This window comes from Vombatus ursinus, unplaced genomic scaffold, assembly GCF_900497805.2.
Source record: "Vombatus ursinus unplaced genomic scaffold, bare-nosed wombat genome assembly UNPS02000577.1, whole genome shotgun sequence".
In the NCBI taxonomy this organism is placed as follows: domain Eukaryota; kingdom Metazoa; phylum Chordata; class Mammalia; order Diprotodontia; family Vombatidae; genus Vombatus; species Vombatus ursinus.
This window is the reverse complement of record NW_020940355.1, coordinates 19537069-19609157: the sequence shown is the minus strand read 5'-3', so window position 1 is coordinate 19609157 and position 72089 is coordinate 19537069. Positions and strand designations below refer to the sequence as shown.

The window sequence follows — 72089 nt, the reverse complement described above, 5'->3', positions numbered from 1 at the left end:
ACTACCGGAGTATGGTCTCCCAGCCACAGGGAAGAGAGCCAACTCTGGAGTAAGGAGAGATTTAGTATCTGGGAGTCAAGCTGCAGAGAGGACCAGGCCTAGAGAGCCCAGCTAAGTGACCTGCCCTGTCAAGACGCCGTACCTAAGAGGCAGCATAAAGACACTAGAAGAAGTGGCCCAGCAGTGTCAGAGGTGTAAGTTGCCTTGACCACACAACCCTTTCAAGACCAGTGTACTCGGTGTCTGTGCCCACTCTTTCCCCTGTGCTGGGTATTGTGGGAGGGTGGATCCCAAGTTTATCTGGGGAATGTCGTGTAGTTACCACTTTTACTAGATCGTCTTAGTCATGATGTTGATTTGAACTGATTGTGTCTATTGTTTATTAAAAGTAGGCACCCTGGTGGAGACTTGAGATCTACAACTATAGGAGGGTGAACCGCCACAGGACCCTTCGACCTGGGGGTAAAACCCCAGGATCCTACCCTGGGGACAGACTACAAATTCTAAGTGTAGGGGGGCTACTGCTAGAGGGGGCCCTAGGTGTGTAGAGTGTTTTGCCAATTTTAAAGGGCTACATAAATGCTATTCATTATTATTACTGAATTAGATTTTGGGAGGGAACTTAGCAGTGAAGCAGTCCAGCACTTACGCAGAAGAAATCCCTACTATAAGATACCTGACAAGTAGACATCCATCCTCTGGGGGAAAATCTCCAAGGAAGGCTAAGCCTCCCCCCCCCCCCAAAGGTGTAGACATTTAGCCCAAGTTTAACTCTGTCACTTCTGTTCAGTGCTCCTGGTTCTTCCCTGTGGGGCTAAACAAAACAAGTCAGTTTCGTCTTCCACAAGCCCATTAGCTATCCTGTTTCCCTGACTCTTCTTTTCTCCATGCTAAACATGCCCCCCCCTTTTTTTTCAATGAGTTGGGGCTGTGACCCTCTAGCTACAAAGAAGAGAGCCAACTATGGATTAATGTCATATGATATGCATTCAAGACCCTTCATTATCCTGGTTACTCTCTATTGGACTTTCTCCAGTTTATCAGTGCCCTTAAATTGAGGTCCCCAGAACTGAACACAGATACTTCTTCTTCTTCTTCTTCTTCTTTTTTTTTGGGGGGCAATTGGGGTTAAGTGACTTGCCCAGGGTCACACAGTTAGTAAGTGTCAAGCATTTGGTCTGAGGCTGGATTTGAACTCAGGTCCTCCTGACTTCAGGGCCGGCGCTCTATCCACTGTGCCACCTAGCTGCCTCTGACACAGATACTTAAAAGCAGATCTGATGAGGGCAGGTGCAGTGGGATAATCACCTCCCTAATCTAGCATACTTCTTGTTATTGTTCAGTCATGTCTCACTCTCCATGACCCCATTTGAGGTTTTCTTGGGCAAAGATGCTGGAGTGGTTTGCCTTTTCCTTCTCCAGCTCATTTTACAGATGAGGAAGCTAAGGCACAGGAGTTAAGTGACTTGACCAGGGTCACACAGCTAGTAAGGCTGGATTTGAACTCAGGTCTTCCTAACTCCAGGCCCACTTATCTGCCTCATTCTTTATTTTACACGCTTCTTTTTAACATCTAAGATAATTGCTGCATTCCTAGTACATCCACGTTGGTTTCTTCTGACAAATCCCATTTTTCCTCCTTTTCCTTTGTGTCTCTAGAATTTCATCCTTGCAGTACTTCCCATACTTCTTGGGCTGACTTACCCTTAAGCATTTTTTTCATTCCTGGGTTTCTACATATCTTGCCTTTGAACCCTTGGAAATGTTTTTCCAAAGTCTAGGGTGCATGTCAGATCATGCCTGAAGAGAGTATTCATTTCCCTATATTCCCATTATTTCCACCCAAGTAACCAGTTCCTCTGAGTTCATAAGAATCAGATTAAGAAGAGAATTTCCCCATGTAGGGTTTTTCAACTTTTCAAGGCTGAAATTATCATAAAAGCAACTCAAAAAGTTATTAGCTTCTTTGCTTTTGGCAGAAAGCTTCAACATATTTCCAGATGACTGAAGCCCCCCATCATTCTGTATTATTCCTTTGTGTCATATTTGTGATCTGTCTCCCAAACTTTCTTCTGTTTCCTCTTTCTGGCTAGGTAGTCTATGGTATACTCCAGAAACAAAATTATTTCAGTGTCTCCCTCCACTGACCTTCACCCACATACTCAGTTGTGTTCTCACCTCACATGAGTACACCTTCTTAATATACAATGCTCCCCCTCCCCTTTTATCTACCCTTTTTCTTTTGAATTAGATATACCCATCCAGAGTTATGGTCCAGTCATATGTTTTATCCCACTAAGTTTCAGTAATACCTATGAGTTCAATTTTGTCTCCTTCCATTAGGACCTCTAGTTTTTCTTGTTCGTTCACTAAATTTTGTGTGTTTGGGTATAGACATCTGTGACTGTGGGTTTTTACTACCAGTTGCTTTCTGCTGGGAACAACTGCTATTCCTCTTCTTCTTTGTCGTTATACTCTGTGGTATCTAATTTTGAGGATATAAAGAGGCAGTCTTCTCACTCCCCTATCCTTTTTAGTTTAAAATTCTTTTGATTGTATTTGTAAGACACCAGACAAATACATTCTTACCAGCCTCTAGTAAGTGTAGCCATTCTGGCCAGGAATAGGTCATGCCCATATGTTAAGCCATAGTTCAAATCTTATTCTCAGGCAGCACCTTCTAAACCAGCTGTTCACTTCCCAAATCATATTTTTTCTTCTGCATCATTTGCCTTAAGAAAAACATGACTTCTGCCCCTTTGGTTTTCAGTTTCTCATCCCAGATTTAATTATGGTTGCCAGTATTTCTTAGGGCTCTTTTAGCAGTATCATTTGTGCCCATATGAGTCACCAGAAGTGGGCAGTCATCATCCATTGATAAGTCTTGGGAAGTACCTTGTTATGTCTTGGATATACGCTCTTAGAAGACAAGACTTCTTTATTATTGTTATCTGTTTGACAAATAACTGCCTCGGTGCTCCTGAGCAGGGAATCATCAGCTTCTACTACTCCTCTTCTATTTCTCATCCTTACGGGAGGATCTCTCACCTGGGAGCTTCTCTGGTTTCACTATTTGATTCTTTGGAGGAAGAGCACTTTCTTCTTCCTCAGAACATCTAGCTCTCTCCTCATCAGGAAGAGCCTCTGGGTGTGGAAAAATTGAGACACTAACATACTGTTTGTGTAGCATCCAAACATCGTGGGGAGCAATTTGGAACTATGCCCAAAGGGTTGTAAAACTGTGCATATTTTTGACCCAGCAATACCACTACTAGGTATATATCCCAAAGAGATTTTAAAAAAAAGGAAAAGGAAATATGTACAAAAATATTTATAGTAGCTCATTTTGTGGTGGCAAGGAAATGTAAATTGAAGGGATGCCCATCAATTGGGGAATAGCTGAACAAATTGTGGTATGTTATTATAATGGAATACTATTGTGCTATAAGAATTGATGAGCAGGAGGGTTTCAGAAAAACCTTAACTGATGCAAAGTGAAGTGAGCAGAACCAGGAGAGCACTGTACATAGTAACACTATTGTACAACGATCAACTGTGAATGACTTAGCTATTCTCAGCAATACAGTGATCCAAGATAATTCTGAAGGACTTATGATCAAAAATGCTATCCACCTGCAGAGAAAGAACTGATAGAGTATAATTGAAGATCAAAGAATACTTTTTAAATTTTCTTTATTTTTCTTGGTATTTTGTTACTGGGTTTTTTTTTTTGTCTGTGTTTTCTTTCACATGTAACATGACTAATGTGGGAATATGTTTTGCATGACCATACATGTACAGTCTATATCAAATTGCTTGCCTTCTCAGGGATCAGGGAGAGAATTTGGAACTCAAAATTTAAGAAAAATGTTAAAAATTTGTTTTTATATGTAATTAGAAAAAATATTTTAAAATTTAAAAAAGAAAAAAGAGCCTCAAATTTATTTGCAACCCTTAATTATGCTGCTGTCCTTTCCCCCTACTCTTCTCTTCTGCATAACATCTCTTCCAACTTCCTGACAATGAAGATGTCTAGAGGTTTGGGATGCTCAAACGGACCCCACGATTGCGGCGCCAGGCCCTGCCTGAAAGAATTCAACTCAGATCTTCTTCCAGCCAGAGAAAAAGTTTATTAGAGATAAATCACATAGGCCAGGTGACGCCCATAAGGACAAGCAGGCATGAGAGTCTCAGCCTCTGGGCATGAGAGATTCTCAGCATTTGAATGGGGGCCAGGGTGGATCTTATATACAGAAAAGTAACTTTGGGTGGCCAGAGGAGTTGGGGGTGGTTGGGAAAAGGGTCTAGATGAGAATTCTGATTGGAAGGTCTGAGAGATTGAATAGACAATGGGAATAGATAATGAAGGGAACTGGAAGGTAGAAGTTTGAAAGGATCAGAAGGTGGGGTTAGAGAGCCAGGTTCTTTTTAGGGCAAGGGGCAAAGGTACATCTGAATAAGATCAAAAGGCGAGGCTAAGGCTTTAGAAGAGAGATAAGGGGAGTCTATAAGGAATCTAAAAGTTTAAGGGTCTTTTGGGGTCTGTAAACAAATGGGAGCCAAATTCCTTTTGGTGAAAAGGGGCAAAGGTCTCGGCTTCTGAAACTGAATGATGCATACCCCATGAACGAGGGTCAAGTCTGCCCTCCTTCATCTAAAATGCCTTTCTGCTCCCCTTCATCGAAACTTCACTCTTGCTTCCATTAACAACTTGGGGTGTGGCAAGGCATTCTTAGAGTCCCCTCTACCTTCTCCTATACTTGGAACATAGATAACAATCACTCACCTGTGGCAAAATAAAAACTTTGTACATTTGGTGTAAGTCACTGCACTGGTTTCTCATATTCTATATATTAGTTGAGATGTTGAGCCTTGGTTTTTTTTTTTAAGTAGATATGTATGTGTGGATGTTCACACCTAAATTAGCACTTTACAGCCCAGTAATAAGCCTGGAGATCAATCCCAGCTTTGGCCACACAGGGACAGTCATATTAAGCTCTGAATTTCATCCTACATGCTACCACCTGAATGATCTTCCGAAAATACAACTTTCATTGTTTCTCTCCCTTGCTCAAACACCTTCAATGTCTTTCTTTAAATAAAATTCAAATTCTTTAATCACAGTTTGCCTTTTAAACTCCACTACATGAATGGTTTACTCCAGCTAGATTTGGGAACTTCCCATGTGCATTCCTGTCTCTCAGTCTTTGCACGTACCTTTCTCCTCTCCTGGGAATGCTCTTAGACTTCTTCCTTGCCTGTCTATCTCATCCTTCAACACAATTCAGGTTTCAATTCCATGAAGGCTCTCAACCTTTTTAGACCACAGTGTTCTTTCCTTCTCAGGGCCTCAGTTTCTTCATCTGTAAAATGAGGGGAGATTGGATCGGATGATCTCCAAACTCTTTTGGCTCCAACATTCTAATTCCATGATCCTCTGTATTCTTATAGCATGAATTATCTATATCCATCATTCAGTACTTAGTTACGTATACTCTAAGAATCTGTACTCATTCCGTTCACACAGACCTGCCTCGTCACACTTTTAAGAGTTTTTTTGAGTTGTCATGGCTAACAAAATTTATCGTCTGTGCCTAACTTTCTGGTGATGAGTCTTTTCACCTTAGGTTGGCTCTTGGTGGTGTATATGCATACAAGTGATCCCATGCACACACAGAGGACACTAAGTCCATATGTGAAGCTTTTCCAGCTTGGTGCTCCATTGGCACATCCTGTAACAGCCCAGGGTTAGTTCAATCCCATAATAAGTTTTTGGGGTAGAACTTCTGTTTTATATTTTTTATGTTTATGTCTTGCCTCAGTAATTAGATTATAAACTCCTAGAGGGCTGGGAACATTTCTTGGTGTGCTGCATAACATGTAGCAAATAGTAAACCCTTGATGGATGTTTGTAGGCTGATTAATAAAGCCTCTAGGTCATCTTGGACTTAAGGATTCCCCAAGCAGGGGGACAAGTTTTGTTCATTTAATGTGATTATTCATTTAACATTGGCAGATGATTTGGCAAGTCGTGCTATTTCTCTGGGCCTCAATTTCCTTCTTTGTAAAGTGGGGAGAGTGGATTCATGGACTCCTAAGATCATTTCCATTTAAAAATTCTCTGATCCTAAGGGGACAGAGGTGATATAGTGATCTGCTCTTCCTTTAGGGGTCCCACTGGTGTCTATTTGCACTTTCACAAAGACCAAATTAGCATTGCAAATATTCAAGTAAAGATTTCAAATTACCTTCAGCACAATGAGCATCCCACTTTCATTGTAAATAATGCTTTGACTTTCCTGAGGGTTTTTCATCTAAGCACTTGTTTGGCTGTTCTTGGTGATGTCAGGGTGTCTTTTTTCTTTTTTTTTTGGTTTGCATGATTATGTTTTTGAACATGAAAGAACTGAAGATAAATGTTAGCTAATGTTATCCACAATGACTTGCAAAGCTGGGAACTCATTTGAATTTCAGATTTCATGTATTATTTAACTTAAATATTTTATAAGTGCCTACTGTATGCAAGGTGCTGTGAGCAAGTGCTGGACTCAAAGACAAATATTAAACAGTCCCTGCCCTCAAGGAGCTTGCATTCTACTGGGTAGGTGCAATATGTGTAAAGATAAGTAAATACACATATATGCAGGTATATTCTGAAGCTCAGATGAAATGAGTTTAAAGTACTTTTGAAATCTTAGACTATATAAATGGCAATCATCATCATCATTAGCCTCCAGTCACCAGGACTCTAGTCTGGTGAATACTTAATTCTCTAAACCTTCTACTACACTCTTGCTAAGGTCAGTCAATAGAGCAAATGGCTTTTTCTCCCACTTAGTAGTATTTTATTCTTTCCAATTACATGTAAAAGATAGTTTTCAACATCTACTTTCATAAGATTCCAAATTCACCTCCCTCCCTCCCCCGCCATAGCAACTAATCTGATAGAGCTATACATGTACAATCAGATTAAACATATTTCCACACTAGTCATGTTGTGAAAGAAGAATCAGAACAAAAGGGAAAAACCACAAGAAAAAAAAAGAGAAAATAGTATGCTTTGATCTGACTCCATAGTTTCTTTCTCTAGATGTCGAGAGCATTTTTGATCATGAGTCTTTTGGAATTGTCTTGGATCATTGTATTGCTGAGAAGATTTAAGTCTATCAAAGTTGGTCCTCGCACGATGTTGCTGATGCTGTGTACAGTGTTCTCCTGTTCTGCTCACTTCACTCAGCATCAGTCCAGACAAGCCTTTCCAGGTTTTACTGAAGTCTGCCTGCTCATCATTTTTTTTTAGCACAATAGTATTCCATTACATTCATTTACCACAACTTGTTCAGCCATTCACCAATTGATGGACATCCCCTCAGTTTCCAATTCTTTGCCATCACAAAAAGAGCTGCTATAAATATTTTTGTACATGTGGGTCTTTTTCAATTTTTTATAATCTTTTTGAGATACAGATCAATAGGGCAAATGTTAAAGAACCAAGCTCTCCAGGAAAAAAAAAATGTGTTTAATCTGTATTATTTACCCTTTATTAAGTCTAAACAAACTGTAAAGATCTAAATTGATTTGTAAATTGGCAATCTCTGAGGTATAAATGCTCACACTGAAAATTTAACATCAGCTCTTGAAAGGAGCTTAGAGCTTGTACCAGTGCACCCTTGTATATATACAAGGTACTTTTCAAGACAGTGTTAGGGACTTTGTGTGGGGAGCAGGATCAGTGAGGGAAACCTGATTTTGGCTTTGAAGAAAGTCAGGGCTTTTATAAGGCTAAGGAAGGAGGGTACTCCAGATAGAGACAACCACTTATTGCAAAATTGGGAGGTGGAAGTTAGAACAACTAACTAGCAGGTTATTGGGACTAGAAAGGAGTGAAGGGAAGTAAAATAACACGACTGAGAAAGTAGTTAGGAGGAAGCGAATACAATAATGTAACATTCAAATTTATCGATTCAGAATCACTTGTTGGATTTAGATGCCCAATTTTTTCTTCAGAGAAGGTTGCTGAGGCCCAGAGAGGAAAAGGAACTTCTGTAGGGTTAAACTCACAGCTTTTGTAGCCTAAATCCAGAGGACTTTTATGCCATTGGTTAATTTGCATCCAAAAGGTGTCTGTATATTATTACGCGAATGTGAGATTAAAATCACAAGGGTAACTGCTCTTTTGGTTTTCAGAGAGCAAAGCAAAGAAAGCCACGTGTGATTTTGTAGAGAATTTTCGGCAAAGAGGAAGGCAGCTGGTGGTAGGGAGGCTGGGCTGGGTGTGTTCATTCAAACTTGCAGCTGAGTCCCTCTTTTGTTGATTTCTGGTATTGCCCCACAGAGAGTAACCTTAGAAGGGCTCGAGGTTTGCCTGCATTTACTGGGACAGACACACCTGACTTTTTCTGTCTCTATATTTGGTGCTGCCCCCTCTTCACCTTCCCTTTGCCCTTTGCAATGGGAACTGTGTGTCGGAACAGACATTAATAATCAAGCCAGTCCTGACATTCAGTGAGTGCTCCGTGAAAGTTTTCTGAAGATAGACACACTTGCTTCTTTCCGATTTGTAGCTGAGAGGAGTCAAACACTTGGTGTGATCTGTTGTAAGGAGGAGCTTTGTTCATAGGAAAGCACAGACACTCTGGGAAGAGATGAGAGAATGCTGGCCCGAGAAATCTTAATGTGTCATGTCCTCACTGACACCAGAAAGTCAAGGATAGTCCTGAAATATTGAGGCAATAAGAAGAAAGCCCTGCTAAGGTATCACAAATAGCTCTTCAGAGGTTCCAATTTGCTGAGAGTGTTTTTTAACATGAAATTCAATGGGATATAATGAATTTTTAGCCTTTCTTATAAGGAAGGCACATGATGTAGTGCAAAGAGTGGTTGACTTGGAGTATACCTACAACAGTATTTTCCTCATCTATAAAATGGAGATAATACCACCTATGATACCTACCTCACAGGATTATTGTGAGGATCAAAGGCATCGTAGTTCATGGAACGATAGAAAAGCATGTTGAGTTTAGAGCCATAAGCTCTGAATTAAAATCCTGACTGTCACCGAGTACCTGTGTGACATTGGACAACTCACTTAACCATCCTGTGCCTCAGTTTCCTCTCTTGTAAAATGAGGGAATTCGACCTGATGGCCTCTAAAGTCCCTTCTAGCTATAAATATATGATCCTATGTATAAGAGAAAAAAAACACAGTAACCTGAAAGCACTATGTAAATGTGATCTGTTATCCCTTTCTTTAAGAAGAGACAGGCTGAAGTTGGAAGATGATGCTTCTTCTCTTCTGTGATTTAGTTCAAGCAGTTGAACAGGCATCCTATACTTGCTAGTCTGTGCAGCAGTCCCAGGGCACTCATTTGACTTTCTGGGTAAACAACACAGGTGCCATCAGTTGAGAAAAGAATATTGTTAATAGGAGAAGGGGAGAAGATAGTCAAGGGTAGATTGGGATCTCAAAACTGACGACAGGCTTGGCCATATCACGTCACAAGTTAATCAAATCAACAAATTCTTTTTTGCAGTAAGTAGCTATTATTCCAAAGTCTGAAGTGGCAGTGTGGAATAACGGCTAGACGTTAAGTCTTGAGGACCAGAAGACCTGGAACCATACATAGGCTGCCTCTGACACATACTGATGGAGTGGCTCTGTACAAATCATTTAACCTCCCAATTCCTAGCGACTCTCCAAGGCCATCAGAAGGGATGCCAATCTTGCACTGGTAGCAGTTTCCTTACCTGGGAGTCTTTTATACCAATGGAAGCACAGGACATCCCTATCCTGTTTTGTAAAACCTCGTATTTGAAAAGACCCAAGAGTCACTGCTGAAACTCTGCCCTTTCATAATTGTTCACTAAGCCTTTTTTATGGAATCAAAATTAATTTTGACAGAATGTCTCAGTGCTTTTCACTCTGATTCTAGCTTCATCCTTACGAGAGATAGTAATAGGTTTTCTGCTCACTTCTTTTTTTTTCTTAGTACACAGGACTGTTCCTAACTTAGATGCAACAGTCCTCTTCCCAAACATCCTCAAACCCCCTAACTGCTACTCAAGTAGATCTCTCTCCACTGTCCTCAGTGGCAGTCACTGTCATCTTCCATTGTTTGGGGGGGCCACTTAATAGCAGATTTATCTTGAGTGTGTTGCTTAGTGTCTGTGAGCCTGTCTATGAGTATGATAATGTTTATACTCTTGCCTCTACCAAAGGTTGGTGTGAGGAAAGCACCTTGAGGTTTACAGAGCACCTCCTAAACCCTTCTTGTTTTTGACCACCACCAACTTGTGATAGAAAGAGCATTGGATTTTCATTTAGGAGATCTGGGCTGAACTCCTGATTGTGTTTTAACCTGTGTGACCTTGGTTAAGTCACTGAAACTCTCGGAACCTATTTCCTTACCTGTAAAACTGAGATAATCAGTAATACTTGCACTACCCCATCTCACAGGGTTGTTGTGAGGAACAAGAGACATTATATGCTGGAGGACTCATGAAGCATGCTGCCCGTCTATTCACAGAGCTGATAGACTCAGGTTGAAGACTGAGACATATATTTTTTTGGCATATAGCTAATTCAGAAATTTGTTTTATTTGAAAATGCCTGTTACAGGGGTTTTATTTTTCTTTCTTTGTTGAGGTAGGGGAGAGAAAATGGGCTTTTGTTCATTGGAAAAGATGACATTAAGTAAAGGAATAATGTATGTAAAACATATATTTTAGTATCTGAAGGATGCGTGTTTTCAACAGTGTTGGTACTGATGCAGATGACAATGATTGAGTAACTTGCTGAGACCAAGCCTTCTGGTGATGATCCTTTTAGCCTGGAGTTCTCACGACAAGAGCCTTTTTCCTAGAATTGCTAAAGAGTCAGTCTATCACTAGCTTATATTCAGAGTTCCTGCCTGTTTCATAAAAGGACTGTTCCTCCAGAAGTTCAGTGACCTGGGTTCTCTTTCTGGTTGTAACATTTGATTTGTGTAATAATCTCATGCAAGTCTTTTCAACTTTGGGCCTCCTTTCTCCACCTGTAAAATCAGACTTCACCATCCTGCTGGTAGGTACTTGAAGGAGGTGAAAGAAGGTGACTGCCAAACACTTTGACCTCCTTGGAAGCTTCTTGAGAACAAAGCAGTCCTGGGTAATGCACTCTGTGATTTTCAAGTGGACCCTTATTTTCATTCTGCACAGGATGCTGTGAGATGTGGTATGGCAAAGTGGGTAGAGGCCTGGACTGGTCTTGGAGTCTGGAAGGGCTGGGTTCAAATCCTGCCTCTTATACATACTGGCTGAATGACCACAGGCAAGTCACTTAGGGGAAAGGAACAAACATGCTACGTTACAAGCACTGTGGTAAGTGCTTTACAAATATTCTCCATTGATCCTCACAACCCTGCAAGTGCTATTATAGTCCCCATCTTACAGATGAGGAAACTGAGGCAGACAGAAGTTAAGTGACTTGCCCAGGATCACACTGCTAATAAGTGTCTGAGGCCAGATTTGCACTCAGATCTTCCCAACTGACTCTAGCACCCTATCTGCTGTGCCACCTAGCTGCTTCTAAGTGTTCTAGGCAACTAAGATTATTAAATTTCAGAGGCATTACTGATCTGATTGGTGGACAGTGCTCCCCTACAGATGAAATTATGGATCAAAAAAAAAATGCTAACAAAAGACCAGTTTGTAAATATAGTACATGGCATACAAACCAGCCACCATCACAGAAATTAAATTACTTTTTATCATAGCCACAGAATGGTCAAAAAGTTATAATATCAACTTTATTTTGAAGTGATTTCTGAGGATGAAGATCTATAACATATGGGACAGTAATAAAGTGGTGTGGGCAATGGGACACAGCATAACAAAAACATCAGCTTTTTTCTTTTTTAGACATTGTTGAAATTAGAAAAAAAGATTTAGAAGATAAAGTGGCAATGGGCAACATTTAATGTGTACAATATAGTTGTGAAAAAGAAGTTTTTGACCAGAAATACAGCTCATTTTCTCCCATTTAAAAGAGATGAGGTTTATGAAGGTATAAAATTAAGGTTATTTGATCCTATAGTCTCTTAACCTTTCAGATACTGGTAGTGACTTTGTGCCTAAGATGCTGGCATGATTGCACTGATCTCAAGAGATTTTGCCATTTTACCAAATGGCCTGTGGGGAAACCTGTTGTTTTTTCTTTTTTTCTTTTGCTCAGGAGGAGGAACAGCAGTAGTTCACTGTCACTAAGAACTCTTGACAAATGGCCCATATTCACAGTATTCTACTTAGCTTGCTTTAGTGGAAATTTTAGTCCACGTAAATGAATTCTGGCAGAATGGTGGAGACTCCCCAGGCCTTTCTCCCTTTAAATTAGCCAAAGCTAAAGGATGTAACACCGAATACCACCCCCTCACTCTCCATGAGCCGGTCATGATATAGAGGGGAAGGAGCATAGAGGATGTCATCAGATAATTATTTAAAAAGAAGATGGACCGGTCACGTGGAGAGAGCAGGGGATAACCTCTGGAGAGCCCACAGACTTGACTAGTGTCCTCTCAGTGACGAGAGTTCAAGGAATGCACCTAGCAAGTCAGGCGGAGTTGGCCGTGGCAGATTTTCAGTAGGACATAGACAAGGGCTGCACAGGATGGGCAGGCATGGATGGATTGTGACCTCCATCGCTTGAGAGCTCAGAGGAGCTGGCAAGTCCACTGGAGTCTTGGAGGAGGTGGACAAGGATGGTAAATCCTGTTTGTTCCTCAGGATCTCAGGATGACCTGTGCGTGGAGTATTCCTTAGGGTGGCTAGACGCTACTGAGGGTGTTCATTTAAGAGCAGGTCAGAGGAGAAAAGGGGATTGTCCTCTGGTCCTCCCATTCACTGTTCTCTGTCTCTACATGCAGCAATTTTAGCTGGAGACAACAGCAAACAGCCCTTTCAGAATGGCAGCATACCAACACTGAGCCTCAGGAGAAGAACCATAAGGTAAAAACCCAATCTTGAAGCCACCCACTCTTATTTTGACAGTACATCATAACGTGCATTGCATGAAACATTACTCAACTGAGGTCTTACATTCTTTCTCCACCTAAGTTACTGTTTAAATTGACCAACCTCCTAAGACATAAGTTCTTGAGTATTTTGCAGGATGGAACTGGTTTCTTGCTAAGATTCGTGTTGCAACCACCAATATGAATGGGCCAGCTTACTCGGTAAGGGGCCGTTTGTCTCCCTGAAGGCTGTAACTGAGTTAAGAAACAAAAGGACCTAAGGAACCTACAAGTTATGTTACACAAACCATAAAGTAATGTGGTAAAACCATAAAGTAATATCTGACAGTGACCACCACCCTGCTTGCTGGCTGACAAGGTGAAGTGTGTCGTCGAGACACCTCCATCTGTAAACGAGGTACGATTATTCTTCATAAACCACAGACTGTGAATTACAGAGGAATTCCCTAGGGATGATCATCCTAGATGGTGATCCAGTTCAGCATGTTGATACCATTGTAATAAGTTCATGGAATAGCAGAGCAGAGGAGAAAAGCGTATTCTGTCCTCTGGTCACCCCAACCACTGTTCTCTATCTCTACTTGTAGCAAGTTCACCTGGAGAGAACTGCCCTCCCACCTGGATCCCTTAAGGTGGTACAGTTGCAGGAGAGGTCTGATTACATCAGTGCATCTCTTCCTTGTGAGTCTGAAAAAACAAAGGCAAAGAGTGCTGTATCAAAAGCCTTAAAGAAACCATGAAAAATCAACACTTTCGTGCCAGTATGTGCATTAATGCTGGTAGCAAAAGGTAAAATCAGACTTAGAGGCTTGGTGTATATGATTCATTTAGGAAGGTTTTAAAAATAAAATATTTCACATAAAACAGTGTCTACATAAATCTCCTTCTGTGCAGAAAAGTGACAGGACTACTTGAAAAGACTTCATCTGTTTGGTATGTAATGTCCTGAAGCACACTGAAGGTGAATGAGAGGCAAAGTTTACTATGAATAACCCCAACTTCATTTTACCATTAGCATCAACTGCTTTCTCTCCTCCAAAAGGATCAATTACCAGAACTTTCAGCTGTAAAGTGGTTTTTTGCCTGGTATACGTTTTATCTCCTGTCTTTACCATATATGCATGGGATGTTCTCCCTCCCAACCTCCAACTGTTAGAATCCCTTGCTTCCTTTAAGACTCATCTCTAGAGACGCAGCTAGGTGATGCAGTGGATAGAGCACTGGCCCTGGAGTCAGAAGGACCTGAGTTTAAATCTGGCCTCAGACACATGACACTTACTAGCTGTGTGACCCTGGGCAAGTCACTGAACCCTGATTGCCTTATCAAAAAAAAAGCAAAAAACAAAAAGACTCGTCTCAAGAGACACATCCTCCAAGAGGCCTTTCCTGGTCCTCTCCAGATGCTCATGCCATCACATCTTGGGGCAGCTAGGTGGTGCAAGGGATAGAGCTCTGGGCCTGGAGTCAGGAAAACCCAAGTTCAAATCCAGCCTCACTTACTAGCTGTGTGACCCTGGCCAAATCACTGCCAGCCTCAGTTGTAAAAAACTGTAAAAATGGGGATACTAAATGGGGATACCTACCTTGTGAGGTTGTTGTGAGGATCAAATGAGATATTATTTTTTAACAGGTTTAGCACCATGCCTGGCATAGAATAGGCATCCTATAAATGTTTATTCTTTTCCATTCCAAGATTACCTTTCCTCTACTCTGTATTTATCTTGGATTTATCTATGTTGTTTCCCCTACTGGAATATACATTCCTTGAGAGAAGGGATTGTATTTGCTTTTTTTTTTTTAAATCCCCAGTGCTTGGCTCAGTGCCTGGCACATAGTAGGCATTTAAGAAATGCTTCTTGATTGACTGGAAGGATGACCAACAAGAATTGCCAAAATGGTGAATGGACTCAGCAGGACCTGAGTTCAAATCCAGTCTCAGACACTTGACACTTACTAGCTGTGTGACCCTAGGCAAGTCACTTAACCCCAATTGCCTCACCAAAAAAAAAAAAATAGCCAAAATGCAAACAAGACTAAGAAGTATGAAAAGGGCACTAAATATTACCTAGTGACTGTGTGTTTTTAAATCATGCTTTTAAACAATTCAGTATGAGGGGAGGGAGGAAACAAATATTTATTAAGAATCTATGTATGTGCCAGCCACTTTTCTTAGTGCTTTACATATATTATCTCATTTGATCCTTACAACAGCACTGGGATGTAGGATGCTATTATTATCCTTACGTTAAAGTTGAAAAAACTGAAGTGGACAGAGCTCAGGGGACTTGTCCAGGATTACACAGTTAGTAAGTGTCTGAAGCCAAATCTGAATGCAGGTCTTTGACTCTAGGCCTAGAGCCTATCCACTGTGCCACCCAGATGCCTCTGCCTGTGGTAGAGATGAGTGAAGGGAATGTTGAATTTTAGGTGAGCTATTTCTTTTCATATCCAAAACTTTATAAGCAACATCTTAGAAGTCATATCAATCAATCAAAAAACATTTATTAAATGACTACTATGTGCCAGGCAGGCACTGTGCTAAGCACTGGGGATACAAAAAGTGGCAAAAGACAGTTCTTGCCCTGGAGGAGCCCACACTATAATAAAGGAGACAGCATACAAAGACATATGTACAAAGCAAGTTATATACAGGATAAATAGGAAGTAATTAAGAGAAAGAAGGTACTAGAATTAAAAGAGGTTGGGAAAGGCTTCCTGTAAAACATAGGCTCTCAGTTGAGACTTTAAGGAAGTTAATTAAGAAAGACCGGAGGCAGAGATGAGGGAGAGTATTCTAGGCATGGGGGACAGTCAGAGAAAATGCAAGAGGCAAGAGATGGAGGGTCTTCATGTGGAAGAGCCAGGAGGCCAGTGTCACTGGATTGAAGAGTATGTGTTAAGGAGTAAGTTGGAGGAAGGCTGGAAAGGAAGGAGGAGGCTAGATTATGAAGGGCTTTGAATGCCAAAGAGAACATTTTGTATTTGATCCTGGAGTTAACAAGGAAGCCACTGGAGTTTGGTAGTGACATGACTAGATCATCTCACACCTAATGTCCTAGAAGATAAAGTCTAGATACTTCTAAACAGAACTGCTTTTCCTTTTCTGGAACCAGATCTGTTCTTTTCTGCCTCCATGCATTCGATTCCTCTTTCTCTTATCCCTGGAAAATGTACTCCTTTCCATCTCTGCCTGTTGAAAATTCTACTCATTCTTCAAGTCTCAGTTCTAATGCCAGCCCCTTCTCTGTGGCTTTCCCTGCTTGATTGCCCCAGCGAAATGTTTCCTATCTTTGGGTCGCTTTTAGCATGTTGAGTCTCTTCTATTTCATAGTATATTTGTGTTTTTCTTATCTTTCCTACTTGACTGTAAACTCCATGACAGGAACTGTTGTCTATTGAACTTTGTATTCCTATGTCTAGCACAGGGCCTTGAATATAATAAATGTTTAATTGAAACCAAGTAAGAGTTTTTACTCAGTATTTCGGGGACTTTGGGCCCAAACCATTCATCTTACTCTTAAATTTGTCTGATTCTAAAAAAATGTAGAGTTTAATGAAACATTTTAAAATTAATCTGTACAAATAATACAATAGCAAAAATAAAAAAGTGACATCTGTAAACATAGAGAGGCTAATTACTTAGGTAGAGATGAATTCAGATGCTAGGTGGAGTGGCACCTTTGCCAACTAATCCTGAGATACTTCTAAATCAATCAGCCAAAGAACTTTTAATAAGTACCTACTACATTTCAGGAATATGTTAAATTTTAGGACTCCTCAACAATCCAATACAGATTAATACGATGTCATTTGTATGCAAATTTCCTAAAACCCTGTTACTTATAGTTTCCCCTCCCTTGTTTCCTTCCATCTTTCCCTTCTTGTTCCTCATTGAAACTTCCAAGTTATTCCTTTGTAGTCATCACTCAGCACCCTCTTCTCCTCTGAGGGTCAATCCATCATGTTCAGATTGACGCAGGCATCTGTAGCTTCTTTCTCAAAGAGTGCAATGCCGGTCTCACTGTCTTTTTCTCCTTCTCCACTTCTCCCAATCGCTGCCATTATCCAGGCTCTGGATCCAGAAGATCCAGAGATCCCCTTCAGCACCCTGGCATCCTATCACATCAACTTCCTAACACCTAAGACCTGTCCCTTCACTCCACCTCAGCCACACCGAGGGATGGTCACATCTTAGATCTCGCTCATGAAGAACATGGATGTCTCTGTGATCTTGACCTCCTAAGTTTCTTTTTCTCACTCTGCCTCAGTCCTAGGCCTATTACTGTTCCTCACCACTACCTCCAGACCTTTCACCCCCTCCATTCTCCATTTGCACTCAGTTACTGCTGCTCTGGCTTCAGTTTCCTCTTCACTGTCTTGATCCTATCTTATTCCTTAGAATCTCTTGAATAACTGTCCTATTGCAGCTCACATCTTGCTAACCTCTACGTAGTTGTCCTTTCACTATCTGCCTGCCTTTGTACTCCTATTCCAGTGATGCCAAGAAAAAATAAAATCCCCTATGTGGGGGCGCTACAAATTTATCCAATCTCAACTGTACCTTAACTGCAATAAATCAAATATATTATTTTTCCCTGATTAACTCTACAACTTTCCAAACAGTTTTTCTCTTCAAGGTACTTAAATCACCCTTTCTTCCTGGTCCCTTTTTCAAGCGGTGGGCTTTGATCCCTACTTTCTTGAGAAAAGAGGTATTCCATTCACCTATTCCATACGGCAAATCCCCTCAGCATTTTATTCTTTCATGATGAAGTGCTGGGTTGGCAGTAAGAGGACCTAGGACCAGAATCTGTGTCTGAAGTGGCAGGTTATTAACCTTATTAACTTATTAACCTCTGTGGGCCTTAGTTTCCTTATCTATTAAATGTAGGGGAAGGACTAAATCAGTGGTGTCAAATTCAAATAGAAAGGATTTAGCATATTGACTTAGAAAGCTACAAATTAATATTATTTATGTTGTACTGTGCTTTTATTTCTTTTGTTAAATATTTCCCAATTACATTTTAATCTGGTTAGGGTAGTACTGGAGAGTTTGATATCTCCAGATTAGATGACCCTTAGAGTCCCTTTTTGCCAAGGCCAACCCTCCTATATGTTCCTTGAGGTTTTCCTCCATCCTCATCTTTAATCTCTTCTCATGCACTGACTCTCTCCTCGCTGTCTACAATCATACCCAGGCCTTTTCTTTTCCTTAAAAAGCCTTCACTTGACCCTACCATCCCCTCAAGCTTTCCCCTTCTCAGCGACACTCCTAGACAGAGGTGTCTAAGCTTGCTGCTTCATTTCCTCACTGCAACTTCTCACCCCTTTGCAATCTGGCCTCTGATCTCTCCACTTAACTGAAATTGCTGTCACCTGGTTAGCAATGTCTAGTAAGGTGCTAAAACCAAAGGTCTTCTCTCAGTGCTCATCCTCCTTGTTAATCTGCTGCTTTTGACAGTTTGCCCACTCCTATTGCATAATCTTTTCTGATTCTCCTCCTTCCTGTCTGACTGCTCAGTCTCTGCTGGATCATTATCCATTTCCTGTTCACTCAGCATGAGTGTCTCCCAAGGCTGTGCTATACTCTCCTCACTCCTTTAGTGACCCGATCAGCTCTCAGAGGTTCCGTCATCTCTTTGTATAGATTCTGAAATCTATACATCTAACCCTAACCTCTCTCCTGAACGTTAGTCCTCTATGGCCATCTACCTCCTGGAGAAGCAGTACAGCATAGTGGACCCAGGTGCTGGGCTTGGGGTCATGAAGGCTTCCTTTCAATGCCAATCTCAGAAATCTACAAGATGGATGACAACACATGAGTTACTTAACTACTTTCAGCCTCAGTTTCTTCATCTGTAATAACTAGTACTTATTTCACATGGTTTTTTTGAGGGCCAAATGAGATAACAGACATGTAAAAACACTGCAAACCTTAAAAAGCACCATATGCATGCCAGTTGCTATTCTCAGCTAGGTGGCATGGTCTCATGACCCTGGGCAATTCACTTAACTTGTTTCCCTCAGTTCCTCATCTGTAAAATGAGCTGGAGAAGGAAATGGCAAACCACTCCAGTATTTTTGCCAAGAAAATCCCAAACAGACATGACTGAATAAACAACAAGAACCATTTCTCCACTTGGATGTCCTGTCAGCAGCTCAAATTCAACAAGACAGAAAAGGGCACACATCCGTCCCTCATAAAGCCATTCCTTTACCAAATTTCCCTACTTTGAGGACGTCATCATCTTTCCATTTTCCCAGGTTCACAACCTTGGAGAAGCCTTGAATTTTTTTTTTCCCCTCTCATAGCCATCAAATCAATGTCAAATTCTAACTCCAAATCCCTTGCATTCTTCCCATTGTCTCAACTGGCACCTCTTACCTGGATGACCATGTTTCTCGTCTCTTTATCCTCCACCTTTCACATAGCTGCCAACTTGATATTCCTAAAAGGCAAGTCTGAGTATGACCCTCTCCTGCAGAAAAATCTTCAGCCCCTCCCTACTGTCTCTAAGATAAACTTCTAACAGCTCAGCGTAGCATTTAGAACCTTCTGTAATAGTGATCCCATCCACCTTTCCAGATTTCCCTTCATTTGACCTATAATTACTCAAACTGACTTATGATCAGTTGCCACGCCTGGAATGCATTCCCTTCTCACCTCTACCACTTAGGATCCCTGGCTCTCTTCAAGGTTCAACTTAGGTGCCTCCTGTTTTCCTGAGTTCCCAGTTCTTAGTGCTTTTTCCCTTCACAAATTCTCTTGAATTTACTTATCTGTTCATGTCCCTAGTAGAACATACTTAAGGGCAGGCGTTATTTTTCATTTTTATCTTTGTACCCTCAGTGCTTAGCCCTATGTCTTTCATGTGGTAAAGGCTAAATAAAACATTTTCTGAACTGAATGAAATATTTCTTTTGTTTTCCTTAGTTGGCCCTAATCTACACATACACAGTGCCTAGTATATGGTCGGAGTTCAAGTATCCCATTGGTCCATAGAGATGCCATGCATTTTTCTTAAATTTGGCTTGCATAAAACCAGAGCGCAGCATAGAACACATTCTTTGTAGCACAGGTAGAAACACTATGATTTCAAACAAAATCTCAAAAACCAAAAAGAACTTGGAAGGTTTGATAGTTTTCATAAAAGAACCTTTAGCTCTCTGGACCAGTGTTGCTGGTTGCTCTGTGAGTTATTGTGAGGTTAGGGGTTACCATATCTGGGGAGGGGCAAAGCTGTCTGGAAGGAGGATTAGTGTTAAGATATAATTATGAATATAAATTTTAAAAGCAGTTATTAATTATACTTTAACTACAAATAACTGGGAAGAAGAAAGTATTAATGAAAAGAATGAATGTCACTGGATACATGAGAAGAAAAAAAATTCAGAATGCCACTTTCAAGATTAATAAGTATGTATTTTCCTTTCTAAAACAACTAAGACAAAATGGAATGCTGATCAGCCTGTAGCCATTCAATTGATAGCCTTAGGAATTGCAAAATCTGGCAGAAAGTGACTGAATGCATTTAAAGCAATCGCTGGATGGTGCCAGAGATTAGCAAATAAGTCCTACATTTAGATGTAGGACATTATTAATTATCATCCAGTTTTAATGAGAAGATTGTAGACTACCAACTCCTTAGCCATTGGAAAATATACAAATATCACTTCAGCATCAGAGAGGCAGCCTGGCATAGTGGATAAAAGGACAGACTTTGAAGTCAGGAAGACATGAGTGACTTCAAGCCCTGCCTGTGACATATACCAGCTATGTGGCCATGGATAAGATGCTCTGTGTCTCAAGGCAACTCTTAGAAAGTTGCAGATAAATTGCTGATTTGCATTAGGGGAAGGAGTTTTAGTACCAGATCAACCTTCCCATCCCCCCACCCCAGTCCCATCATCTTAACCAAATCAGAAATCCACATTCTTCAATATGCTGGGTAACACAACTATGAAACAGATGTGTAAGTAAGTCATTCTTGTGACAACACAGCCACTGAAAATGGAAAAAAAAAAAAAGGCTTTAGAGAAATGTTAGATGTACTGGCTGATGGCTGAAAGTTGCCACTGAGGTGAAAAAAGTGCTTCTAAGAGAAACATTCCCCAAGAGTGATTATGAGATACCCAAAAAGAAGTTGGACGAAGACCAAGTGGCCAACTGGTTATCAGTCATAGGGAATTAAGAGGCCCTAAGCTCTTCTTCAAAAAAGGGCAATGCTACATCTGAGGTTTACTTAAAGGGTATCCAACCCCTCAACTAAAATGACTTGAATCCTCATAAGTTAAATTGTTGTCTACGTGTAATGGTATCACAGCTATGGGCCCTTCAAAGACAACCCCCAAAGGCAGACCTCAGATGGGCTTTTGTTCAGGGGTGTCACATCTTGACAATTAGTGAAAAAAACTGAAAAGCCATGGGCAGACATTCTATAAAAGTTGATTTTAACTACACGGGTAAAGTTTGTGATCCACTGCTTAAAAATTGCAATGGTGGTGAAGATGGCATTGTGGAAAGACTGGGAAGAAGAATAAGAATGACAAGTGACAGAGACAAGCAGCAATGATAAAGATGAATAAAACATCTTTATTTGCATTTTAAAAATGTAATAAAATCCACAGTAAATACATTTTATATGGTAATTTAATGTACTTTTCAATGTATGTTTAGACATATTTTTGTAAAAGTATTAAAATAGTTGTACATATTTTTCCTTTGAAAGAGATCTCATATTAAAGAGTGGGGGGAGGGGAGGGGGTTGGTTAAAAAAAACAACAACAAACCAATATGGTACTTGTTGAATATGAGAAGGAGAAAAAAAGATAATAGCAGATTCATCCTTGGCTTCCATCATTTTTGAAAGATTTCAATGTATGGAAAAGGACCATCTCATCAAATGTATTTTTACTCGAGAAAAACTACCCTTTAGTATTAATTTTGGTACACAGGTACAGTTACAATTGGGTCTTTCCATTAACCCCTCCCACCTCACCCCTGCCATCATATCTGGAAAAAAAAGATGATGGGGGTGGGAGTACATATCTTTGTCTTCAAATATATTTGAAAAGCTGTCATGTGGAAGAGTGAACTTATTCTAAGTGTTTTCAATGAACACAATTAGGACCCATAGGAGGAATTTACAGGGAGGCCAGTCTCGGTTAAATATAAGGAATGTTTAATACTTTGAGCTGCCCCAAAATTAAAGGGGATGGCCCATGGGATAATGAACCATTCAAAGAGAGGCTGTAGGGAATGTTGTCGAATGTGTTCCTTCACTGGGGGGGAGGTTGAACTAGATGTTCTCTAAGGTTCCTTCCAATTCTATGAGCTTAAGTCTAGTAAGAAAAAAAAAATTGAGGCTTTACAATTATTAAGTCATACATCTTTTGTGTATTCATATATACATATATATTAATATTTGGGTCATGTTCTGGAGACAGATTGATTTGATAGGTGGGTAAAAAGAGGTTTTTAACAAGTGGTCCACTAGAGTCCTGATTGTTTCAAAAGTTGTGTTTCTTATAGCATTAATATTTCTACTTTGGTTTCTGGCATGAATAGTTTATTTTTGCATGGGACCTGTCAAGTTAATTGATATAGAGCTCTTGTTGAGGAAACTTCCCCTTCTACCGATGCAGATCAGCAACAACTCGGCAATTTATACTCTTAAGAGAGTTGCCTGGGGCAATGAGAGGGCAAGTGATGTGCCCACAGTCCCACGGCCGGTCTGCATCTGAAATGGGACTTGATCCCACCCCTGTCTGGCTGGTTCTATGGCTGTCACCCTAACCCTGATGCTAGGCTGAGGAAACAAAAATAATTTACGTGTACTTGATGAGATCCTACAGCACTTTCTTGGTTTCTTATCAAGAGCTTCCTTCCCATGAACTCTGGTCACATTTTGTGTGAGTTCAGATTTTTCTGGGGCAAATAGGAGTTAACTGGAGTGTGGGGCCTATGGTTTGGTAGAGGGAATCTAGAGGAGGGAGCTGCTTTCTTCGTTACCTTTGCTATAGAACAGGATGGTTCCTGGAGTCATTCTTATCTTCTGAGGTCACCAGTTTTGTTTTGCTTTTCCTGTGTTTGGCAACTCGGAGAGGCGGGCCTGGGGACGTTTTGTTCATTCTGTGAAATAAGAAAGCATAAAGGTGGCGTGGTGGATAGAACACTGGACTTGGCAGAAGAATGGAGTTGCAATCCCACCTCAGATACTTACTAGTTGTGCGACTCTGGGCAAGTCACAACCTCATTGAGCCTGTTTGCTTATCTGTTAAATCAGGACAATGACAGGACACCTACCTCATAGGGATGTGGTGAGGATCAAATATGATGTGTGTAAAGCACTTCATAAATTTTAAAGCCATCTATAAATGCCAGCTCTTATTAACCAGTGCTGCACGTGCCCACTACAACTTCGGGTCCCCAGGGTTTGGAGCAACACTAGTTTTGCTTTAAGATTCTTAAAACCTGAATTTGGACTATTTGGGCAGAGATGGACCAATACTAGTGGTTGAAGCAGGTAAGATGAATGTTGGCAAATGGTTCTCAAGCTATATTTGGAACTCATAAGTGGTGACACATCTTTAGCATTGGCTGTAGTCAGGGACTAAGCACATTTTTCTTAGTTCCCAAGCACTGTTTAGAGATGAACTGCTACATTTGAATGCTTTCATTGGTGGCCCTTTCATCTCATCTTATTCACGTTCTGGATAGTGAGTACCCACTATTGCTTGAAGGACACCACTGTGTGCCATTTGAGGGCTCATTTAGTTGCTTCAATTTGGTGGATGGTTTTGCAAATCAAGCCATCATGTACTGAAGGAAAGATACTGTAAATGTTACAACAATTATTTGTTCATTCTTTCACTGATGCTGCATGGAAGCTTGTGTTATTTTATATTTTGAGACTTAAGTAATGTCATCAGGGCCATAAAACCAGAGTGCTATCGAGCACTGGTCATCAACAGTTATTAGACAATTATGACCGAGTTGTGGGGCTCTTTGGCTTTAGCGTTTCTGTGAGATGTTTCCTGGCTGGACAGGTCCTAGGTGCAATTAAAATTCAAGGGGTATATCTGTGTCTTTACTGTTTCCCCAAAATGTAGAAAAATGCTATAGCCTTAGAAAACTTCAGCTGTTTGTCACAGAATGAAGCCAACTACTTTATGTTTTAAAATTACTACTAGACAGTTCTTAAAAAACCTCATTTATTTACATTTTATTTTGCATTCCTTTAGTTTTGTTTTTCTGTAAAAATCACCAGTATACCAAGAATACTTGGAATTTCAGCTCAGCACAGAAGGAGTCACTTATCTAGATCCCCAAATGATAGAGCAAATAGATACATTATTTGCTATGGAATGACTTTGTCAGTGGACTAATTATTTTTCTCTTACTGTATAATGCATTTAATAGTCAAGATGGCTGCTTCTAATTCTATTCTAGTATGAAATCTATAAAAAGCCATCTTGTATTTAGATATTCATAGTGATTTTTATCACCATGAAGTAAAATTACTCCAGTAATGATTATTTTCAGTACTGAGATGAAAAGCTCCCCCCAACCCCAAACTTAAATGGATGCTAGTTTCCTCTAAGCATATCAAGGATGTTCTAGATGTAGTTTATGGGTTCAAGATACTTTTAGTACCGAAGAAAAACTACCTGCAACTATAGCAATAAGATAACTATTTATTGTAGATTATTCTTACATTATACAAACCAAGAAATCATGAATCCTGACTACAAAACCCAAATGAACTATTGATCTATTTTAAATATTACCTGTTTTGTTAGCGATTAAATTGAAGTCAGGTCAAAGCATATTCCATTGTTAGAAATTAAAATCTTCAAGGTTTCAAGACTATTCTTAAAAATTTTGTTTTATGAAAAGTCTGTAACACAAATCTGAAGGTTTCCCACTCTCATCTGAAACTCTAGAGCAGTGGGTGGTCTCCAAACTGTTTTGATCATTCACTCCATGAGTAAAAAAATTTTTGAGCATACACCCCAATATATGTATGTTTACTTATAATAATTATGTACAGCTACTACTGTACTATTTGTGTGCACTATATAACTTACACAAAAATGTAAATTAAAGAAGGGTGAAATAATATTTGATCCCAGAGCAAATAAGGTTTCATTGTTGTTTAGTCATGTCCAACTCTTCATGACCCCATTGGGGGTTTTCTTGGCAAAGACACTGCAGTGGTTTACCATTTCCTTCTCCAGCTCATTTTACAGATGAGGAAACTGAAGCAAACAGGTGTAAGAGACCTGTCCAGTGTCTGAGGCCAGATTTGAACTCAGGAAGATGAATTTTCCTGACTCCAGGCCTGGGACTCTATTCACTGTGCCACCTAGCTGCCCTAACAAGGAGTCTTAAAAGGGGGTGACATCGATGGAACTGCACTTGAGGAACATGATTTTGGCACTGTGAGGAGGATTAAAGAGAAATTTGAGTCAGGGAGACCAATAGATTATTGTAATAGCCCAGGGGAGAGATGCTAAGGGCCTGAACTATGATGGTGTGGCTATGTGGACAGCAGTGGTCTCCTGTGAGAGATGCCATGGAGGCAGAAATAACATTTGGCATCTGACTGGACATGTGCATGAGAGTGGAGTCAATGATGACACTGAGGTTGTGAATCCAGGCAACTGGAAGAACAGTGGTACTGCCCTTCATAGTGGTGAGGAAGCTTGGAAGAGTAATTTGAGAAGATGGAATGTGAAAACTTGCAATGCCGATTGCAGTCCATCCATGCCTGCTCATCTTGTTCAACTCGCCCTTTCACCAGAAATAGAGGTGCTATGAGGACAGTTCCACAAAGTCGGACTTGAGATTCCTATGATGGCAGGTACTAGGTCAAGGGATGACAGCTTTGCCTCTGCAGTTGCTACGGGCTGCCCGGTGTAGTGGGACAGGGCAGGGCAGAGGCAATGTTGAGAGGCAATGGGTGAAGGGAATGGTGTAGTTGCGTGCAAGACAGGCCTATGATTGGCTATCGTGAAAAGGTTGAGATTGAACCCATCTTCTCACTCCACCATGACTGAGTGATCCCACAGCCTAGGGACCATGCCATAGTCCCAATTTTGGAGAACACTGCTCTAGAGTTTAGTTTTGTTATAAATAGCTGTTACTACCAGTTCATTAGGGTCACAAGTTGAGGAATTAAAAATCTGGTTTTAGTTCCTTAGAAAAAATGTATGCTGTTAGGCATACAGTTATTAATAACAAAGTAGAAGGTATATAATAGGATATAGATAGGAAAGACTTGAGAAAAAAGTAATAGATTGCACAGCATTCAAGAAAGGGGGTTTGTGATCATTATTTGGAAAGTATAATAACTAAAACCCAAAAATAACATTTGAACTTTGTTTTAAAAAGTACTTTTATTTTTCCTTTTCCTTATAACACTACCTTATAATTTAAAATGTCCAGATTTTACATTTGCTTTCAGAAAATTAAGAGTTTCCTCATAAAGTGAAGGGGAAAATTAAATAAAGACTGAATTTGTTGCATGAGTGCATATGAATGATTTGTCTCACTATCCTCCTTAGCTCCAAGACCCATCATTAGTTTGGCATTGTCATTTAAGGGCAAGCTTCATACTACATGTGAACATTCTCAGGCATAGCTATAAGTCGTACCTGTATTTGTTTTTGAAAATACAAGTGAGAGAGAGGATAGCAGTTGGCTGACAGTAATACATAATTTGAATATAAAGCAATAAGGGAAATCGATGCTTTCTACTGCTTCATAGATCTTGGCCTCTAGTGCTTTTTTTGAGCACAAGAATTTTATTAACACTCATTAACCTAAATATTTTTTTCTCCAGTGAAACAACAAAAGGTTTCCACATTCACAGACTGCTACAAAGAAAGTTTAACAAGACTTAATTTTAAAATACATTCTAAAAGAGGGCCAAAATATTTTGCTGTAATGGAATCTTAGCATACATTTCTTGAAACTGACAGCCCTAGATCATAAGATCCAAATTAAAAAACAACAACAACACAAAAGCAGATACCTAGCCTGAGTGAATCAGAAAGTGAAATGAAATGTTTTCAATCCGCAGAATCAGATTTGGAAAGAACCTCAGGGGCCATTCAGTGCAACTCGGACTTCACCATGAAACCCTGTAACAACATGCACGGCTAATGGTCAATCAGTCCAGTTTGAAGACCAGAAGCCAGGTGGTGCCTGTATCACGCACACATTATATTTTTACCTCGGTCTAGTTTCCTGGGTAATTTTATATATTGTTTGGGTGGGTGCTTTTAGAGTTCGGAAGGGCTTTGTTCAGCTACATGCTTGAGGTGAGGAGGGGGTGTGAAGGGAGCTGAAGGGCCTCTGATATCTTGCTGTCAAGATGTATTTATTGAACAATAGTTCGGGGGCTGGGGTGCTGGTAACATAAGACACAGTCCCTGACCTCCAGGATTACAGAAGCCTTTAGCTGGAAGGGACTATTTAGACTATAGACTTTTTAGTTCAAATCCCCTTTACAACATCCCTGAGAAAATGGTTATCCAGCCTCTGCTTAAAATATCTCCAAGCTAAGGAGGTAGCCTTTTCAAATGAAGTTCTCCATAATGAGACAGAATCTGCCTCTTCTGCTCATTGGCGCCAGAATATAGTGTGTGGACAAGTCATACAGGGATAAGCATGGTATAACAAGAAGGATGCTGGACTTGGAGTCAGAAGAGACCTGGTGTTAAAATGCAGGTTCTCATAATTACTTGGAAAATCACTTGACTTCTCTGAGTCTCAGTTTCCTCATCTGTAAAATGAAGTTAGTAATACTTGGAATATCTACTTAAGGTAATTGTGAAGAAAGCATATTGTGAGCCTTAACACACTATATATCTGATGACTTTTGACAGTATATAATCAAGTGCTAAATTCTGAGGTACAGAATAAAAGTAGTATAGGAATTCAAAAATGTAGGTCACTATGGACTAAGAATAATCAGGGAAAGTTTCAGAGAGGTAGTATCAGGATTTATTAAAGGGTGGATATAGATCTATAATTTGGATAGAGGGAAGGGCATATCGCCTCTGTAAAATGGGACTGATGCTTGTACTACTTATCTTACAGGGCTGCTCTAAGTAAGGCACTTTATATCCTGTAAACAATGTACAAACATAAACGGGAGAAAGTGTGCCTTAAATAAATGGGAAGAAAGGCCTTCAGCTAGTGAGCTTTGGAGGACAAATAAGGTTGGACAGGAATAGAAAATATCTAGGGGTCTTGAAAAATCAAGAAGAGTTTAGATGTGGTAGACAACAAGAAGCCACAGGAGATTCTTGAAGAGAGCAACGGCATATTCAAAGAGGGATTTAAGAAAGTAGCCAGCAATTGTTTGCACTGTCTAGCTGCTGTAGAGTACTGGGCCTGGAGTCAGGAAGACCTGAATTCAAATCTAGGGTGTCTTACTAGCTGTGTGACCCTGGGCAAGTCACTTAATCCTGTCTGCCTCAATTTCCTCATCTGTAAAATGAGCTGGAGAAAGAAATAGCCAACCACTCCAGCATCTTTGCCAAGAAAACCTTATGGAGAGTATAGTCCTGCAGGGTCATGAAGAATTGGACATGACTGAACAACAAGAACAGATAAGAATAGGTAAGTTCCTAAGACTTAAGGAACAAGGGAATAGTCAGCAGAAGAAATGAGTGGTAATAGTAGAACTGATAGAGTGTCAAAGAGGAGTTTCAAGGGAAGGAGAGTGGTCAAATACATCAAAGATGTAAAGGAGGATGAGGACTGAGAAAAGATAATTGGATTGGGAAGGGGTAGATATCTTAGAGCAGTTTCAGTAGACTGATGAGTGAATGATAGCGTACAAGGTTTTTAAGAAGTAGACAGGTGGTGAAGCAGCAGGTATAAGAAATGTTCTGGAAGTTTAACAGTGAAATGAAGGATATAAATAGGATGGAAACAATCACAGACTGACTCATATGCAAAGAACAACAACAACAAAAAAAGCATTGTACAGGATTGTTCATTGAACCAGATTTAAGAAGTGCTATTTCTTTAGGCTGTGGAAATAACTTTGCTCTAGCTTTTGAAATTAGATTTAGTTTATTTTAATTGCAAGTAGAGCACACGACCTTGATGATCGGGTGCTAAACAAAGAAGAATTGTGAGCACAGAGCTTGAGTATAAATTGGGGGTATGCTGGGAAGTTGAATCATTTAAGTGGTCTTCAGTAAAATACTCCAACTCATACTGCCATTTAATATCCTTAAGCTGTGCCTCCTCTATCCCCCCATTTCATTTGTAGTTGGCTTCACTGGGTAGAATGCTAATGGTATGACAGCCTATTCTCTACTTAATGGAGGCAATAAGAGCACCACGGGGTTGCAGAACAAGATAAAAAGCAGGCCCAGGTTCTTTTAGTCATAACAAGGTCACTTAATTATAAATAGAATGAGACATGAAATGCAAAGCCCTGTATTACATATAATTCTAATAATAAAGTGCACATGAGAGCAATTCAAGTGGAATAAAGCCTGTTCTCTAATGCATGGAGACCACCTGCTTGAAGTTTTCCATTCTGGATAATAGCAAACTAGCCAGCCACAATAAGTGCTTTGTGGAGTCTGTGTATACAAGTGTACCTTTCAAAAGTGTCCCACTTTTGACTGGAATAGCATGAGTAATTTATAAGAAAGCATTTGAAAAGTACTACACAAATGTAAAACATTACCAGCAAAGTACTTTACACACTGTAGCTGCTCAGTGAATGTTGCACTGAATTATGACTGCTTTTAAACAGTCCAGAACTAAATATATCCAAATAAGTGTTGTTCTTTCCAATAGTTATTAAAAGACATACACCTTCCAAATTTGTTATCAAATTAAGGGTTTGTAGTAACTATAATTTTAGTTAATCATCTCATCCAGCCCTTTCATTTTACAGATAAGGAAACTGAAGATCCAGATTAAATGACTTGCCCAGCATTACACAGCTAATTAGTATGAACTAGGATTAGAACCTAGGCTTCCTAAAACTTAAGTAAGCATCCTTTTTAAGACCTTCTCCTCGTGTTAGTGAATTTGTTACCACACTATTGATTTTATGTTAAAGACTTTTGTCCATGCAAAAATGCCCAAGTTATCACTCATTCAAATGTGAAAAATTACTTAGCACACTAATAGTTCAAAGGATTCAATCCTAAATGGTGCTAGTTTTGCAAGTGATAGTTAACAATATTTTTCTCCAGCTAAAAAGGAAGCTGCCTGGAAAAGGGTGCTGAAAGATTTTGCCTGGCTCAATTTGGTCTGAAAGGAACATCTTAGAGAGTAATAGTATGTGATAAGTGGACTGGATCTTAATAATTCTAGACCAAATAATCTGCCATAGACCTTCCTTTACCTTTATGGAAATTTCAGTATCAAGTTTCTATTTAATACATATATCTACCCATACCTCTGCTTGCTTGGCCATCCTTGACTAGAATTAAATGAACTAACAAAAATAGTCAAATGAACTGGAAAATACTACAATAAATAGATGCCTGTTAAAAGGTATTCACCCCATTCAGATATTTTTCCTTTATATACTTCGCTGTATTTGATATATGGTTTACAAACACTTAATAAATTATGTTGAGTATCTGGGAATGTATGCAAGTTGTGTAATATTAAAAGAGAAACAAAAACTTAAACCTGAAGGGAGCCGATACAGGTTGACATTGGATAGGTCATCTCTCAGTTTACTCATTTGTAATATGGCCTATATATCCTCTAAGGCAGAGGTGGCAAACACGTGGTCCATACAATCTCAAGTGCAGCTTGAATCTGATTTTAAAATGTAGTACTTATCTGGTTGTAATGTGGTGTTGTGTTAATAAAAAAAAAAAAAGAAATACACATGTGTGGTTTTCTAAGTTAATATGCAGCCTACAGGGATTTTTATATATGGTTTGGTTGCCCCTGTTTCTATTAAGTTTGACCTTACTGTTCTAAAGTTAGTTAGAGCTTACATTTAAGGATTCTGTATCTTTCAGACAAATGGTATTTGAAAACCATTGTAGGGGAGGTGGTGGTATAAAGGACTATCTCTGGGAACAGGTTTTAAATGTCTGATCAAGTGCTGTTTTTCCATAATGGTAGGGGAATCGAATATTTTGATTCAGTTACTATATCTGTTGTACTTAGCCAATTTTCAAAGACTTAGAACACAAACTTAGCACTAAAACTATGCTGAACATCATCTTTTTGTGATGGTTTTCACTTTGAACACTATGATGTTGCAGCAGTATCTCAAGGGCAGCACTAAGTTATCAGTATGTATTACACACCAAAAAATTTGGTTGAAATGTTGTTCTGGCTGTTCAGATTCCTGGGAAATAGTTTTGTACCAGTAAGGTGCTCAAAGGTTTGATTCTGAGCTAATGTCAAAATATTCCTAGGCAGCTTCCACTTAAGCTTGGCAATTCTAGAATGCTTATCTATTATTATCAGAGTATCAGGGAGTGGCTCCAAATACTGTACTATAAAGGATAGACAATAAAATGAAGCCCAGAAAGGTGATAGTAATAATAACTCACATTTATATACTGCCTTAAGATTACAAAGTGCTTTCCTTCCAACACCCCTATGAGGTAGGTGGTGCAAGTATTATTGCAGTATTAGTACTACATTGTTAAACAATCCTAAAAAATATAACTTCAAATATAATTAGGCTAACAGGCCACAGATTATTCTAAGCAGTAAAAAATAATTTTTAAAAACTATACAAATGTTATCTAACAAAGTTAACAGGGATCATAATGCAGGATAATTTTTAGACATCAAGTAACATGTTGAGTCGGATTCAGCTTTAAAATGTAAAACGTCTTGCCCTTCACCACACTCTGAGCTCAAGCCTCCAGTTTTAAAAAAATTTGATTCCACAAGTCTGATAGGAGATTCAATCTAGCAAATAAAACCTAATACTTTTAATTCATGCTGATGGCAAGGTTTTTGTTGTTGTTTTAATACCCCTAGGCCAAAGGTGTACCAAGCAGTTAATTTGGCTATCCCCAAATATGGGGAACACCTCAAGTAGAACTGGGAAGTTGTTAAATTTTAGCAAACATCTTGTTTTAGAACTAAAATAATGAATAAGCTGAATAAAAAATGTGGTATATGAAATGTATTAATCTATAAAATTATATGTATTTATATATACACTGACACTGCCTCCAGAGTTTATCTACAAGGGAGATTTCAGAGAAGGATGTCTTATTTCCAACTATTTTAAACACAGATATCAATTTAATTCTCTAACCATATGTGTATGAGTAAGAAGATGCAATATCAAATGTGGTGTTGATTATGGCTACTATAATTCAATTAAACAAATATTAAGTATCTACTATGTGCAAGGCACTGTGTTAGGTGCTAGGGGAGTTACACATTACCTATTTATGAACACTTGAGGTCTATTTGAACTTGGCAATAAGGGTAAGCGTAAATCCTTTTTGTGTCAGTAAAGTCACTGTATAAGATCATTACAAAAGCTTTCCCATTTAACATCTGAAATATTTTTTAGGCGTGATTGCCAAACATTTCCCCCTTGGTATTAAAATATGCTTCCCCTTTATGTACCAAAGCCAATTATTCTGAAATTTGAAATTTCTAACTTCTGAATTTAACTCTCACTCGAGCTCTGTCTTTCTCCTCTTTCTGCTACAGTTGCTTTTATTCCCACTCCTTATTCTTCTTCGGGCTTCAGTACTCTGAAGACCTACTTTCTTTCCCTCCCTAGGACAACAAATTGTAGGCAAACACCTTAGAAAATCACTTACTGTATAAGAATATAACATGACAAATATTTTGAGGAGAATCTGTGCTTTACTGACACATTAATCCTCACATCCCTAGGGGATAGGAAAGGGTCAACATCTTAATCCCATTTTATAGATGTGTGAAACCAAGATTTTCAAAAGTTATCATTAATCACAAAACCCATATTCAACACTTGGGTCTCAAACCATGGTCTGCAAATTAAGTAGATACACCCCAAACAAAACTCATCCAGATATTTACATTTTTAAAAGTTATTTTAAAAATAGGCTACTTGTTATTAAGTGTGCTTGAATATACCATGTGTGGAATTTAATTCCATTTATTGTACAGTTAGTTCCTACTAAGTACTCACTGATATTGCTTGTCAAAAACCAAGCTATGTCTATTTTTTTTATAGTAAGTACCATAGTTTTAAAATAAACTATTGGTCTTCCACACCAAGATAACAGCCCAAACACTCTGAATTTTAGGAATGCTATGTTTATAGTATACCATCAAAACAGGTTTTTAGGAACATCAGTCCCTCCTTTAACCTGCTACAGGTATTATTCAAATGTCATTGGCTCAGATGTTTATTCTTGGCAGGTTAAATGCAGATTTCAAAAGAGGTAGGGGAGAAAAGAAAGAAAGGTAAAGGCAAAAAGCTAAAGCAAACTTTAGCTTCACCTTGCCTTCCATTTTTTCAAAGACATGTAGGAGAAAATGGCTTCATGGCATGGAAAAAAGCCTTTTAAAAGTTTTTCCTTTACTCAAGTCTAACAAAAATGTCAATTTCATTACAGGCCTTAATGACAACTTTCTAAATATCAATTATCTTCAAACCAAGACTCTTAAACATACAACACCTATGATGCCTGATATATACAGAAGACTACAGCAAAACAACAAAAAAAAAAGGCCAAATAATATAGGAAGAGTTCAAAGAAAATTTAGGAAGTTCAATTCTTAAATATTTCGATTTCTACTATCTAAAACAGATTTACTAAAAAACAAAACAAAACCAAAACCAAAAAAAACATGCAAACTTCAAAAACACGCACAAAAACTACTTACAAGGTTAGGGAAAAATTAACCAACAATTTAGGGAAAAAATAAAACCAACCATTCAACTATGTCTACCTATAGAATATATAACATGAATATATATATATACACACACACATACATGTATAATTCAACTTATTCATTGGTATTCATACAGATTAGTTACTTTGTCTGGCCTCAGTTTTCTCATCTGTAAAATGAGAAGGATGGCCTAGATGCTGTAGGTCTTTTTCAACTCTGTTTTATGAGTCTGCAGAAATTAAAATTTGGAACACATTTTTGATCTGTGTCCTACAGTTTGAGTTCCCACTTCACACAGAGGCTTAGAGGTTCATTTCTTCTATTCAAAATTGCAGAATAAGGAAATTTCTAGTCATGGTAGTTTCCATTAAGGGGAAGGGAGGAAAATCACCAATTCACAAATATTGAATAGATCTAAAATCATTCCAAAGCCACCTTTTGGATCAGACACAACAGAACAATGACACACAACACAATAATTTAGCTCACACAAGTGTGCTATTTTCTTTTTGTTAAAAAATGAGGAAGGGTATGGAGAGTTGGAATTTATATATCAAGTTCAGCACATAGTCTCATGCTTCACAATTTTGCTGCTAGATCTCAGATTGATATAAATTCATCTGGGTTCTTTGATCTATATAAGGAAGTTCTCCAATGTGCGTGTTGTAGCAAACAGCAGCAAAATACCAAAACAAAATACTATATTGCTAAAAGCAGCTACTCCTGCTTGTGCCTTTAGAATACTAGTTGCAGATATAAAAAAACACCCAGAGAATTTGTGCCATCACTGCTGAATTAGTAGCTATTCTGAGGAACAGAGTAGCTAAATTCTTTTCTGCGGTACAGTTCAAGGCATGATAGACAGTAAAAACGAGAAATTCCTTACACAATAAGATTAGGCAATTATTCATTACGTTTTCTGGAAAAGAAAAAAAAAACCACTACAAATTTTCAAGTGGGGTACAGACATGCTAGCATTACATTTAGCACTCTAAAGGCACATTTCAGGTAGTACAACAATGATTCTGGTAAGACCAACTGCTTACACACACACACACGCACACACACAGTTTTTAATGGTTTAAAAAACCCAAATTTGTTACTTTAGAAAAAACATATGCAGTGCATTTTCAGCAATATTATCGCCACAGCTCTGATTACTCAGTCCAAACAGAAGTAGTAGTTTCCTCATATGTTGATATGGCTTCTCTGCACTAATTCCCATCAGGCCAAAAAATGTTAGGGCAGGTTTAGTAAAGATTGAATTGTTGCACAAATGAACATTTACTCATCAGATCCCACCGATCTCTTCTGTGCCCGTTTCCGGGGCAACCTCCTTGGAGAAGCTTTATCTGGAAGAGAACAAGTATAAAGGTCACCTTAACCCACAGTCAAAACTGCATCAAATTCAAAAGGCACGTTTAAAAAGTCTAATTTTTCCTCCAACAGAAGATGATTGCTATTAATTTTCCAAAACAATGTATATGGCACAAAATAATGAAAGATAGCTGTTTAAATTTTAATTACTTGAAGCTGCTGCTACTAAAAAAAAACCAACCTAACTCCCCGCCCCCCCATAAAATCATTTTAATAGGGTAGAAAAATTCACTCTTGGTTGCCATCATGGCTGAAGAAAAATATATTAACATCCTTAAACACTATCAGCCATATTTTAATGCAAATACAAGTAAATAAAATCAACATATAAAGTTAAAAATGGCTGTACCCAAGGACCTAGAAGGCCACAGGTTCCCCACCCCTGGTTTAAATTCTGCCTCTGACACATACTGGTTGTGTAAACCTAGGAAAGCAGCTAAGCCTCTCAATTACCTCTAGGCAACTCTCTAAGAATTTAAGTTGATGAGAAGGTGCTAATCCATTGTTAGAGAAGGTTTTCTAGCCAGGAGGCTCCCCATACCAATGAAATTACAAGTCTAGTCCCTATCCCAATCAGAACCAAAAGGATAAAAAACAACAACAAAAAACAATCCAACAACATTATCACTTAATTAGAGAAGCCATAAGGGTTCAGTGGAAAAAGGACTGACTTTGAAATGAACAAAATCTGGATTTAAGTCCAACCTCTACCACTTGCTAGCCATATGAGTACATGCGTATCACTTAAATCCTCAGCTACCCAGGCAGCTCTCTAAAGAGATCATAAATTACAAACAAGTTGCTGATCAGCACTAGTAGAGGGAGTTTCCAAACTAGGTGTTCCCTATACCGATGAAATCAAAGGCTCAAATCTCTCCTCCACTTCATTACATATAGCCATTTTTCCCTTTCCTCTTTTTCAACTTTTGGCAATTTTATTTGTCATGGAGTCTATTTAACAGTAGCCAGGTTACTAACTGTGCTTAAAAAAATTTATTCTGCTTTCAGTTAACAAGAATCAGCACACATGCATCTAAAAATACCCAGGTTATACAGGTATTTATTTGATTACAGACACACACTGGTTAATATTAATTAAGTCACGAAAAGGAAAATGAAGTATTAAGTATAAGCATCAATATCCTTTATCATATAAAATAAATTCTCTAATATAGCATGGATGCAGAATGAGCTGCCAGTTAATCAAATATCTTGATGGACATCTATATGGTGAGACTATGAAGTAATGAAAACATCTCATTTATAGCTACATTTGATGTGTATGATGTTTGCCAAACATCAATGATGAATTTTCAAAAGAATTGAAATTAACAAAATACACTTAACAACACCACACAAAAACCATAAAAAACCTGACTGCATCTTTGAGAAGGTTTTTCAGAATCCAGTACTGTCATTATAAGGAGTCATTATAAGGAATATAAATATCAATATATTACAGATATATGACTGAGCTGGTTAAAATAAATTTCCAATTATTACAATGTTAACAAATCAACTTTTACTGATTTTAAATTATGTACTGCCTGCACATAATGACTCACCCCACACATTTATTATCTTATTATACTGTACATCCCTACTTACCTGGACCTAGGCCATGAGGGCTGGCTTCTATCATTCCCCAGCTAGTTGTATGATCTTCAATAGTCACTAAACCTCACTTGAACCTCAGTTTCCTAATCTATACAACAAATACCACCTGCCCTATCACAGGGATTGTTGTTAAGGATCAAAAAAGAGACTATAATGTCAATTATTTTTCTTTACAGTTTCCTTATCTTATACACAAATGTAATAATTGACTATCTAGTTTCCCAGACCATAAAACACTAGAAGATAAAATTCAGAAGAGGATATTATACATATGAAGAAATGGTTTAGCTAGAGGCAGGTTCATACCCGCAAGATGTCATCACTGATCAAGTATAAAAAGAAACTGAGGAGGGCAAAGGAAAGAAATCTGAAAAGAAACACTAGATGAATATAGCTGTCTGTGTTCTGAACCCCTCAAAAACCCAAAAGTATCTCTGCATCACAAAAATTCAGTATCCTTTGTTTAAAGGAGCAGAGAAATATAGAATACATGTTGGAAAGCTTTCAATCAAGAGTTTAAAACAGGGATTAAAATGAAATCTTTAAAAAAAATCCAGATTCCTCCTCCATTGTTCTACTAAGACAAGGGAAAAGACTAACTACGTAGTTAAAAAAGAGCAACTAAGGGTAAGTATTCAGGGGAAAAAAATTAATATTCTTTTTGAGGTACAGAATTGTAACTTCTTTAATTTAGGAAATTCATGGTGAGAAAACTCCCTTTGCCAATACAATACAGATGGAAAATTGTTCTGCATCTTATAGTTGCCTACATTTATGGAGATGCCCAGAGAGAGCACTTAGAGTTTAAGTGACTTGCCCAGTGTCAAATAGCTAGTATGTGTGAGGTAGCACTTGAACCCAGATCTTTAAACATTATGTCATGCTACCTTCTCCACCTACATCTATGATGATATGAAAATTACTATGTCAGGAAAGTGACATATTTTAGAAAGATTTTCAAAGGTTAGAATGTGAATTTTCCGGAAAACTCAGTTAACTAGAACATTCAATCCCTAAGCAATTTAGTTAATGACAATTTACTGTATAATGGCAGTGGGCTTTAAGCACAGACATCATACCACTTGCTGTTACACACAACTAACAAAGCTGGGGCAATTTACATGGAGACATATAAGTTTAAAAGGTTTTAGGCTAACTCCACTAAAGCTGAAACATGATACTGGGATACAAAGCATTTGCTTGGTAGATAATCAGGCAATTTCCCCAAAGTTGCCCAAACCCAAATTGTCATTTTCACTTTCATTAGACAATTTCATCCCCCATCTAGCACAGGTTACCCTAATCACCCTCTCTAATCCTTCCCTCTAGTCCACAAGGAACCCTCTCCCCTAAGGTTAATCATTCTACTTGTACCCTAGATTCCATCCCTTTGCAATTCTTACATGTTTTACAAGTTACAAATAAGAATACAACACATTTTTCTCACCTATGTACAATGAATGCTGTCTTCAAGAAAAAGACATAGAAAGTTGAAGACATGGCAAGCACCAAATTGCATTGGGGGATAAAGGAATTGATTACATTTTAACAGACATGTTACTGGTGTGGAGGTCATCTCCAAGAAAGTTTGCTTGCGTGCACACTGATCTCTCTAGCATCTTCAATCACTCCTACGGCTTCTTTCTTTCTGCCTTTAATAGGCAAAAGGTAACAAAGGTCTCTCTGTTAAAAAAGAAAAATCTGACAAATGGGCAACTCCCTAAGTCAAGAACACATAAACCTACACTGAAAGCCAAACCCAAAAAATATGAGGACCAAGATATGGTGGAATGTATTTAGGACAGAATAAAGTGACAAACACAAGGATATTTGTAGTATATACTATAGATCACACAGTCAAATTAAGAACATAGGTAACTGGGGCAGTTAGGTGGCACAGTGGATAGAGCACCGGCCCTGAAGTTAGGAGGACCTGAGTTCAAATCCGGCCTCAGACCAAACGCTTGACACTTACTAGCTGTGTGACCCTGGGCAAGTCACTTACCTGCAATTGCCTTAAAAAAAAAAATCTAGATTTAACACCCTCCCCCCAAAAGAAAAAATTTCCACATACAAAGAAGAATAGAAGAGTATATGAGAAACCATGAATATTACATATCATGTGCTATTTTAAAAAAACATGTAATAAATTCAGCATGTTATTTTTTATGGTTATATATGAGAAAGATAGAATTTTTTTCTTTTAAAGTTCAAGGAAAAGCTAGGTATGAGCAGAAGGTCAAAGACTCTACAGTTCAACAGGGAAACAGGAGGCTCTCTAAACTGAAATCCTGACAGACAATAGAATCACAAATAATTCCAATAAAAAAAGAAGGAAGAGGAGAATGTATGTAAAGAAAACAAAGTAAATGAACAGGAGGCTCTCCATGGAACTTAAGCTTTAAAAGGAATGCATACAAGCAATAGATGAAAGGGCCCTTAAATAGATGTATATTAAAAAGTAGTGTAAAACCAGGTAAAAGTCCAGAATGGGCAGAGACTTGTAGAAAAAGAACTGCAAAGAGATAAAAAAACAAAACAATCATGACACCTACATTTAGAGTTAAGAATGGCCAAAAAAAGGTAAACCCATTATGAAAATTCAGTTCAAAAATTATTTATTAAGTACCTACTACATACACAGCTCTGGACTAAGTCACAGACAAAGCAGTCTTAAATCACAGAATCACGGAGTTGGAATGGACCTCAGGAAACATCACAGCAATACCATACCTGAACAAACATCTACTTTACGACTTTCCCAAATCTTTACAATTAAATTTGTGCTCTTGGAGCCAAACAAAGTCTAATCACTCTTCCTCATGATAAACAGAAAATTGTCATGTCCTTCCCTCCCCCTCTCCCTCCCAGTTTTCTTTCTTTAGGCACCCAGTTCTCCCACCAAATGAAAACAAATACTGTTTAATTATAATGACTGAGCTTTTCCCCCAAGAAAGGATGAGAAAATGTATTCCTCTCTCCATTTTTTGAAAAGATTAAGGGGGGGAGGCAGGGTGGATGGGAAACATTTATATACTATCTAGCTTGGTGCTGTTTTTTCCTTCTAGTCATGAGGTATGGTTCAATGGGTAGGGATGTGTGGAGAGGGACATATGCAGAACTCATTTCATTCCAATGAACTTGTAATGATGTGATCTGGAGACCTTTTATCAATCCTGTCTATCTTCCACCAGATTCTCTACAATTTTCCATTACCCTTCCTAAAAAGTGCCTAGAAATGAACACAATACTTCAGATGTGGTCTGAACATGGCATTGTACAGTGTATCATCTCTTTCTTCCTAAATATTACACTACTCACAATACCATCTAAAATACTATTAGCTTTTATGATTGTCATATCATACTATTTATTCATATTAAGCTTACAAACTACTATTTTCCCCAGATTTTTTGTGAGGTTTTTGAATCCAAGCATGTTTTTACATTCACCTCCACTACACTTGGCCCAACTTTTTCTGGTCTGCTGAAACCTTTTTGCACTCTGACAGACACTCCTGTCACTATTTCTTAGAGGACTACTATACCATGTTTTTGTATTCATCTTCCGTTACCTACTCTTGCTTCTATCTTCTGAACAGGTCTTTTTAAAAGCTAAATTGTCCACTTATAGACAAATCACTTTGAAATGCTTAAGAACTCTGACCAATGCAGTAACACGATTCCTGAGGAATGAGGAACCCACCTCCTGACAAAGAGGGAAAAGGTGGTGCAGAATGGACATTTATTTTTGGGAGATGGTCAATGAAAGAATTTGTTTGTTATTGGTTTTATTTCTATAAAGTTTGTTCAGATAGAGTACTAATCTGATGCTTTCTGAAGTTCATTCCAACTCTGATTCTGTGAATTGAATGTACAAGTAGATCCTATTTTATTAAGCACCCACTACGTACAGAGCTTTGTACATAGTAGGTGCTTAATAAAATAGGATCTACTTGTACATATTGCTACTCACACAGCAACCAGACTATTACAATCTTTTCCCCTCTCATTTGGAATACTGCAATGGGCTTCTAATAGGTCTACCTCCCTCAAGCATCTCCCTACTTCAATCCAACTTCTACTCTGTGGAAGTGATTTTCCTAAAGCATGGCTTTTACCATTTAACTCCACCACACAATAAACTCCAGAGGCAACTTATTACTTCTAGGGTTAAATATAAACTCTTCTGCCTTCACAACCTAGTTCCAACCTACATTTCCAGCTTTATTACATATCACTTCCCTTCATGCTCTCTAAAGTCCAGCCAAAATGGGATTCTTGCTGTTCCTCACATGGCATCACATCTCCTACTTCTGTGCCTTCACCTATTCCCGAATGTAATTCCTTCTCCTGTTGGGTCCCTTAAGTTTTCCTCAAAACTCAGCTCAAGCATCCCATCTGACATGGTCATTTACACTTTAGGAAGATCAATTTGACAACTAAATGGAGGACGGACTGGAGTGGTAAGAGATTTGAGACAAGGAGAATAACCAGCAGACTATTGCAATAGTACAGATGTGAGGTGATGAAGGCCTGTACCAGGTTGGTGGCAATGCCAGAGAAGAGAAAGGGGTGTAGATGAGACATATTAAGAAGGAAGAACTGACAAAACTTGGCAATAGATTAGATTTGAGGGATTAAAAGAGAGAGTGAGGAGTCAAAGATGACACCTATATTATGAGTTTGGGTGATTAGAACTGTAGTACTCGACAATAATAAGGAAGTTAGGAATGTCTATGGGACATCCAATTCAAGATATCTAATAAACAGCTGGAGATGTGAGTCTGGAGTTCAAGAGAGAGGTAAGGGCTGGACAAATAGATCTGAGAATCATTTGCACAGAGAAGATAACTGAATCCATGGGAACTGATGAGATAAAGTGAGAGGAAAAAGGGAAGAAGGCCCAAGAAAATCTTAGGGAACACACATGGTTAACAGATGTGTATATACTTTTGTATATGCTTATATATGTTTTTTGTCTCCTGAAATAATGTGAACTCTTTAATGGCACTGTTTCTTTTCGGTCTTTGTATTCCCAGAGCCTAGCACAGTATCTGGCATTTGATGTGAACTTAATGAATATTAGACTAATTGATTCCTCATCAGAATTTCTTCTCTCTTTGATCTTGAGCTTGACCCATTCTTCCTCCACTAATTTTTCTCTGAACGCTGTTCTTCCAAAATGCATGCCAATGCACGACATACTATGATTGGCTTTTATCTTCTGTATAAAAAATTCTAAGATGAAGGGCTTACTTCTCCTAAGGCTCCTAACGTTTCTACTTCAGGAATCAATTCCTCCTTGCTTTTCAGACACAGGTCCAGAATAGTACTTCCCTTCAGTTTCCTCTAGGCTACCAAGGACGTCCTAATCATAAGAGATTGTGAGTTTATTGGAAGTAACACTAGACTGAGAGACAGAAAGATCCAGGTTGTACCACTACGCACAAGCCAGTAAAATGCTCTGAGCTTCAATTTTCTTAATCATAACCAGGAAAGTATATATGGAGCTCTGCAAATCACAAAAGTACTTTATAAATGTGAACCATCTTCATGGCAAGCAATTTATTACTCCTTTAAATATGTTGCTCAACCAGCTACTCATCCACTAACCATAAATATAACACTATTTCTATTTCTTCTGTTAAAGAGAAAAATCTCTAAACTAGAAAGTATTAGGACTAATATCATTAACTGAGGTTCAAAATAGGCAGTGTATCTAGTTGCTTTAAATGAGTTCAAGTCTCTAGGCCAGGCCTGCACAACCTGTGGCCCACCAAAGGATTTTGGGCGGCCCATGTGCCACAGGTTGTACAGGCCTGCTCTAGGTCTATATGACATATCCAACAGTACTGAAAAAATTCCCAGTTCTGATCAGTCAGCCAAGGGAGGTACTCAATGAAGAAACTGGAAAATGGGTTTACAGGCTCCTGAAGCCCAAAGATGAGAAAATTTTTTATTTTTCAAAAAGTGAGAAATGACTTCCAGAAACTAGAGCCTCATGAACTTGACTATGAACCCAGACAAAATTCCATAATATATTAAACAGATGGTTGAATAACTTAGAAATAGAAGCAATGATCACTAGGAGCCAGCATGGATTTACTAAAAACAACTCTTGTCAAACTAGTTTCATTTGCCTTTTTTTTTTTGAGGGTTACTAACTAGCAGATGTTGAGCAATGGAATGCTCACCTGAAAGGAATCCTCTAATACACAGCAGTCAAACATATAACCACACTCCCAAGCGCAGCTGACCCAGATTAAAATGTAATTGGGAAACATTTAACAAAATAAAGAAAAATATAATAAGACAGATAACATTACATTTTAAAACTAAGTCAATATTTGGCCCTGAAAAATACTAAAGTACAGATTAATGGTCCCTGTTTCTATCTGAGTTTGTTACTATTGCTATGGTGGATTGTTGCAACAATCGTTCCTGAGCCCTGTTCTGTTACACAACAGCAAAAAATTGATAAGCCATGTGAAAGGAAGAGAATTTTTAAAAATAGGGTATTCTAAGCTTAGGGTGAACGGAATACATAAATCCATGAAGGCAGAAAAGGAAAGGTTGAAAATGAGTCTAATTAGTCTAGTCTGAGTCCCTAGAAGGGAGTAGCATGAGATAAGGTCAGAAAGGTAAGACTGGAGCCAGAATGTTGAGGGCTTTGAATGTTAGGCTAAGGAGTTTGTACTTTAGCCTACTGGTAATGGCGAAACAGACTGAAGATTTCTTTTTCTTTTTTAGATTGAAGATTTCTAAGGAGCATAACTGGATCTATGTATCAGGAAGATTACCCTGGCAACTGTGTGAAAGACAGATTTCCACACACGTCCTGGCACATGTGTGGACTGATTAATAGACTGGGGAATGGAGAAGCCTTGAGTTAAGGAAACCAATTTTTAAAGCTATAAAAGTCTGGTGGAAATAAAGATCTGAACCAGAGTGGCAGCATGAATGGAAAGGAGATGGAGGCATGTTGTTCTGGATAATCTATAGTCTCTTTCAGCTCTAATGATAATTTATGAGTCTATAAGATATTTTAGAGGTTGAATCAACAGGGCTCGTACCTGATTTGATATAAGAGGATGAGGGAAAGGGAAAACCATAGATAATTCACAGCTTAAGCACCTGGAAAACTAGAAATATGATGGTACCATGAATAGAAACACCAAAGTTGAAAGATAAGGGAAGCTGGTGAAAGTGGGAGTAAAGAGAAGACTTATACTAAATTGGAAGTGGAGGACATCCAGGTAAAATTAGAATCCCAGGCACCTGGAAATGCATGTTGGAAGTTCAGTAAAGAGACTGTGGCTGCCCTGATGTGTGAAGCCACAGAAGCAGATAAGATCACCAAAGACACCTGCATTTGGGCAGTTTAAAGGAGACATAAAAAAACAAAAAACTGTCCCTCTTAAAAAAATTTTTTTTAGAGGATCCAATTAAATAAATTGATTATGGCTACATTTTAAAACAATAATTGTGTTTTAAAATATTAGACTTACGATTTCCAATGGAAAAGACATTTTAAAAAACCCTCACTTCTATTCTCTCCTCCATACCATTTTAACCCTTCTGAGATTTATTTTTCTTTTCATCTTCCTTCTCAATCAATAGACCTGGAGAAGTGACAGCTCATGCTAAAGTTACTGAGCTGCTTAAAAATAAAGTGATGGGGGAAAAAAAAAACCTAGGTTATTTTTGAATATAAAAGCTACTTGGTATCTATTTATATTTCACTGTTAGAGAAAGAACTTTTCACCTTCATAAAAGTTAAAGATATAAATGTATAAGTAACTAATATCTTTGTCAGTTAATAAACATTTATTAAGTGCCCACTATGTGCCAGAGAGCACTGTGCTAAGCACCAGAGATAAAAAGAGGTAAAAGACAGTCCTTGCTCTCAAGGAGCTCACAATCTAATGTGAGAGAAAACATGCAAAGAACTATTTATAAACAAGCTAAATATAGGATAAATAGGAAAAACCAACACAGGGCAAGTACTAGAATTAAGAGGGATTGGGAAAGGCGTCCTGTAGAAGGTGGGATTTCAGAGGCCTGTGTCACTGGATCAAAGAGTATAGGTGTGTGGGTGTGGGGAAAAAAGAAGACTAGAAGGGTATGGGATATGTAGCCTATATCATGACAAGCTTTGAATGTTAAATAGAGGATTTTATGTTGATTTTGGGGTAATAGGGAGCCGCTGGAGTTTGTTGAGTAGGGGGATGATGAAGGATTAGATTAAAATTATTTTCTTTCTTCCTCCTGAAAATCTAACTATGGTCATTTATCAAATTTCTCTAAGAAATGTAATGCTCAAAACTGAACACGATCATTAATTGGTATTCCATAACTAACTCAAATGATGTATTGCTATCCAAGAAAAGTCCCCATTACTACCAAGCATCATCAACAAAGTTTAATTGCCTCACCTCTTCTACTCTGCACTGAAGCAACAGGAAAGAAAAGAGATAGGAAAAGATTAGGAATATAAAAGAGTTCACATACATCCTTAAATATAAAATTAAAGACAGATTCTTTTAAAAAAATTAACCTAAAAGTAAAAATAGATGTTTAGTTTTCAGACAAAGCTTATTCTGTGTAAAAAGAGTTAGTACTTTTCCTTTCCTCATCTAGTAAAATCACAGACCCTGGCTACTCAATGTTTATTATGGGGTTTATTTTGGTGGAAAGGGAGTTATAAAAAGAGATGTGACTGTTTACCATTTTCGTGGAGAAAGTAGAGCATTTAATCAGCCTTTAAAATATACTAGATTGTACACAAGACATCTGAGAACTGTAGATGGGAAGAGATGACTTTTAAATGACATTTATTTCTTTCATAAGTTTTCTTTAGAAAAGAATTATGAAGACATTTATGTCAGCCTCAAATTTCTCAAGTACTTCCCCCAGTAAAATTTTTATGCATACTTACTGATTTGATTCAAAGTCTCTTGGGGAATCCAACTCATATCAACATCATTTTGGTTCGATGTACCCATTTCTACTTTCTGGGCTGGTCTTTTTCTCTAAAAGAACACACAAATAATTTTAGTTATATCAGTACTCAAGTAAGATTTTATTAGGATTATAACAACCAACAATAACTAAAAGGTTAGGTTTCTATTTTATTACAAGAATCTAAGAAATACTTAATAGTCTTCAATTTCAATTAAAGTAGACCACACAAAAATGTTTTTCCCCCCCATATAATTAAGGTGTCACAAGGGGTTAGGTTATTATTAACTCAATATTAAGTGATTTTCAGGCTATAAGTATCTGTAAGAGAGCATATGCAATTCCTTACCTTCCTAGATTCTAGAAGCTGATGAAGCCCAACAACGACTAGTAGCCCAAGTCCAGCAAGGAACATGTACATAAAGATTCTTATTTCAAGGAAGGGAAAAAAAAAGCAGAAGAAATTACCATAAATAAAGATAAATGCTATAATAGTTTTGATACATGCCATAAATCCTCTAAATAACCTTATGAATAAGAAATGGAATTTAAAGGATTCAATTAAATTAGGAGCCAGTTATGTAATACATACTGGCTGTGTAACCCTGGACAAATCTCTGTGTCCCCAGACATCCCCAACTGTCCAAAACTCTAAATTGCAAGAGTTTACAATCTGCATAGGCAAAGACTTTTCCCATATAGGGAGTTATCTACACCAATGAAATCACAAGTCTGGTTAAAAAAAAAAAAAGGCATCATAAGGGCTTGGTAAATTATTTTACACCATCTTTAGGAAGTTATGAATGAATAAATATAAATTATAATGTAAAGTCAAGAAAAGTATCTCACAAAACATGGGAAATTAAAGAAACCCAAAGTAGAACAGCTGAGTGGTAGACATTATATACATTCTCTGCTGAAAGACTAAACATTCTTAGAGATTAAGTCTCAAAACATTTTTCTACAGTAATATTACAAGGGGAAAACTCAGAGAAAATTGGTATTTTGTCATTAGTCTGAGAAGTGATACAGTTTATCTCTAGTAAGCAAGAATTTGGGGAACAGGGGTAAAATGGAGCAATTTGGGCAACTTCCTTGTTCTTCCTAAAGCAGTGTGGCTTTTTAAGCTATGTGAATCCCCAATTCCCAGTAACATTGAAATATTAAGCATATGTTTCAAAGTAAATCATAAATTCCCTGATAAGCTAAGTCTTTTGCAACAAATACAAGAAATATGTGAAAATATAATTAAATTGAAGCTTAACTTCATTATAAAGTTTACGTTATCTTTTTTTACTGGTCATCTAAGAGACTCAACTGAGCACACATGACATGTTGCCTCTCCCATTTCAGAAATGACATGGTCACCTGAGAAACATATTTAGGAAGCAACAAATCTTAGAGTTTTACCCTAACTGCCCATCAGGAGAGGATGCATGGTGCCACAGAAATGTTACTGGATTCACTCTGGCTCTTCATTTACTACTAGGTGACACCAGACAAGTCACTTCAAAGTCACTTTTCTGCAACTCAGTTTATTCTTCTGTAAAATAATGAGGTTGGGCTATATGACCTCCAACATCCCTTCCAGCTTTAAATCTATGATCCTATGATCTACTTTATCACAACTCTCTCTTACGTTTCTCCATCCAACCCATCTTCTCTTTCAATAATCGTAACTGTTTGATTGAAGACAGCATCTTGGAACACATTGCCCTATAAAAACACAAAAATCTGAAATGTGGTGAAATGATTAAAGTTTCAAAGAGATTTTAAAATCCATTTAACTCATATTAGACGACCATACAGCATTCTCATAATTGATGAGGCCAATATGTGTAGCCAGCAGGACTGATGCAAGCACATTTTAACTATAAATCGTTGGTTTAAAATTACCACCACTTGGCAAAGAATTGGAAATTGAGGAGATGCTCGTCAATTGGTGAATGGTTGGACAAGTTGTGGTTTGACTGTGATGGAATGCTATTGTGCTACAAGAAATGATGAGCTGGATGCTTTCAGAAAAACCTGGAAAGACTTACATGAACTGATACAAAGTGAAATGGGTAGAACCAGGAGAACTTGGTACACAGTAACAGCAATATTGTAAGGTGATCAACTGTGAACAACCAACTCTATGAAAAAAGCTGTCTGTTCCCAGACAAGGAAATGATGGGAGTCTGAATGCAGACTGAAGCATTTTTTTACTTTATTTTTCTTGGATTTTTATGGGGTATGTGTATCTATGTTTTCTCTTAAAACATGAATAATATGGAAATATGTTTTGCGTGCTACACATGTATAGCCTATATCAAATTGCTTGCCTTCTCAATGAGGGAGATGGGGAGGGGAAAGAATTTAGAACTCAAAATTTTAAAAACAAATGTTAAAAATCATTTTTACATGTAATTGAAGAAAAACAAAATACTAATTAAAAAAAATAAAATAAAATAAAATTACCACCACTGAAAATCACCACTACAATGTGGTGTGTCTCCTCTATATCACTTACAACACAGATGCTTGTACCACTGCTAACACTGCCTCTTTAGGAACCAAAGTAAAGGGAGAATGAAGGAATGGAAGGGGGACCACTAGGGAAAAGAAGAGACGCCCAATTGAAAACAAAATAAAAAAAAAACCTATGCCAGAACAACACTTTTATCAGATTTATTTCTTCTCCTTTTAGGCAGAGAAAAATAGAGAAGGGTTAGTAGCAGCAGACCATTCTAAGAAGTGGGAAAGGAAAATCCAAATTTAGCTTCTAAATAGCAACAGATTAGAAACAAATCACTTCGAAACAAATGGGACGGATTTAAATCATTAGAACAACTTTCTTTAGTGGAAATAATGTTAGCCATATGAGAAACCTGGTTCTGTCATCAGGTTACACACACTGTAAAAGGATCACTGTCCTTTCTAACAAGAATGCCATCCAACCCTGCTTAACAGAATTAACTGATTCAGGCAAAATTATGTTATAGGGGACTCATGGGTCTAGGACTAGCTACGGTCAACACTAACCAGCTGATTCCTGATTTCCTCTTAGGCAACTGGGCAAATGACACTACTGCTGGATTTTGGTTATCATTTTATTAATGTTACTGAAAAATGACACTAGTTGGGGTAACTTTATAGAGGGTATACTTCTACTTCCTTGTATTTAACTCATACTCAACTCAGAAACATAAAAGCAATTTATGTATTTTTTAAAATCTATTAACAAAGATGATTTAATGACTACTTTATCACTAAAATACTGTACCTAAAGGTTTTAATCTGACATTATCTGCAACAGTCCTCTACACTACTACATAAAAGTATTTTCCAATCAGCAAAAGTCTCAAAGGAGAAAAAATATTTTTACATGATTATCTGCACTAGAGGTCTTTAAACTGGATAAAAACTGTATCTGTAGGTTGGGTATCATGTTATCTTCTGTAACTTCATAGGTGAAAAGATAAGGGGCATGAAATTCTAAATGTCTCATTAAACACTGTAAAACACCTGTCTATTTTTAAAGGTTACACAACTCGTTTGAAGGCAGGAAAAAAAGACCAACATATCCTGGAGGCTAACTTTGAACACTAGAATTCTAGGATATCAGTTCTATTCTGCTGCTAAACATATAATAAACAACTAATGTGAACAAAAAGACATCAAGAGTCGGCACAATGGATAGAGCTCCTGCGTTGGGAGTCAGGAGGACCTGAGTTCAAATCTGGCCTCAAACACCAGCCAATTACTAGCTATGTGAGCCTGGGCAAGTCACTTAACCCCAACTGCCTCACCAAAAACCAACAAAAAAAGACATCAAGAATTATGTTTGGCCACTTTGTTCCCAATGATTAAAATGACAAACTTTGTTGCTAAGACTACTTGTTCTAGAACACTAGAAATCATAATGTATAAACTCTGAGGTAAGTAGAAGGCATAATGAATTGTAAAACAACCAAAAGGCAGGCAACCAGAGAAGAGGAAGCTTTGCATAATTTACAAATTTGACAGTTAAGTCCCTAAACAATGAGTGGCCTATGATCCAGATTGATTATTTATCAAGCAAAATGTCATCCCCCTCCCCACTCCACTGGGTTGAAACTTTAAACAGAAAAAAAATAAGCAGGGCTTACATTTAAATCTTTGTAGTTCAGATTGATGACTAGACCAAATGGACGCCCACCCATGGGCTCTGCAGGGATGAAAGAGTACTCAAATGTTGCCTGCCTCTGGGGTGGCACTACGGTGTTCAGAGGAAGAGCGGTGAAATTCTGGATATAAAACTGGTAATCCTGAGGATAGCGGAATGAGGCATCTAGAGATTCAACAATAAAGTCTTCTGTACCCTTGTTTGTAAAGCCTACCAGGAACTTCACAATGTTATTTGCTGGGAAATCTAAGAAAGAAAATTAAGGAAAGTTAGAAAGTTTCACTGAGATATAAAAGATACCTAAACACCAATTCCAACCTTAAAAATTACACTTATAAAAAAAAATTACACTTATCTACATTTATAGAAGTCAAATCTCAATTATGAGTATGTGAACTGGGAGCTGTTGTAAATATCTAGTGGTAGGGTTAGTATTTAGTAGTTGTATGGTCCACCTGCAGCACTCTAAGAACCCAAAGCTGACAGCTAAAAGAAAGCAGTGATAACCTGGCTAAAAATGTCAACACAGCCACAGGAAATTAAATTGTGTAACTCCTATTTAGAATAGATCCCCTGATGTTAGAGATCTGACAAAGATGGTGAAGAAACACTGGACTTTAGATGTCAGGAGACCTGAATTCGATTCTCATCTCTAACCCATTAGGACAAGGGAGAAGTCACTTCATTCTGCTGAGCTTTAGTTTCCTCATTCGTAAAATGGAAAAACAGCCCCTCCCCTCAAAGAGTTGTGATAATCCAATGAGCTTAACCTCTCTGAAACACAATTTCCTCACCTGTAAAATGGGGAGAATCCCTATACTAACTACCTCACAGATACTAAGGATCACATGAGAATGAATCTAAAGTATTTTGCAAACTTTAGAATTATATAAATGTCAGTTATTACACCTAGAGGGTTGGATCGGATTTTGCTGGGAATCACTTGGCTTTACATGCTTTATAAGCCAAATGCCTCGTATTACCTTGTCTCTATTGGGACATAACTTGCTACTAAGATAGTTTGGTTATTATTCTGAACAATACTGAGAGCCACAAGGATCTAACCAATACCTCATATTTCTATAGATGACCTGCACTGGTAAGAGTTTCTACCCTGGGAAGTTCCTTACACTGATGAAATCATGAGTCTAAACCTTATGCCTACCTATAGTACTTTAAGGTTTCCAAAGTACTTTTCCCTACCCTATTGTGAGTTAACCTAAAGAGACTCATTTTGTTAATGAAGAAACTAAGGCTCAAAGTAGTTCAATGAGTTGTCCAAATTCAGAGAGTTATTAAGAGTCAGAACCAAGATTCAAATTCAGCTATTCTAATTCTAAGTCTTATGTTCTTTCCAAGACAACTCTGTTAAATAGATAACATAAAAGGGTAGGGAAAGAATACTGAGCTATAATAATCAAAAATACTGTCAATACCATGAATGATAAAAATGCCAACGAAGTAAAAAAAGCCAAAAAGTTACGAAATGAGAGGGGAAAACCAAATCCTTTCTTCAAATTAAAATTTTTACAATTAGAAGAAGCAAAAAGTACACCAGTATGAAAAAAAGATTTTCAGAAATCCATGAGAAACAAGTACTTAAAAAATAACTTTTATCTCTTTAAGACCTTTTACAACTTTCTTGACAGCTGACTGCAAAACTAGTATTTCATTAATATTTTACATAAAAAATATTATGCAATACTGTAGTACAATAGTTTGAAAATTTCTGAAAACAGAAGCTTTGAAAATGCTCACTGATCCACGAACATTTAATTCCTAGGTCAAAGAGATTTTTCTGTTTTTTCCCTGTTTATTTTTCCTTTTCAAGTTCCACATGTCATTCTTTAAACAGATAAGATGTTTTGTAAAGAGAACACCCATTATGCCAATTTCAAGAGGAATATGTACAAAATACTTACTTAAGCATCATTCCAGAACCTTTTCCCCTTCTCCAAAGTCCTTCTACATCTAGCTCTGTTCCCTGCTTACTAAGGATTCCTGAGATGATTAATGAGGAATAGTTTTACTTGTAGTGCTGAAAAACGTTTATTTTACCTTCTCCTTTTACAAATAAGATAGTTGTGTCTGCACTTGGTGAGGCTTCAGGTTCACCAGAGAGGTCCTCTTCTTTTTCTTCTACCTAACAACATTAAAAAAGGGATATATTAATATAAGGAAAGAGTCATTATTACGGCAGCGGGGCTACTAGACTTTTATATTTACACAACAATAAGGCAGTGAATAAGTACATCAGATTGACTTCCTAGCCCCTTCTCACCATTTTCAGCTTCCTTTTCAGAGTTATCTTTGCCATTAAAATGTAAACTCCTGGAAGGCACAAATTGTCTTTCTTTTTGCTTGTATTTGTATTCCAGGGATTGCTCAGCACAAAGCAAGCACTTACTAAATTCTTGGAGACAGATGACAGCAGAAACTTTAAAAGAACTACATATTTCAAAAGATGTAGAAGTTATTCAGTGGAGTGCTCCAAGTATGAAAGACAGCTCATGAAAAGGCACAGAGTATGTTACAAGTAGGCTGGTTTGGCTAGAACACAGAATATGTGAGGCAGACTACTGTGAAGTATGCCTAGAAAGATGAGTTAAAACCATACTGTGAAGGTCTCTAAATTTCCATTTTATCCTAAAGGCAAGAGCCACTGCAACTTCTTGAGCAGTAGAAAGACCTTGTTGAGCCTATTTTTTTAGGAATATCAATCTGGCAGGTGTGTGAAAGATAAAACAGAAAAACTGAAAGCAGTAAAACCAATAAAACTCTAGATAAGGAATCTGAGGCACAGAGAAGTATCTGAGATGGAATTTGAACCCAGATTTTCCTGATTCTAAGTCCAACACTCTATTTACAACGCTATGCTGTCTCATTTAACCTCATGAGGTCTGTTTCCTCATCTCTAAAAAGAGAGATGGCTTAGACATTTCTAAGGTCCAACCAATTTTAAATCTATATTCACACATGACACACACACAAATAATTTACATAAAATAATATACATAATAACACATGTAGTACATGATCAAAGTGCTTTGGGAAATATGATGGGAGGGGCAGGGAAGACATAGATTTGGTGAAGTGAGGAGGGAAAGATTAGAGAACACATAATAGGTGGTGGTAATTGAGTTATTTTTTTAAATAATGAGTAGGAATAGAAAAGGTGGAAGTCTACCTAACTTCAAGTTTAACATTCAAACCTCTACCTTCCATTGCCTCTTAGCAGAAAAGCAATGTTATTATTAAAAGTATTATTTGAGTCTTCTTGTACAAAATGAATAATATGGAAATGACTTACATAACTTCGCATGTATAACCTATATCTGACTGCTTACCATCTCAGGGAGGGGGAGGGGGTAGAAAGAGATAGAATTTGGAACTCAAAATTTTAAGTAAAAATGTAAACAAACAAACAAAAAACCAATAGAAACGCAGCATAAACGGGCACATTAAGGGCCAATGAAAGCAATGAAGAATCAAGTAGGATAATTCATAGCTGGATCCTTGAAAGATGTAAGTTTTAGGAAGAAGACATATGGGTGGGTTAAAGAAGGGAATTCTAGGCAAAAAGGCTGTAATTTGTAAGCTATTTACTTCCAAGTGAAGCAAGAGTGGCTTGACTAAGAAGGAAAAATTCAAGTAACAATAAATGAAATCAGTGGAATATAAACAGGAAGAGAGAAGAAAGTTCTGTTAGGATGGGAGCCAGTGTAGGTCCTTCAACCATGTGTGAAATCATGAAGTCTAGAAACAGTATAGGTTCAAGATTCACAGAATAAGAATGATGTTTGAATAAGATTAATCCGACGGTTTTATATGACTTATTTCATGCTATTCTTCTTTTTAAAAGTTGATTGCTTTTGTTTTTATATCAGTTATTTCTGGGTATAACAACCCCCTTCTTTCTTGCCTAACAAAGAAAGGTGGTCAAGCAAAAACAAATGCTACAGTAACTATATCTGATAGCGTATGCAGCATTCTGTTTCTATAGTCCCCCCTCTTCTCTTGAGAGGAGGAAGCTGTGTTATATAATCTGTTCTTCAAGACCAAGATTGGTTATTACAGTTACTCAGGATTTGGCCTCCTTTAAACATTCTTTTAATTTGTTATTCCAGTCTCTGTGCTGCTTCTTGACTTCAGAGGAATAAGATATGAGGGTGAGAGGGGAACTAGATCAGGGTACCTCATTATAGCAAGGATATTAACAAATTGGAGATCATATAGAGGAGGACAAATAGAACAGTAAAGAGTCTTGAATGCATATCCCCCATCAGTTAAAGGAAATGGGGACATTTGGCATGGAGAAGACTGGGGGAGGAAGCAATACGTAAGAGAACTCATAAAATACTTGAAAGGCTGTCCTGTTGAAGGCATATTAGATCTGTTCTATTGTTCGACTTCTTTCTGGAGGACAGAGCTAGTAACACTGAGCAGAAGTTGCAAAGAGGCAAATTTAGGCTGGATGTAAAGGAAATCTCGGGGCATTCTATTTATTTAGGGAGGTCAAAGGATCATAGATCTAAAGCTGCAACTAGAAGGGACCATTGAGGTTCTCTAGTCTAACCTCATTTTACAGATGAAGCCCAGAGAGGTTAAGTGACTTGACCCTGGTCATACAGGGTCCTCTGACTCCAGAGCCAGTTGGTAGGTTCCTCTTTACTATAAGTATCTAAGAAAACATATGCAGGATGACCGCTCAATGACTGGGGATCCCTTTTGGAGGCTAGGTTTGACTAGATGACTCCTGAGATTCCTTTTTTGACTCTGAAAAATTCTGTGATTACAGTAAGAAGTGAAGAGAGATAAATTATCACCTACAAGGAGAAAAGGAGGCACACTGATTCTGAGTTCTCCCCTAGGGTTCTTATAAATCTGTCTATTGCGGGGAATTCAAATCTACTATCTAGAACCCCTACTACTACAAACGACAAGATGATTTCTAAGGTCTCCGTCAATTTCAAATCTGGCCAAAGCAAGATATTGTTTTACAACCTACATAATTAGATTCACTAGACCTCATAAAATTATGAACTGATATTATAACAAATTTACAACAAGTTTTATCAAGTGCTTCCCAACAAATCATACGCTCAAGATGTCAAATATAATCCACCACTAACCAAATCTGTGGGTTCATCTTCTTCTATTTCTGCTTCATCATCTTCATCTTCAATTATTGTATCTTCCAGTGCTTCTTCATCCTCTGTAGCATCTTGGGCCACAGCTACTGACCCTAACGATGTAAACAGAAAGTGTTTGTAACAACTGAACCTAAGGGCAAGACATTAATCAATAAGTTAATCCTGATGGTTAAAATCATAATCACACAAATACTGTTTAGAAGACATATATCCTACATGCAAAACAGTACAACACTCAGAATGTGCTACCATATTGTTTGGAAGAATCATATCAATAAATAAATAATGAGCATGGATGCATGTAAAACACTTTACATTGTGAAAAATATAGTGAAGACATAGCAAAGCAAGTTAACAGAAAAAAAGATTTGTATTTCTGCTTGTTTTGAGTTTCAATGTAAAGTTCTAAGATACTTATATTAGAAAATGAGGGAAACAAGTTAAAGTCTAGAAAAAAACAAAAGTAAAACTATATTGCTTTTCTATGTAAGCAATTTGATACAAAGAAACCTCTAAACTGGTTTAAGTATTTTCTAAAATAGACCCTGAACACAATTTCTAGGCCACCAGTATGTAAATCTACCAATGATTTGTAGAAAGAATGATGATGTGGCAATTCAGTTCAAAAATATAGGCAAGGGAACAAATACACATGCTGTAATACCCAGAAGAAAAGAATATATATAGACTCCTACATCATGAATTTGGCTTCTACTTAAATGTTGGTGACAGTCATGAACTTTGCAAAATAGAAAGAACACTATACTATGAAATAAAGAACTACAATTTTCCAAACTAGGGTGTAAGTGATAACTATATGACACAGTAATTTAAAATGAAGCACCCTTAAATTTGACTTTTTATACAAAATGGCCTCTGGTCATTCATTTCAGTTTAACTTAGATTTTAAACTATATATATTTACTAATACAACAGCATTATTTTGATAACAATCTTAGTGACATTTACTTAGTCCTAAACATTCTTGGTTGCAAAAAATTAAAGAAAGATATATTCTGTAAAATATAAAATGTTTTAGAAATATAACCCTATGGGACGGAGGTAATCCAAATATGAATCCAATGTCAATTTTTGTAGAAAGATTAAGACCACAAAGTAAAAATGGTCAAAATCAGAATTTTTAAAAATTAAGTTATCCTTAAGAGGCAGAAGGAAAGGAGATCTGCAAGCATCTCCGAAAGCAAACTCAATTTTTTTTCTTATAACCTACAGCTGAATTAACTTTTCCTCCAAGATGTTCTTTCCATACATTGAGTCAAAATCTGTCAATCTACTTTATTTTCTTTGTAAAACATAAGTTCATTGGATTATACCATTAAAATTTAATCAAAACATTCTTTTGGAATTTGATTTTTAGAGTTGTAAAGAACCTTAGAGATCATCTAGTTTAATCTCCTCTTTTCACAGATGAAACTGAAAGTGAAAAGTGAAGGGACTTGTCCATAGTCACACAGAAAGTTAGAGGCTGAGCTGGGATAAAGAACCCAAGTCTCTGGATGCTCTCTCCACTACATCAAGCTATACCTACTTTACTCGCTCTCATTCTTCTTTTTTGCCCTCTCTTCATTTCTTTGACTATTGTAGCATATAGGCAATACCATTAAGGAATTTCTCTTGGAAGTTTTAGAATCAAGGCTCTCTATCTAAATTAAGCCTAAGTAAGGCCAGTAGCTCAGAAATGGTTTTTATATGAAATTTAAAGTGATTGAGAGCGCAGGGTTACACAACCTGACACAACGACATAGATGAACACTGCTCCGGGGCACTAGGAGGAAAAAAATCCCCTTTTGAGATTAGGGAACTAATTAAGTAAAGTATGTCAGTGGGAGAGAGGAAGGTTAAGATTCCCAGGAAAAAGGACAGGCAACCAAAAAGAGGTGCTGTGCCAGGCCGGGTGCAGGGAAACATGGATTCTGTGCAATGAATGAAGCCAGGCCCCCTACAGCAGATAATGACACGTCAGCCTAGAGCCCGGCGCCGAGTGCGCGTGGGGGCGGGGGAGAGCGGTCGGTGGCGGAGCGGGCAGCGGCCACTGCAGCTCCGCTCCGCCGCCCTCGGGGATGCCCTAGGTCCCGGAACGCATGGACAGGGGGCGGCCACGCAGGTCGGAGCGCTGGGACAGAGGCACCGGGCAATGTCACCCGGCCCGGCCGGGAGACAGCGCGCGGCCCGCTAAGGATCCGCACGGCAGGGGATCGGGAGAGCCCCGCTCCTGGAGGCCTCCTCGTGCACCCAGGACTCCCCGCCCTGCCCCCCGCGCCCCCGATCCCCGGGATCGGCGGAGGGAAGGTAGAGGTGCGGGAGGGAGCAAGGACCAACTGCCGCGCGACCCCCGAGAGCCGCCGCCACTGCCTCCCACCGCCCCCCACCACCAAACTTGGCAAGCGCTGCAGTCGTTCCCCGTCTTAATCCTCCCACGCCCCTCTCGCCGTACCTCCGGGGCCGCCCCCAAGCAGTAGCGCGGTGGGGAAGACGAGCAGCACGATCAGGATCAACCGGGAGAAGAATCTCATGGTGGGGCCAGCGGGCTTCCCAGCCTCCACAGGCTCTTACGGCGGCTTCGGCGGTAATGGCGATACTCCTCATCCGGGCTACGAAGTGGGCGGGGCACGCAGACGTCAAACGGGACGTGGCCCCACCTCCCTCCTCGTTAGCTCCGTTGTGAACGTGGCTCCGTCCCGGCCAGGGAAGCCCGAGGTTTGGGGCTGGGTGGGGGAGGAGCGGGGTGGCGTAGTAAGGGGTGGTCACGTGACAACGCCGCTGTGCTCTTAGCAGGGAAAGTGACGTCTTCCCTCCTGGTGAGTTTCCCTGCTCCTGGATGTACCTTGTGTGGCGTTGTCCTCCCTTTTCCACTGGGTCTTTGAGAGTCTATAGGGAAGGTGAACCGGGCTTTTTAACCCAGCAGTCTGTTGGTTTGGTTTTTTTTTGAAACATTTTTTTTTCTTTTGTAAGGCAGTTGGGGTTAAGTGACTTGCCCTGGGTCACACAGCTAGTGTTAAGTGTATGGTCTGAGGCCGAATTTGAACTCAGGTCCTCCTGACTTCAGGGCCAGTGCTCTATGCACAGCGCCACCTAGCTGCTCCTTCCGTTGTTATTTTTAAACTTTCCCAACTTGAGTTATAGCTGTTAGTTCATAACACCTGATTAAGCCCCAATATGTGCAAAGCCCAATGCAGGACTCTGGGAGCATACAGAGTTTATCGAAAATATTGCTCTATCCTCTTGAAGCTTTTTAAAAAAGATCAGAGGGATGATGATTACCACGATGATGAAAAAGATGAAGAAAGAAGATGATGATAGTACTGATGTGGTTTGAGGTGCTTAGAACCTTGAAATGCAGGGGTACAGGGGGGTCTGCCTCAAAAGAATTCCACCACTCAAGCCTTCTTTCAATCAGAGTTTTATTATACATGAATTGGGCAGGTGAGAGTCTAAGAATCTGCGGAATTTAATGAGGGTAGGATTAGTACTTTTGTACAGAAAAAGACTGAGAAAATCTGGATGGGACCAAGGAGTGGGAAGTAGCCTGGGATGGGCCAGGTGCAGACAATGAAAGTCTGGGCTGGGTTGGAGGGCCACAATGAAAGAACTGTTGAAAGAATTATGCTGAGATGGGCCTGATGCCTCAGTGACGCCTGGGCTGAAATGTGTGAGGAAGTTGAAGGACTGAGAGTCTAGGTTCCATACCCCATCATTGCCAATGATTCTGAATCGGTGTTGAAGCTCTGAATGAAAAAGATCTGATTCAAGTTTCATTTCTGACCTATCCTGTTGGTGTCATTTAACCTGAGCTAGTCATTCTTTGTGTTCTGGCAACTGAACTTCAGAGAACCTGCTGACCTTCATTGCTAGTGGAAGGAGTGCCCAGGTAAGAGCCCAGAAAGGACTCTTCTGAGGATGTGGAAGTTCCTCATTGGAATGAAATCACAGATCAAGGCCCTAGCCCTAATATTAATCTTGAACACTTTAAGGTTTAGAAATTGCTTCACACATATTACCAGATGGTACAACAACCAGTAGATAATAAGCTTCTTTGTGGTAGAGATTTGTTTCTTTTTTTGGCCTAACACTGGGCCTTGCACATAATATGCACTTAATGTTGATTGAATAATACAAAATGTATCCATGGCCCAGTCTGTTCTGGATCTTCTTGAACTTCCGTTCTAGGGGAACTTTCAAACAGTGTATTATCTGTCTGACTTTGTCCCCATCCAGTTAAAAAAAACAGGCAAGTTAACTTGGTGCTAACATGCAGGCAAGTAACATCATTAATATAAGACAGAATTAAGAGTAAAGCAACGGAAACAATCTCAACACATTTTCAGTAAGAACAATTTCAATTTCCTTTTCCTTTCCTCTCTTCACAAAGTAGTTTAGGAAACAAAACTCATTAGGGAAGACATGGGCCAAGACTCTGAAACTGAAAGAAAGGGTTCAAGTGTGTTTTTGCTTTTTTTTTCTTTTCTTTTTGGTGAGGCAGTTGGAGTTAAGTGATTTTGCCCAGGGTCACAGAGTTAGTAAGTGTCAAGTGTCAGGCAGGATTTGAACTCAAGTCCTTCTGACTCCAAGGCTGGAGCTCTATCCTCTGCACCACCTAGCTGCCACAGTGCTCAAGTTTTGAAAAGGCTGGAAACTACTCCTAGTGGTCTCTGATGCCCACTGCTTATCACCTGTCTAACCACTCCCATTCCTATTATATGGAAGAAATAATTCCTTTCTGATTTCAATGTAGAAATTACCTAGGTTTTATTATGTGTAAGCATAGGTTTAGTCCTCAGAGAAAAACACCAAGCCTGAAAAAAGATTAGGGTTCTAACAAGTTGTCTTATAGAAAAAATTATGTTAGGCGGAGCCAAGATGGCGGAGCAAAAGCAGTGACTTGCTTGAGCTCTCCCCCAAACCCCTCCAAATACCTATAAAACATGGCTCTAAACAAATTCTAAAGCAGTAGAACCCACAAAAAGACAGAGCAAAACAAATTACCAGCCCAAGACAACCTGGATGGTTGATTGGAAAGGTATATCCCACCAGGCTAGGAGAGGAACGCAGTTTGGTGTGAGTGCCTAGGCCACAGCAGACCTGGAGCAGGCCTCAGAGGACTGAATCGGGGGCAGCTGTGGTGGTTTCCAGACTTCTTAACCTATGAATGCCAGACAACTTAGAAGGTCAGTGGTAAAAGACTGTTTCTGTGGTGAGAGAGAGAGGTGCGGGGTCCCATCCCTATTCCCTGAGCTTGGCCACAGGGTGGCGGCTGCCTCCTGAGCTTCTGGCCCACAGACTGAGGGGGAATTGAGTGGTTGATCAGAGGGGGATTGCAGGGATCTCTCTGCTGGTGCCAGATTCTATTACTTTGCTGGTGCTTGGATCTGGGTCACAATTCTGGGTGGCAGTCCTGGGGCTAGGAGGAGCACTGGCTTGGTGGAGCTTGTAGTGGCTGTGGAGAGGAAATCCTCCTCACAGTTCCAAGACATAAAAGAGTGCTTGTGGTCATTCATAGAGCAGAGCACAGGACAAGAAAGGAGTAAACACCTCACCCTCGATCATAAATAGCACCTTGGAAGAACTGAAAATTTACAGGTCCCTAGAAGTATCTCTGAAAACAGCTACACAAAACCCCTGAAGCTTGGGACAGTATATTCTCCACATTGGAAACAGACCCATACCTTAACAAAGAGTTTATAACTCAAGTAATTGGCCAGGATCATGAGCAAGCAGCACAAAAAGAGTAAGACTATATTAAAGAATATCAAAACATACAACCAGAAGAAGACAACAAAAGCTCCTACATCCAAAACCTCCAAGAAAAATATGAACTGGTCCCTGGCCATGGAAGAGCTCAAGAAGGATTTTGAGAAGCAAGTAAGAGAAGTAGAGGAAAAACTGAGAGTGATGCTAAAGGAGACCCAAAAAAATACTGAAGAAAATAATGCCTTAAAAAATAGCCTAACCCAAATGGCAGAAGAGGTCCAAAAAGCCAATGAGAAGAATGCCCTAAAAAGCAAAATTGGCCAAATGGAAAAGGAAGTCCAAAAGTTTACTGATGAAAATACTTCCTTAAAAATTAGAATGGAGCAATTAGAAGCTAGTGACTATATGAGAAATCAAGGTACTATAAAACTAATCCAAAAGAATAAAAAAATAGAAGAGAATATGAAATATCTCATTGGAAAAACAACTGACCTGGAAAATAGATCCAGGAGAGAGAACTTAAAAATTGTTGGACCATCTGAAAAGCCATGATCAAAAAAAGAGCCTAGACATCATCTTTCAAGAAATTATCAAGGAAAACTGCCCTGATATTTTAGAACCAGAGGGCAAAATAGAAATTGAAAGAATCCACCAATCTCCTCCTGAAAGAGATCCCCAAAGGAAAACTCCTAGGAATATTGTAGCCAAATTCCAGAATTTCCAGGTCAAGGAGAAGATATTGGAGGCAGCCAGAAAGAAACAATTCAAGTATTGTGGAAACACAATCAGGATAACACAAGATTTAGCAACTTCTACATTAAGGTACCAGAGGGCTTGGAATAGAATATTCCAGAGGGCAAAGAAGATAGGATTACAACCAAGAATCACCTACCCAGCAAAACTGAGTATAATCCTTCAGGGCTAAAAATGGTCATTCAATGAAATAGGGGACTTTCAAGCATTCCTGAGGAAAAGACCAGAGCTGAATACAAAATTTGACTTTGCAATACAAGACTCAAGTGAAACATGGAAGAGGTAAACAGTAAAGAGAAATCATAAGAGACTTATTAAGGTTGAACTGTTCACATTCCTGCAGGGAAAGATGATATTTGTAACTCATGAGTCCTTTGTCAGTATTAGGGTAGTGGGAGGGAAAAAAATTATATGTATGTATAGATAGATAGAGGGCACAGGGTCAGTTGAACATGAGGGGGTAATATCTGGAAAACAAAATTAAGGGATGAGAGAGGATTATACTCGGAGAAGGAGAAAGGGAGAAGTAGAATGGGGTAAATTATCTGACATGAAACAGACAAGAAAAGGCTTTTACAGTGGAGGGGAAATGGGGGAAGGTGAGAGGGAATGAGTGAATCCTATTCTCATAGGATTTGGCTTAATACCCATACACAATGGGGCATGGAAATAATCTATCTTACCCTACAGGAAAATAAGGGGTGAAGGTGACAAGAGAGCAGGGGGTTGATAGAGGGGAGGGCAGATTGGGGGAGGGGATAATCAGAAGCAAACACTTCTGAGGAGGGACAGGGTCAAAAGAGAGAATAGAATAAATGGGGGGTAGGATAGGATGAAGGGAAATATACTTAGTTTTTCACAACATGACTACTACGAAAGTGTTTTGCATGACTACACATCTATAATCTATACCGAGATGCTTGCCTTTTCAATGAGGGTGGGTGGGGAGGAAGGAAGGGAGAAAATTTGTAACCCAAAGTTTTAAAAACACATGTTAAAAATAAAAAAGTTAAAAATTAAAAAAATAATAAAAATGAGCTGGGAAAAAAAGAAAAAATTATGTTAGAGTGACATAGAAATAGTTATTTTACAAATTGGAATCTTGTACATTCCACTTAGGCAATAAAAGTTAAAAGACAGATTCACAATCCCATGCTTCCTTCAATGTCATAAAAATTGAACAGCTTGGTTAAACAGAGTCATAATCTCATGCATTAACAAATCTAGTTAAACTGAGTCAAGTTACAGATTAAATTACATGTAGAATGTTCACAAATAGGTTGATTGATGGGGAAGATTTTTATGTTTTCAAGAAATCCCCCTTCTATCAGCGCCCACTCCCACCCTTCTTCTCTTACCCCCATTCCCCTCCTACTTCCCTGTCAGGTAAGATAGACTTCTATACTCAACTGAGTGTGTATGTTATTCCCTCTTTGAGCCAATTCTGATGAGAGTAAGGTTCACAATATACTTCCTCCCCCCACTTCCCCCATCTTCCCCTTCCCTGTAAAAGCTCCTTCACAACTCTTTTATGTCAGATAATTTACTCCATTCTACCTCTCCCTTTCTCCTCCCAATGCATTCTCTTTCTCACCTCTTAATTTTATCTTTTCAGATACCATTCCATCATATTCAGCTCACACCCATGACCTCTGTCTATGTATATTCTGTCTAACTGCCCTAACAATGATAAAGTTCTTAGGAGTTACTAGTATCATCTTCCTGTATAGGAATGTAAACAGTTTAACCTTATTGAATTCCTTATGATTTTTCTTTCCTGTTTATCAAACTCTTTTTTTTTCATTTTTTAAAAAATTTTTAGGCAATTGGGGGTTAAATGACTTGACCAGGGTCACACAGCTAGTAAGTGTCAAATGTTTGGTCTGAGACTGAATTTGAACTCAGGTCCTCCTGACTTCAGTGCCAGTGCTCTATCCACTGCACCACCTAGCTGCCCCTCCTGTTTATCTCTTTATGCTTCTCTCGAGTCTTGTATTTGATCTTTTAATGTAGAAACTGCTAAATCTTGTATTATCCTGATTGTGGCTCCATGATATCTTTCTGATTGCTTGCAGTATTTTCTCTTTCACCTGGGAGCTCTGGAATTTGGCTATATTATTCTTGGGAGTTTTCATTTAGGGAATCTCTTTCAGAGGGTGATTGGTGGATTCTTTCAATTTCGGTTTTAACCCTCAGGTTCTAGAATATCAGGACAGTTTTCCTTGATAATTTCTTGAAATTTGATACCCTGTTTCTTTTTTGGTCATGGCTTTTAAGTAGTTCAATAATTTTTTTTTTCAGCCAAAGACAAGGTTTATTGAAGATCTGCCGTATTGGCCAGACTCTTAAGAAATCTGAGCACTTGTGAGCTGTTGTCTAGATCTTAAGAATCTAAGCATTTGTCTAGATTTTAAGAATCTAAGCATCTTAATGGAGACAAGATGGACCTTATGTAAAGAAAGACTATGGGAGGGATCTAGGAGTGGCCAAGTAGTCTATGAAGTAATAGAACTCTAGGGACCTGGACCATGTGGCCAAGGGAGAATGGAGCCTAGATAGGATTAAGGGTTAGGAAGTGGCCTGGGGCCATAGGGAGTTAATTGGGAGATTGGGTGTAGCCACAATGAAAGGCCAGTTGATGGGGATTATAGCCTCAGAAGAGTGCCAGAGAAATTTGGCCTTGTGGGAAAGATCCATCCTCATCATTCCCCTCTCAAACAAATGGGACCCTAATTCTTCTGGTGTAAGGGGTGAAGGTCTGCTTCTGAAACTGCTTCCTGATGTCAAGGGGAGTAGAGCTGTCCTGCCTCGAGGGGGTCCCAAAGAGGAGGTTTACTGGAACGAGCACAGGCTGCATCCAGGGAACAATGGGGGGGACATTGGCTGGTACTCGATGTTTGCTACCAACTATAGGTGAATGGCCTGTAACCTGGAAGATACAAATCTGACAAAAAAAGACTGCAGGGCCCAAATGACAGGATAAAACAACCTTAGCTCTGTTTGGATTTGGACAACTCAGTGTTCCAACCATGCAGTATCAAATCCACCTCATAGCCAGACTCAGGAATAGCCAGGTGGGTAACATTCCTTTTCAAAGGAATATAATGGGGAAACTGAGCCAGGAGGATCCCATCTTAGACTGAGGCTAAAATTGTCCTCTCAGCTTTTCCAATGCTGGCTTCCCACCAGTGTGAGAAATGATCTCTCAGAGGTGAAGCCTCCTCAAAGGGCTAATAGTTCTTGTTAATAGTTCTCACAAAGGGCAGCAATTGGGAGATCACTGGTCATTTGGAGGGAGCTGTCTCAGTTAAATGATAAGGTCAGAAGCCAGATAGTAAGAGGTTAAGAAGAGAGTGAGAGGAGAGAAATTGGAGACACCTGTTGTAGATGGCCTTCTCAAGGAATTTAATTGTATTGTTGAAACACACGCCCTTCTGACCTTGTCAACCCCCCCCTTTTTTTAAGCACATAGCAGAAAGAATAGCCCTACCCCCAACCTAAACTGTTTACCCTTGCAAAACTTTTTGTTGCTGGAGAATATTTCTGTGAATAGATTGTGCCCCCTGAAGCCCAGCCCATGGGACAAAAGGAAGGGGGTTAGGGAGGAGGAGCTCGAGTTAGGATATAAATAAACTGTGCTTTCTGTAACCAACTTGTACTCCCTGGCCAGCGTCATTGGTGTGTCGAGGGGCGGTACCCTTTCTCACGAGAAAGCAATAAACTCCTTTCTGCTTTCAAGGTATCTAAGTCTTTGTCTTGATTTTGAGAAGTGGTCTCTGTCCCACACACCAGTATCACATTCTCTGAGTAGCTTGTGCCATTTCTCTCAGATGGTGGATTATTGATTATCAATGGATTATGACCCACCCAACAACTCAAAATAGAATCCAATGAGCTTTTACCTCACACAGCAAGTTTCACTAATCACAGTTTAGGAAAAACTTTTCCAGGATTTACATCTCAAATTTAAATTTGTCCTGGTATAAAAGGCCAATCATTAGAGAGTATTTCTATATAATTGCAAATTCTTAGCAAGACAAAACCCAAACAAGCTTTTTTGGCAAGTATACACATTAAAATAACCAACAATAGCCAAATTATTTTAGTGGTAACCAAATTATGAAAAGTTGCTTGACATAACTGATACAAAAAGTTCACCAATTTGAAACTCGAAACAAACCCATTTTCAAATTACTTCACACAGAGAATCAACATCTCATCATTATCAGTTAAAACTACAACTTTAAAAAGAGCATGCCTACCCAAGTTCGGAGGCTGGCTTCTTTACCTTGAGCAGGATGTGCTGAACCTGGGTGATGCTTCCAGGCAGAGCTTGCCCTAGGGCCCATGCTGTAGCTGTTGCCCCTCCCCCTTCCTTCCTTTCCCAGGTGGGGAAGGGAGAAATCAAAGGTGAGGGGTAAAGAGTGGAACTCTTTTCTCCTATGAGAGGGGTTAATAGATACCCTCTTGACTCAAGGGAAGGGAGTGACCAGGGTTGTAAAGAGATGTTTCAAAACTCCTTCATGATAAATCACAAAACCTCCAGAATCTGCAAAGATATTTTTAGCTGACTTTCCCCTGTAACCTCCATGAATGAGGATTCAGGGGTATAGAGGGAAGGGAGTAAGTAAGCCTCAGGGAACCAAAGAGCAACTGCAGTTTTTCCCGATTTCCTAATGCCAAGAGAATTAACAGAATTGGGCATATGCTTCTGGATAGGGAGTCCATCCTTGTCCTCTATGCTGTGGAAGGTGTACCCAGGTCCATGGCCTCAAACGACCCAGTGGACCAAGAGCCTGAGAGTATCAGGCCAAGTGTGAGACAGCCTTGTAATTGTCTGCCCGAAAAGCATCTCCACGCCTTGGTGCTTGGAGAGCGACCCCAACTGCAGAGCAAGAAAAGGGGGGAGAGGGAGGCTTACATACCTTCCTGTCTTGGCAGGCGAAGAACTTGGGGTTAGGCAGTTTCCTTGTACGGGCCACCAAAATGATGCGGTTTAGGGGTTCAGGGGTGTTATGACCCCAAAATCACAATACACGGGTCCTGCCCGAAAGAATTTGACCCAAGCCTTATTTCAGCCAAAGACAAAGTTTATTAGAACATCCATCATATTGGGCAAACTCTTAAGGAGTCTGAACATTAGTAAGTTATTGGCTAGATTATAGGAATCTGAGCCCCAATAATTCTTAAATTATCTCTCCTGGGTCAGTTTTCCAAGTCAGTTGTTGTTCCAATGAGATATTTTACATTTTCTTCTATTTTTAAATTTTGTTTTATCGTTACTTGTTGTCTTATGGAGTCATTAGCTTCCACTTCCGCGATTCAGATTTTTAAGGAATTATTTACTTCAGTGAGCTTTTTTACCTCCTTTTCCATTTGGCCAATTCTGCTCAATAGGGAGTTTTGCTGTTTTTTTTTTTTTAAGCTAGGCAATGGGGTTAAATAACTTGCCCAGCATCACACAGCTAGTAAATGTTATGTGTCTGAGGCCAAATTTGAGCTCAGGTCCTCCTGAATCCAGGGCTGGTGCTCCATCCACTGCAAGACCTAGCTGCCCCCATAGGGAGTTCTTCAGTGAATTTTTGTATATCTTTTTCTTGGCCTGTTCAATTTTTAAGGTGTTATTTTCTTTAGTATTTTTTGTGCCTCCTTTACTAAACTGTTGACTCTTTTTTCATGATTTTCTTACATTACTCTCGCTTCTTTTCCCAATTTTTCTGCTACCTTTCTTATCTGATTTTGAAAATCCTTTTTTAGCTCTTCTAGGAATTATTTTTGGTCCTGAGATAAATTCACATTTTTCTTTGAGGCTTTGGATGAAGCAGTTTTGACTTTGTTTACTATAAAAGGACTGCTTAGTTTCATAAGTGATAGTAAATGTCCTTGTAATTTACAGATGAACCTTATAGATCATCTGTTTTCACCCATTAATTTAAGAGAGAAGGAAACTGAAGTTATTGACTTGCCCATTAAGTACATGGAGGCAGCATAGGACATTGGAAAGAGCACCAGATTTAGAATTGGTAGATCTGGATTCAAATTCTGGTTGTGCTACTTACTAATAATCTGTGTATCCTGTATTCGACCTCACTTAACCTCTCTGGGTTTAACCTCTCAGTTCTTCATCTATGAAAAGAAGATTGAACTAGCTTCTTCCAACCTTAAATCTGTGATCCTTTGATCTCTTACATATGGGATATACTACTGACTCTGTTACCCTTAATGATCCTATATCCAAACTAATATCTTTGTAGACTGCTTATCCTTTGGTTGTTTTGTGCCTTTTGTCTCCTCTACTTTAAAAGCAGGGCCTTCCACATAGTAGGTACTCAATAAATATTTGTTTGATGAATGAGAGTGAATGAATAATCAAATATTATGCAAGCAGATAGTTATTGTTTATAATGTTTGTAAAAAGTAGTAAGTAATCGGGGTGCACAAATATACAATCTATACAAACCTGAAGGGATCAGGCATTACTCACTTTCATCTGAACTATTAAAAAAAAAAAGGCAGAAAACACATACCAAATTTGGTGTAGGAACACATACAACTCAACAGGGAAACAGGAACAGGAAAAGGGCAAAGGGGGGGAAAGGGTGGGTAGATTCAGGGAGAGAATATAAGCAAAACAAATCTTAAACTTGGGAGAGAGGATTGTGAAGAAGGAGTTGAAAGGAAAGAAAGAAAGGATAAGAACCTGCAATAAAGAAGGGGTTAGGAACAAAGAGAAGAAAAAAAACATAAGAATCGGATGGAGGGAAATTCACAATTAGTAATCATAACTGTAAATAGGATAAATTTATTCATAAAATAGAAAAAGCAAATGGATTAGAAAGCTGAATCCAGTAATATGTTGTTTACAAGAAACTTACTTGAAACAAAAGACTCAAGCTGATTAAAAATAAGGGGTGAAGCAAAATTTATGTCTCAAATGAACTGCTTTAATTTCAAACAGGATAATAGCAAAAATATAAATATTGTAGCAAAAATATTTGTTTTAAATTAGACTTAATTTAAAAAGATAAACAGGATTACTACATTTTGTCGAAATTAATTCACATGTTGCCTCCATGTGAATTAATTTCTCATATATACATATATGTATATACACACACACAATAGCATGGCATCTAAATATTTAGAGGAAAATCTAAGTAACAGGGTAAAATATGACAAAATTATAATGGTGAGGGAAACCTCAATATACCCCTGTCAGAACTAGACAATCTAACCAAAAAAAAATTAACAAAAAAGACAAGGATCTAATTAGAATTTTTAAATAATTAAATATGATAGTCATCTGGTATACTGAATGAGAATAGCGTATATGGCATCTTTACCCAAACTAACCATGTATTAGGACATATAAACCTCACAAACTCATGCATATTAAATATTTTTTGCTGACCACCATGCAATAAAATTATATTAAAGGGCTATTCAAGAAAGTATTATTAAAGATCATCAACTGGAGACTAACTCGTTCCTAAGGAATTGGTGGGTCAAAGAACAGATCACAGAAAGAATGCTTTCATTAAAGATAATGACAACAATGAGATAACATAAAATTTTAGAATCAATAAACATTTGTGCCTACTAAATATTAGGCACTGTGCTAAGTGCTGGGGATACAAATATAAAAAAGACAGTCCCTACCTTCAAGGAGTTTACAGTCTAATGGGGAAAGACAAAAAGAAATTGAAAAGTGGAGTGAGGGAAGGTACTTATTATGGGGGCATGATGGAGTCCAGTCTAAAGAGGATACTGATGTCTAAATATCATGGCTGATGCTATCTCCTAGGATGATGAGGTGCCTCAGGGAATGATGAAGTCCAATTCAAACCAAAGGTACAATACAGGCAAATCAGTCATTAGGGGAAAATTTATATCTCTAAATATTCTCATTAATTTCTCAAATTTCTCAGTTAAAGAGAAAAAGAATAGGTCAGTTGGGCATACAACTAAAAAGACAATCCTAGAAAACTAACAAATTAAAAAACAAACAAACCACAAACACCAAAGTAGAAATTCTGAAAATCAAGGAAGAGATTAACAAAATTCAAAGCCCCAAATCCCACATTGAATTAATAAATAAAAATAGAAGCTTGGTGTTTTTTTTTTTGGGGGGGGGGACACAATAAAATAGATGAACCATTAGCCAATTTGATTAAAAAGACAAAAAGAAGGAAACCAAATTACCAGTATGAAAATAAGAAAGAATTCACAACAAATGAAGAAGAGATAAGGATATTATTAGTAACCATCTTGCTCAACTATATGCCAATAAAACCCACAACTTAAATGGAATAGATGAATATTTACAAAAATACTAAATACCCAGATCAATAGAGCCAGAAATGGAGAATTTAAAGAATCCAATTTCGGAAAAAGAAATTGAACAAGATATAAAAGAGCCCCTCCCCCAAAACAAAACAAAACAAACCCAGAACCAGAAGAATTCACAAGTGAATTCTATCAAACATTCAAAAAAACAAATTACAGTATTAAAAAGCTGGGAAAATATTAAAAAAGAGATCCTGCCAAATTTGTTCTATGACAAAAATATGAGCTTGAAACCTAAACTATGCAGAGTTAAAACAGAGAAAATTATAGGGCAATATCCCTAATGAACATTGATGCAAAAATTTTAAATAAAATATTAGCAAAGAGTCTAGCTTTTGACAAAATACAACAGATATTTCCTTAAAAAATACTAGAAAACAGAGGAATAAATGAACCGTAACATCGTAAATAGTTACATCTAAAATCAAGAACTATTATGTAAGGGGAATAAAAAAGGATTTTCCAATAAGATCAGAGGTGAAGCAAAGATGTCAGTTGTTACCACTTCTGATACAATATGAAATGCTAACCATAGCAAGAAGAAGAAAAAAAAATTGAGGAAATAAACATAGGTAAAGAAGAAACAAAATCATTGCTTTTTGTAGGTGATAAGATGTACTTAGAAAACCCTAGAGAATCAACTAAAAATTGAAATAATGAATAACTTTAGCACTATAAACTAAATCCATACAAATTACCAGTTTTTTTTTTTATAAAACTAGTAAAATCTAACAAGAAGGAAGAGAGCAGGTCTGCACAACCTGCAGTCCATTCTATATTTTTTGTGGGCTGCTCAAAATCCTTTGGCAGGCTGCACATTGTGCAGACCTGGAATAGAGAAGTAAATTCCATTTAAAATAATTACACAAACTAAAATACTTAGGAGTCTATTTACCAAGATACACACAAGAACTATATGATTACAACTACAAAACACCGTTTACAATAATGGATGTACCTGAATTACTGAAAAAACTAATTGCTCTTGGGTAGGCCAAGACAACATAATAAAAATAACAGAATTATCTAATTTACTTATTTAGTGCTGTACCAATTAAACTATCAAAGGATTATTTTATAGAACTTGAAAAATTAATGAAATTCATTTGGAGGCACAAAAGGTCAAGAATTTCAAGAGAAATAATGAAAAAAAGTGGGAAAGTAGAGGGCCTAGTAGTATTAGATCTCAAACTATGCTACAAAGCAGTCATTCTCAAAATAATTCCTGGTTTAAAAATAGAGAGACCAATCAGTGGAACTGATTAGGTATAACATTCAAAAGCAAACAAACTTAGCAGTCTAGTATGATAAACCTAAAGACCCTAAGTACTCACTATTTGATAAAAAAAAAAAATAGCTGGGAAAACTTGACAACAATATAGCAAAAATTAGGTTTAGACTAACACTTTACATTGGTCATTGTATTGATCAGTTACTAAATTTTTCAAAGTTGATTATCTTTACAATATTGCTGTTATTGTATGAAATGTCTTGGTTCTGCTCACTTCATTTTGTATCAATTCATACAGATCTTCAGGTTTTTCTAGAACCATCCCTTTATCATTTCTCATAACAGTATTCCATCATATTCATGAGCTATTAACTTGTTCAGCCATTTCCCTATTGAAGGGCATCCCCTTCAATTCCCAATTATTTGCTACCATAAAAAGAGTTTCTATAAATATTTTTGTACATATAGGTCTTTTTTTCTCTTTCTTTGTTCTCTTTGGGGTATAAAGCTAGTAATATTATTGCTAAGTCAAAACTTATGCACAGTTTAAAACTCTTTTCAGCATAGTTCCAAACTGCTTTCCAAAATGGTTGGACTAGGTCACAGCTCCACTAGCAGTACATAGTATACCTATTTTTTCCACAGCCCTTCCAACCTTTATCTTATTCCTTTTTTGTCCTCTTAGCTAATTTGATCAGTATTTTAACCCATTAAAACCACCCAGAGTTGTTTTAATTTGCATTTCTCCAATTAATGATTTAGAACATTTTCCCCCACATAGCTATTGATAGCTTTGATTTCTTCCTCTGAAAACTACCTATTCACATCTATTGATCATTTATCAATTGAGGATTGGCTTTTATTCTTATAAATTAAACTCAGTTCCCAATATGTCCTTGAAATTAGACCTT

The 72089-nt window shown here is 38.3% G+C and overlaps 1 protein-coding gene across 1 annotated transcript; it reads right to left on the bottom strand.

Annotated features, from left to right (window-relative positions):
• Positions 1-29081: 29081 nt before the first annotated feature.
• SSR1 (signal sequence receptor subunit 1) lies at positions 29082-57764 on the bottom strand. Its single transcript, XM_027837814.1, has 8 exons — positions 57595-57764; positions 55119-55231; positions 52045-52129; positions 49970-50232; positions 47479-47555; positions 46189-46267; positions 45817-45910; positions 29082-35234 (listed from the first exon to the last, which is right to left on the bottom strand). Exons 1-8 carry the CDS (start codon positions 57671-57673, stop codon positions 35167-35169), a joined length of 858 nt encoding a protein of 285 aa, XP_027693615.1. The 5' UTR covers positions 57674-57764; the 3' UTR covers positions 29082-35166.
• Between the last annotated feature and the right edge of the window lie 14325 nt (positions 57765-72089).

Coding starts and splice junctions, on each gene's coding strand:
- SSR1 (XM_027837814.1), bottom strand. CDS start 57,673: ATGAGATTCTTCTCCCGGTTGATCCTGATCGTGCTGCTCGTCTTCCCC. Junction 55,232..57,594: donor GCTTGGGGGCGGCCCCGGAG/GTACGGCGAGAG, acceptor TTACATCGTTAG/GGTCAGTAGCTGTGGCCCAA. Junction 45,911..46,188: donor AGCTTCTAGAATCTAGGAAG/GTAAGGAATTGC, acceptor GTGTTCTTTTAG/AGAAAAAGACCAGCCCAGAA.